Source organism: Primulina eburnea, chromosome 10, assembly GCF_022965805.1.
Source record: "Primulina eburnea isolate SZY01 chromosome 10, ASM2296580v1, whole genome shotgun sequence".
Classification (NCBI taxonomy): Eukaryota; Viridiplantae; Streptophyta; class Magnoliopsida; order Lamiales; family Gesneriaceae; genus Primulina; species Primulina eburnea.
Window position 1 is genome coordinate 3770802 of NC_133110.1, and position 61903 is coordinate 3832704.

The 61903-nt window shown below is 33.4% G+C and overlaps 6 protein-coding genes across 9 annotated transcripts; 3 read left to right on the forward strand and 3 right to left on the reverse strand.

The window, feature by feature from the left end:
- The first annotated feature begins 12867 nt into the window (after positions 1-12867).
- Positions 12868-14695, forward strand: LOC140842607 (PAN domain-containing protein At5g03700-like). Its single transcript, XM_073210623.1, has one exon. The coding sequence runs from the start codon at positions 13095-13097 to the stop codon at positions 14562-14564; it is 1470 nt and encodes a 489-aa protein (XP_073066724.1). The 5' UTR covers positions 12868-13094; the 3' UTR covers positions 14565-14695.
- Positions 14696-18529: 3834 nt separating this feature from the next.
- LOC140803697 (uncharacterized) lies at positions 18530-19453 on the forward strand. The gene has a single exon (XM_073159591.1). It carries the CDS (start codon positions 18530-18532, stop codon positions 19451-19453), a length of 924 nt encoding a protein of 307 aa, XP_073015692.1.
- Positions 19454-22793: 3340 nt separating this feature from the next.
- On the forward strand, positions 22794-25296 carry LOC140842608 (fructose-bisphosphate aldolase 6, cytosolic). The gene is made up of 3 exons (XM_073210624.1): positions 22794-22993; positions 23905-24132; positions 24231-25296. The coding sequence occupies exons 1-3, from the start codon at positions 22966-22968 to the stop codon at positions 25049-25051; spliced, it is 1077 nt and encodes a 358-aa protein (XP_073066725.1). The 5' UTR covers positions 22794-22965; the 3' UTR covers positions 25052-25296.
- Positions 25297-27907: 2611 nt separating this feature from the next.
- Positions 27908-31387, reverse strand: LOC140842609 (uncharacterized). The gene is made up of 3 exons (XM_073210625.1): positions 30387-31387; positions 29203-29395; positions 27908-28546 (listed from the first exon to the last, which is right to left on the reverse strand). The coding sequence occupies exons 1-3, from the start codon at positions 31152-31154 to the stop codon at positions 28062-28064; spliced, it is 1446 nt and encodes a 481-aa protein (XP_073066726.1). The 5' UTR covers positions 31155-31387; the 3' UTR covers positions 27908-28061.
- Positions 31388-36513: 5126 nt separating this feature from the next.
- Positions 36514-43029, reverse strand: LOC140842610 (pleiotropic drug resistance protein 2-like). 2 transcript variants are annotated; one of them, XM_073210627.1, is made up of 20 exons: positions 42420-43027; positions 42215-42335; positions 41942-42030; positions 41770-41854; positions 41385-41675; positions 41200-41290; positions 40211-41111; positions 39968-40128; positions 39792-39895; positions 39551-39716; positions 39409-39477; positions 39150-39280; positions 38706-39038; positions 38315-38605; positions 38146-38229; positions 37926-38059; positions 37603-37830; positions 37349-37520; positions 36932-37186; positions 36514-36850 (listed from the first exon to the last, which is right to left on the reverse strand). In XM_073210627.1, exons 1-20 carry the CDS (start codon positions 42782-42784, stop codon positions 36581-36583), a joined length of 4341 nt encoding a protein of 1446 aa, XP_073066728.1. In that variant the 5' UTR covers positions 42785-43027; the 3' UTR covers positions 36514-36580. The 2 variants fall into 2 exon arrangements, with proteins under 2 accessions (XP_073066728.1, XP_073066727.1); XM_073210626.1 differs by having other exon boundaries at positions 36514-37186; positions 42420-43029.
- A 7094-nt stretch (positions 43030-50123) lies between these two features.
- On the reverse strand, positions 50124-54066 carry LOC140842611 (serine/threonine-protein kinase D6PKL1-like). Of its 3 annotated transcripts, none has more exons than XM_073210628.1 (3): positions 53919-54066; positions 51234-53197; positions 50124-51097 (listed from the first exon to the last, which is right to left on the reverse strand). In XM_073210628.1, exons 2-3 carry the CDS (start codon positions 53021-53023, stop codon positions 50251-50253), a joined length of 2637 nt encoding a protein of 878 aa, XP_073066729.1. In that variant the 5' UTR covers positions 53024-53197; positions 53919-54066; the 3' UTR covers positions 50124-50250. The 3 variants fall into 3 exon arrangements, with proteins under 3 accessions (XP_073066729.1, XP_073066730.1, XP_073066731.1); XM_073210629.1 differs by lacking the exon at positions 53919-54066 and adding an exon at positions 53783-53912; XM_073210630.1 differs by lacking the exon at positions 53919-54066 and having other exon boundaries at positions 51234-52215; positions 52333-53912.
- Positions 54067-61903: the final 7837 nt, after the last annotated feature.

Below are 61903 nucleotides of genomic sequence, written 5' to 3' on the forward strand. Positions count from 1 at the left end.
ATAAAATGCATCGTGATTTTTAGTACCACCATGGCAAACTTGACAAAGCTCGAATTCATCGCTCTTGACATTACTGGGAAAAATTATATGCCATGGACTCTAGATGTAGAAATGCATCTCGAGTCATTGGGTCTAAGCGAGACCATTAAAGAAAATGGCATATGCACGTCACAAGAAAAGGCAAGAGCCATAATATTTTTACGTCGACATCTCGACGATGGATTGAAATGTGAATATCTGACTGAAAAAAATCCCATGGCTTTGTGGAAGGGATTAAAAGAAAGATTTGAACATATAAGAGAAGTTATACTTCCGACCGCCCGGGATGAATGGAATACATTAAGATTCCAAGACTTTAAAAAAGTCAGTGATTACAATTCGGCGATGTATAGAATAATCTCGCAATTGAAATTTTGTGGCCATGAGATTACTGAATCTGAGATGCTTGAAAAAACATTTTCCACATTTCATGCATCAAATATTACTCTACAGCAACAATATAGAGTACGTGGATTTGCCAGATATTCTGAACTCATCGCCTGTCTTCTTGTGGCGGAAAAGAACAACGAGCTTCTAGTGAGAAATCATCAGTCCCGACCCACTGGATCAACAGCATTTCCCGAAGTAAATGCTGTAAATAAAAATGAATTTAAACCTCGGAACCAAAATCAAATTCAAAGACAAGATTTTGGTCGAGGTCGAGGTCGAGGTCGTGGATGTGGACGTGGACGTGGATTTGGCCGTGGTCGTGGTCGAGGCCGTGGTTTTGAAAATAATAGAGATAGTTATTTTTATAACTCATCTCAAAAGAGCGTCCCAAACCATCCACAGAAAAGGCATCATGAGAATACAAGTGTTAATGAGAATCACTCAAAAAGATATGAAAGTTCTTGTTACAGATGTGGTACTCCAGGACATTGGTCCAAAGTTTGTCGAGCCCCTGAGCACCTTTGTAAACTTTATAAAGAATCATTAAAGGGGAAAGAAAAGGAGACCAACTTCACTGAACGCAGTGACCGTTTGAGTGATTCAACTCATCTTGATGCTGGTGATTTTATGAATGATTTCTCTGGAAATGATCAACATGTTGGTGGGATAGAAATGAACAATTTTGATGCTGCAGATTTTCTCAATGATTTTTCTGAAAATGAACAATATAGTGGTAGAATATAAATGTACAATAATTTGTTTTTCATGTATTCATAAAATAATGTTTTATTGTATAATTATGATATGTGTTATATTTAAATATATATTGCCAGTAATTTATTTCATTGCATATTTTTTTGAAGTTCAAATATGGAAAATGCTATGAGCAAAGCTGAAGTTTGCATACCCGATAGTGGTACAACGCACACTATCCTCCGAGATAAAAGATATTTCTTGGAACTAAAACCAACAAAAACAACGGTGAATACAATATCAGGTCCTGTAGACTTGATTAAAGGATGTGGTAAAGCACAATTTTTGTTACCTAATGGTACAAAATTTTTGATCAATGATGCTTTATATTCACCACAATCGAAAAGAAATTTGTTGAGTTTTAATGATATATATTCCCATGGGTATGATACTCAAACAATGAATGAAGGGAATGAGAAATATATGTGTCTTATCACATATAAATCAGGAAAGAAATATGTGATTGAAAAATTACCAATGCTCCCTACTGGATTGCATTATACACATATAAGTCCCATTGAATCAAACATGGTAGTTGATAATTCTTCGATATTAACCAATTGGCATGATCGATTGGGACATCCTGGTTCAACAATGATGCGAAGAATTATAGAAAATACACATGGTCATCCGTTGAAAGACCAGAAGATCTTTCAGAATAATAAGTTTCAATGTAAAGCTTGTTCTCTCGGAAAACTTATTATAAGACCATCACCAGGCAAAATCCAAACTGAATCACCAATGTTTCTTGAACGTATTCAGGGTGATATTTGTGGACCAATCCATCCACCATGTGGACCATTCAGATACTTTATGGTATTGATTGATGCCTCCAGCAGATGGTCACATGTATGTTTATTGTCAACTCGAAATGTTGCATTTGCAAGATTACTTGCTCAAATAATAAAATTGAGGAATCAATTTCCCGATTATACAATCAAGAAAATTAGACTTGATAATGCTGGTGAATTTACTTCCCAGACTTTCAATGATTATTGTATGTCTATGGGAATCATTGTTGAGCATCCTGTTGCTCATGTACATACACAGAATGGATTGGCTGAATCATTGATTAAACGTCTGCAAATGATTGCTAGACCAATGATTATGAAAACAAAACTCCCTATTTCTATATGGGGACATGCAATTTTACATGCCGCTGCATTAATTCGCATCAGACCAAGTGCATATCATAAATACTCCCCATTACAGCTTGCATTTGGTCAAGAACCAGACATTTCTCATCTGAGAATTTTTGGATGTATGGTGTATGTGCCTATTGCACCACCGCAACGAAAGAAAATGGGACCTCAAAGAAAGGTTGGAATTTATATCGGTTATGATAGTCCATCAATCATTCGATATCTTGAACCTCAGACAGGAGACATGTTCACAGCACGTTTTGCTGATTGTCATTTTAATGAGGAAATCTTCCCAATGTTAGGGGGAGAACAGAAACATACCGAAAAGGAAATTACGTGGTATGTATCATCATTGTTACATATGGATCCAAGAACAAAACAATGTGAAAAGGATGTACAGCAGATTGTGCACTTGCAAAGAATAGCAAATCAAATACCAGATGCATTTGCAGACACAAAAGGGGTAACTAAATCATATATACATGCTGCAAATGCCCCTGCTCGAATTGAAATTCCAAAGAAACAAATGGAAGATACTCATGATGTCATTAAACGCCTGAAGCGTGGAAGGCCAGTCGGTTCCAAGGATAAAAATCCTCGAAAAAGAAAATTCATAGAGAAACACGATGATCACAAAATAAAGAATGATGTTTCTGAAGAAACACATGATGATCACAAAATAGAGAATGGTGTTCCTGAAGAAACACATGATGATGAAAATGTTCTGTCAGAACCACAAACTGACGAGAATCATGAAATCTCTATCAATTACATTAATACTGGAAAAATATGGAACCGAAAAGATATAGATGAAATTGATGATATATTTTCTTATAATGTGGCAATCGACATCATAAATGATAACGAAGATCATGAACCAAAATCTTTTGGTGAATGTAAAAATCGGCAGGATTGGATAAAATGGAAAGATGCCATCCAGGTTGAATTAGATTCGCTAAATAAACGTAATGTTTTTGGACCTATAGTCCTTACACCTGAAGGTGTAAAACCTGTTGGATACAAATGGGTTTTTATTCGAAAGCGAAATGAGAAAAATGAAATAGTAAGATTTAAAGCTCGACTTGTTGCACAAGGTTTTTCTCAAAGGCCTGGAATTGATTATGAAGAAACGTATTCTCCTGTGATGGATGCAATTACGTTTCGGTATTTGATTAGCTTGGCGGTATCTGAAAATTTAGAAATGCGTCTTATGGATGTTGTTACAGCTTACTTATATGGATCACTTGATAGTAATATATATATGAAAATCCCTGAAGGATTTAAGATGCCTGAAGCACAAAGTTCAAAACCCAGAGAATGTTATTCTGTGAAATTACAAAGATCGTTATATGGGTTAAAGCAATCAGGTCGAATGTGGTATAATCGACTAAGTGATCATTTGATGAAAAAGGGATATGTAAACAATTCAATATGTCCTTGTGTTTTCATTAAGAAAACAACATCCGGATGCGTAATTATTGCTGTATATGTTGACGATTTAAACATCATTGGAACGAGTAAGGAAATTCAAGAAGTTGTGTCATACTTGAAGGAAGAATTTGAAATGAAGGATCTTGGAAAAACCAAGTATTGTCTGGGTTTGCAAATCGAACAAAAAGAATGTGGAATGTTTGTTCACCAGACAAATTATACAGAAAAGATTCTTAAACGTTTTAATATGGATAAAGCAAATCCTTTAAGTACTCCAATGGTTGTTAGATCATTAAACATAGAAAAAGATCCATTCCGTCCATGTGAAGATGATGAATATATTCTTGGTCCAGAAGTACCATATCTAAGTGCCATCGGTGCCCTTATGTACCTTACAAATTGTACAAGGCCTGATATATCTTTTGCCGTGAATCTGTTGGCAAGATTTAGCACATATCCAACAAAGAGACACTGGAACGGAATTAAACATATATTCCGTTATCTACGAGGAACGACAGACTTGGGACTTTTGTATTCAAAAGATGCTAATCCAAGTATAATTGGTTATGCTGATGCTGGATACTTATCTGATCCACACAAGGCACGTTCCCAAACTGGATATGTATTTACTCGTGGAGGCACTGCAATTTCTTGGCGTTCACAGAAACAAACACTAGTAACAACTTCATCAAATCATGCCGAGATTATTGCACTACATGAAGCAAGCCGTGAATGTGTGTGGTTAAAATCAATGACCCAACATATCCAAATCTCATGCGGATTATCATTCGACGAGAAACCTGTAATACTATATGAAGATAATGCTGCATGTGTTGCTCAAATGAAAGAAGGATACATAAAAAGCGACAGAACTAAACATATTCCTCCTAAGTTCTTCGCATTCACCAAGGAGCTTGAGAAGAATAAATGTATTGATGTTCGTCACATTCGATCAAGTGAAAACTCATCAGATCTCTTCACAAAGGCACTTCCTACGTCAATATTCAGAAAGCACATATATAATATTGGGATGCGCAATCTACGAAATTTGTGAAGAACTGTTCATGTCAACATCAGGGGGAGTTTACGTGACTGCACTCTTTTTCCCTTACTATGGTTTTTATCCCAATGGGTTTTTCCAAGTAAGGTTTTTAACGAGGCAGTATAAAAACACGTAATGAAGACAATCATTATGATCATCATCACAAGGGGGAGTGTTGAAAATATAATATTAAAATATGTATGTTGAATGTTGAATGTTGAAAATTAGGTAAAATTAGGTGTTGAATATTGAAAATTAGTGTGTGATGATGTATGTAATGAGGTAATTTATTTTGGAATATTTGTATATGAAACTCTATAAATAGAGCACTCATTTGTGAATGAAATAACAATTGAGTTGAGAGAAAAATATTATAAAGTGTGTAGTTTGATAATTTTGAGAGTTTGAGATTTTTACTTTTTACCGTAAATTTTTACTTTTTCACAACATTTATAATTTTTTTTAAAAAAAATCTATTTATACTTTGGCAAAAACTTGTGTGAGACGGTCTCACGGGTCGTATTTGTGAGACAGATATCTTATTTGGGTCACTCATGCAAAAATATTACTTTTTATGCTAAGAGTATTATTTTTTATTGTGAATATGGATAGGGTCGACCCGTCTCACAGATTATGATCCGTGAGACGATCTCACATGAGACCCACTCTAATACTTTTAATGCATGCGTAACTCTATCATGTAAGCAATTTTTCCCAAAAAAATGTGAAACTAATGTTAATATATTATAATGATCAGGCGCTAGAATGAAATTTGTGTTATATAATTAATTATTATATGCCACTTTTTTAAAAAAAAATATTATAATGTGAAAATAATTAGTTATTTATTGAATATGGTTGCTCCCCCTACTTTTGTAATTAATTTGACAAATTAGGCATAGATATATATATCCAACTTTTCTTCCTTTTACACTCCCACCTTGTCAAAAAAATTATGCATGCCTTGACCTATTCGGTTGGCCGAAGAATTCGCTAACTAATTGGAATTAAGACCAACTTTTCTTGTCCAAAATGTACAATAAGGAATGATATAAAAAGTTTATACACACAAAAAAGCTCTTGTGAGATGGTCTCACGGATTAATTTCGTGGGTCGAATATCTTATTTGGGTCATGTATGAAAAATTATTATTTTTTATGATAAAAATATTACTTTTTATTTTGAATATCGATAGGGTTAACACGTCTCACAGATAAAAATTCGTGAGACCGTCTCACAAGAGGCCTACTAATATATGTGTGTATGTGTGTATATATATAATCGTGAAAGATTAAGAGAGATGGATTTGTTCGTAATCAAAGTAAAGGTTTTTGCCAATGTTAACCCCTAATATTTGGATAGTGACCTAACTTTGATAATATCGACTTGCGCTAACACATGCATGTGAGAAAGTATAATGTTTTCGACGCGGTATGACTCGGAATCTCTACCCACTAGGAAATATAGTAAAAGTAAATGGGGAAAACAAAACTTTGACTAAAAACATAGCTAACCATAATCATAAAAATCAAATATTTTTTTAAGTAGATTTTGTTGGAATTAGAGGTCTATTGGGCTTGTGACTTTTGAATGAGAAATTGGACAAGCAATGTCTGATAGTTGGTAAGTAGGAAATGTCCCACATAAGAAAATAAACATAGCATTGGTGAGCTTATATTGAGTTGCACTTTATGGATGTGTAACAATGATTGGTCAAGAGGCTCTCTCTCGCGTACGCCGGCGCAAGGGGTGCAAATCATGGGTGCAAGCATACGAGCAGGACCTGGGTGCATCGAATATCGGATCGATCAAGGCAAAATTTCCCACCAAGATTCACCTGGCTTTTGCTATTTTTATTTTCGAAATGGACCAAGACCTTTGGTATTTCAGCTGACCTTTGGTGTTCCAACTGATGGCCAACTGTGATTGTCCATATGAAACCGGAGTGTCTATATATAAGGACAGCCTCGAGTCCTTCACACACCCAACAATACATTCTGATATTTTCGAAGCTTTGCTCTGCTTTGTTGTCTCGGCTGCTGTTCCTCTGTCGTTACTCTGCCCTCGTGATAAAGTTCAGGTACATTTCAGTTCGCCGTAGTGGTACCTCGTGCTAAGATGCTGCTGGTTGTTCCGTTGTACCCTGGGAAACAGACGTCCAAGTTCATCCTCGAAGCACATACCGAAGGGAACAAATCTGTTTCAAGGACACTGTATTTCATACAGGCCTCGATTTGCTTTACTTTAAACATTGTGCTACTTTTTTGTTCATAATACTAGCTCGCTGGTTTCATTGTATACCTTTCTGTTTTCCCATATACTTTGTAATAGATCTCTCATGATACCATCTCACAGGTCTATATCTGTGAGAAGAATCAATCCGACCAATTTTTACAATGACAGTAATATTTTAGAATAAAAAATAATAATTTTTCAAGAGTTAGGTCTTGTTGGAGATCTGTCTCATAAAATTGATCCGTGAAATGGTCTCACAAGAGTTTATGTGATATTTTATATTGTATAGCATCTCAAACATCATGTTTCAATCATTCAGAGACGGATTTGGGGTGCCGCTTACCAAAAAAAAAACAGATAAATAATTGAAACACAGAGAAAATACAAAAAATTTACAGATTAAAGATTTCAGTAAATAAATAATTTATATATTTGAAGTATTTCAGTTTAGTAAAAAAAAAAGAACAAAGGCTGCAATGATTTAATTGGTCGGGCATCTCTCGATCATGGAAAGGAAGGGAGACAAATGATCGTAGAACGAGAAAAATCGAGGTTTTCAGAATTGCAAAAAGAAAATACTTCCCACTAATTTTCATTTAGATATATATTAACTTTCTCAAAAATTATCATATAGTAAAAAAAAGTTTCAAAATTTTTCGGGGGAGCCGTGACCCCGTTCGCCCTACAATAAATCGGCCCCTGATCGACTATAAAGATTACTCTTTTTAGGCCAAGAAGTTTGGCTTTACTTTACTACGCAAAGACCCAGTTCTAAGGAACCATTGAACCTAAATTGGAACAGTAAGTATTTTGCTTTTTGTAAGGCCATGAATGATAGAAATAGTGCCAAATACGCGCAAGGAGGGTAGGGGGAAAGTAATAACAACATTAATTATTTAAATAAAGTTAATAAAGATTTTAAAAGCAAACTTTAGTTTGGGCCTGACTTTTTCAAAGGACCAAAATTACGAGCCCAAATTCCTAATAAAAATGTTTTAACTTTGGACTATGGGCCAGAAAAGTATGTCCATAATCAGAGAAAGGGACTTGATTTATTATTTATCCAAAACAGCTTTATCTAGGTGATTATTGATCGTCGAACCCTACCAAAACATAATTTTATAGATTATTACAGAAATTAATCACAATTATTACATTAATCAAGGTGGGTATTTGCCACCTTTTGAAAGTCAAAATTCTCATTTTGAAATTTAAAAAATATACTTACTCGTCTCATATATTTAAGCTTGTATTTTCACACAGAGTATGTTATCGGAAAAGTAAATTTTGCAAATAAATTTCGAGAAATTGGCCTTCAGTCTCCAGCCGTCGATTTTTTTGTGTTCAGTCCCTGAGTACTTTTTTAGTACCACATTTCCACATGAAGTGTACCCAGTTTTGTGGGTAGGGAGTGAACCCAAAGAAATGTTTTGATTGAGGATTTTTCACCAACTTCTCCAATAAATTTTCCATTTTTCCCTTATTTAATGAATATTTTAGTAATTAAATGAACAAATTAACAATTTTAAAAGTAAATTAAATAGGGATATATTGGTAAAAGAGTAAAGAAAATAATATTAAATATAGAAACTGGACTGTCTATGGACATACAAAAAAAATCAACTTAAATATATAGAACAAATGAAATATTTATTTTTTTAATGGATTGGCTTGTCTCTCTTTGACGTTTTGTTCATGCTATCTATATAGATATTTATCTTATTCATTCAGCATATGACACATGTAAATAGTGAACAAACTCATGATCACTCGTTCAACAACGATATACAATGCTGTATGAATTAATGAGCATGATTAATCAATCAACACACGTGTAATGTTTTAAGTAGATAAGAATACTATCGATATGAATAATATCTACCTAACTTCTTTTTACATAGATCATATATGTGCATTAAAGGAGCCAAAAGAAACCGAATGAGGGGAAAATTAATTAAGGCTTGAATATATATACTTTTGGTAGATGAGATCCTACTTATGGGGGCATTATCCATCGCTCATTCAGTATTGTCACACATACAATTTCAAAAAAAAAAGTGGGTCATGTATATGTATGGACAATCTTGGCCCTCCACCCTATCATCGAGACATTGCTTATCATCGGGACATTGCTCAAATGAGTAGGATGAAATAAACCTATACTTTTGGTTTGGTTGGAACAAATGCAGTTGGGCTCTTTGATTGCATGTTCCTCTTGTCCATACGACTAACCGAGGCTTCCTTGAATTGTAAAATTAAAAGAGGGAAATTTCAAAGTCAAAACCATTTAATTGTGGGTTGACAAAATCATTTTTTTTATTTATAAAAAATATATATTCACGTGTCCATCAATGTCTACATACAATAAAGATAAAATATATATTTAGTACATAAAAAAAGTATTAAACTATGATTTAAGTGATTGTAAAATCTACATGATCAAGGCTAATATCAATATTTTATTTTCGAGTAAATTTTCTTGAGACGATATCACAAATTTATATTTAGGAGAGGTTAACTCGTTCATTTTTAAAATAAAAATAATATTTTTGACATAAAAAAATATTTTTTGTCGATTGGAATGAAAGAAGATATTCATATTACAAATTCGACACATAAAGTCATTGCATGTGCTGACCTATTATCAATTTATCATCAGTTATTTTAAATAATTGGAAAAATTATAAAAAAAATAGTTGACTTCTTGGCTACCATTTATTGTGGGATGTACCAGTCTTTGCCGAAAGCCTACACTCTGAGGTTTTTTTTTTAAAATGAAATAAATTTTTATAAATAAAAATAAAAAAACAAAAGAAAAAGAGGAGCAACTATATTTGACTTTTAAATTATAAAAGGTCACCAGTCGCCAGCTAACAAGCCCTCTTTTAAAAAAATAATAATATTATTATTATTATTATTAACAATTAAATTTAGGCAAAAAGTTGTGTGAGACGTACGGTCTCACGAGTCATATTTTGTGAGACAGATCTTTATTTGAGTCATCCATGAAAAATATTACTTTTTATTGTGAATATCGGTAGGGTTGACTTGTCTCACAAATTAGGATTCGTGAAACGATCTCACATAAGACTTACTCCTTAATTTAATAGTTATAAGATATGGTTGATTGCAAAATAATATAATAAAAATACACCATCAAAGGATTTTATTTTAGTTTTATCACGAATCGATTGGACTTATTATTACTACTCCTATCGTTGGCCTCTACGGTAGAATCAGTCATGTAGTAGCATGGAGCGAAGTAGGAAGTGCTCCTGGATCAAAATCCCAACTAATGAATCAGAGCATATGGGGCCATCTCTAAAAAATATGGCTGAAACCTTTTTTGACAAAACAAGGATGGGCTCTGGGGAAAGCCAAGTGCAGATGATTGATGATTGTAAGTAACTATTAATGAGTAAATCTTTTGTGAGACGGTCTCATTCATTTTTATCTATGAGACGAGTCAACTTTATCGATATTTACAATAAAAAGTAATACTTTTACACCCCGTTTGGTTCGAGGGATTAGGAGTGATAGACTAATTTATCCGGCCCAATCAAGTGTTTGGTTCAATTTAAATAAACATACCTTATCCCTCCTAAGTATGATTATGTTATATTAGGTAGGTTAAAATAATACCTCCTCACCCCCTAAGATTATTTATCCCACTCTTAATACCTCCTATTTTTCCGATTTTACTCTTCTCCTAAATTCAAACTCACCACCATTTCCCGCCACCGACCGCCGCCGGCCAACCACAGACGGACCGCCGACCGCGGCGAGCACCGGCCGACCAGCGACGAACTGCCGACCACCGGCCGAACACCGGCCGACAGCGGTTAGCGACGGTTTGTCGAAAAACCGTCGCTATTAGCGACGGTTTGTGTAGAAAGGTTTGTCAAAACACCGTTGCTAGTTTGTTTATAAAACGTCGCAATTAGCAACTGTGTGTTTAAAAAACGTCGCTAAATGTCTAATTTTTAGTAATTAAAATAATTCAAAACAAGATCGGCGACGGTTTCTCAAAAACCGTCGCTATGAGCGACGGATTAGCGACGGATTGTTTTCTAAAAAACCGTCGCTATGAGCGACGGTTTTTGAGAATCCGTCGGTAAGTTTCCGGCAGCCGTTCCCTCCGTCTCACCTTCTGACCTTTTCCGATCGACCATTTCCGCCGGCCGCCACTGTCGCCGTCGCGAAGGGGAAGGACAATTTCGTCTTTTCATCAAAAAATTCAAAATTATCCTACACTTAAAAATCTTACCAAACATAATATTATTTTACATCATATATTACAATTCTATCACAATCATTTTCTTTATCATTTACATACTAATCATTAGTTTATCCTATACTTCCAACCAAACGCAGCCTTAGTATAAAAAGTAATATTTTTTCATGGATGACCCAAATAAGATATTCGACCCACAAAATTGATTTTTGAAACCGTCTCATAAGAGTATTTGTTAATATTAATATCATAGTTATTTGATAAAATAAAATCTTTAAATTTTTTTATTATTTTTAAATGATATGTTTTTTTGTATAAAAAGTCAAAATAGCCCTGACCTCATTGATTCTCAAACTCGACAGGAGTTCGATTGCCAGTGGATGGATGGGAAACAACTCTCACCCTCATGATATTGTAATTAAAAAAAACATATTATTTTTAAATATCATTTTATATATAGTTTGTTTTGAAATAATAAAATTTATTAAAAATTGAATATTGATTCTGCACCCTCAGATTTTACTAAACATATATAAATTTAATAATAATTAATGCTCGAACCCGACGATTCATTAACGTGACGAGCTTTCTAAGATCTGGATTAGAATATGCAAAATATTTAAAAACCAAAATTTAATGAGTCCAACTTTATTTGAAAAAAACTATCTGTATCTACTTACTATATATTAAAGGTGTGTTTGGTTGAGTGGATTAAATAAGGATAGATTAATAGTCCAATATTTATCGTTAAAATTTTAAGTTGTTTTAATAATCATTTTGACCCGGTTTAAGATCCAATTTTATTAATCAAATAATTATCCATAAAATTGGATCTTAAACCGGGTCAAAATGATTATTAAAACAACTTAAAATTTTAACGATAAATATTGGACTATTAATCTATCCTTAGTTAATCCACTCAATCAAACACACCCTTAAAGGTTTGCGAAAAATTTTATTTTTGATATGTAATTTAATTTTTTTTTAAATTTTGTCATTTTAACAATAATTTTGTATTTTTAGTTATTTTTTGGTCCAATTACGAAGTCGCAAAACTTGTATGTTTTTTAATAAAAAAATTGTTTTTTTTACCCGATTCCCGTATATCCCATAAAAAAAAGAAGAAAAAAGAAAATATATATATACACAAATTAAAAGATCAAAAAAAAAAAAATATACAAGTCAACAAACTAAAAATGAAAACTAAATGTAATAGGACAAAAAAGAGAAAATACATAAAATTTACATGATTGAAAAAATTCATAGCTAAGAACACTAAAAAAAAGGAGCAAATTATATAAACAAAAATGTAATTTTCCCTAAGAGTGTGTGTGAAGTCACAAAATACGTGGATATTTAGCTAATAATGGTTAACCTAGTAAAATAGTTTTTTCAGTAACTCAAAAATAAAATAATATCTAGTTAAACTCATATTAAAACTATATATATATATATATATATATATATATATATTAAGTACATATTAAATAGTGTGCAAGAGATGTTAGTATACAAAAAAGAATTTGCTGCATCCCCACCATCCATGCATTATTATTATTATTATTTTTTTTTTAAAAAAATAGATATTCTCGAAGTTGCGAATAATTTAACGTTTCCCCATCGGAATATTTTATCCCATGCATCGAACAAAAGTATAAAGAAGTCTTTGTGGTCTGCTCACTGAAGAAACCTACAAAAAGCATTCGTAAACAGAATACCACGCACTATTTCTCTCCTTCCTTCCCAGTTTCAACATTAGCAGAATCATCAAAATTCTGCATCCGATCCATCAAGAATCATCTCTTCGTGCGTGTATGCAACGGTTAAAATGGATAGATTCAGATCATTGAATCATCTCCTTCTCCTCGCAATTCTTTCAGCTCTATACAGAATCACGAGCAGCTCGCATGCCGGAGAATTCCTAACGCCTCAAGAGCTTCGAATCGGATTCAAAGCAGCTCCAGATCCGTCTGTTTCATCTTTCCAACCCATACTCAGGGACTCAACTGGTAACTACTCATTCGGTTTCCTCAGAGCTAACAAAAACCAGCTCACTCTATCTGTAATCCACGCGCCGTCATCCGTGCCGGTTTGGTCCGCAAACACGAACCTTTTGTCCAGGTGGGCCGACCCGACCGAACTTTTATTTAATGGAAGCTTAGTGTTATCCGACACCCGCACGGGAGTGTTCTGGTCAACCGACACTATCGGGGACCGTGTTTGGCTCTCCAGTGACTCGAATCTCCAAATCCAGAAGCTTGATGGCGCCACTGCGTTGTGGCAAAGTTTTGATTTTCCCTCAGATACCCTTGTGGAAAACCAGAATTTCACCAGTTCCATGAGTTTGGTTTCATCGAATGGCCTTTATTCGATGCGGTTGGGTCAGGATTACTTCGGGTTATACGCGAATTTCATGGGTTCAAACTCGGGCCTGGGCCAAATGTATCTAAAGCATGGAGCACTAGAGGCCAAAGCGGACATAGTTAATGGCCACCCTATATACCTGGTCCTCATGCCCGATGGATATCTGGGCATGTTCCAAAACGGGTCGATCCCTGTGGATGTCGAATCTTTCAACAGTTTCCAACAAAATACGTCGGGTAATCTACGGGTCAAGATCGAACCCGACGGTAACCTCAAAGGGTATTACTGGACCGGGTCGAATTGGGTATTGGATTACCAAGCAATATCCGACCCATGCGAGTTACCCAGTTCTTGCGGGTCGTACGGGCTTTGCACCCCGGGAAAGGAATGCTCCTGCTTGGACAACCGGACGGTGGACGAATCCGGAAAGTGCACCTCGCCGGAGAATAGAGTTTCCGGTGACTTTTGTGGAGCATACGACAATAAATACAAAGTACTACGTAGAAGTGGTGTCGAATTGCCATTTAAAGAATCAATGGGGTACAAAAAAATGGACTCTTTGAACCAATGCGAGTCGGCATGTGAACAGAATTGCACGTGCTGGGGCGCGGTCTACAGTAACTACTCGGGTTTCTGCTACATGCTACCATTTCCCACACAGACACTACTGGCTGTCGGGGATGACACAAAAATGGGGTATTTTAAGGTGAAGGAGGGTGCAGGAAAGAAGGGGGTGAATGCATGGTTGGGGCTAGGCCTGGGATTACTATTTGGGGCAATTCTGATATTTGGAGGAGTTTTGGGGCTGGGTTGGTATAGGATGAGGAGAAGAGGAGTTAAAGGGCATTCGGAAGATGTTGGTGGCGTTGGCATCGGGCCATACAAGGATTTGGGGGCTGCCAGTTTCAGGTCAATTGAATTATGCGAGAAGTGACGTAAGGGATGACGTCGGCTTTTTGGGAGTTTTGCCACTTATCCTGTGACGTTGTAATTGTTTAGTGGATGTGGGGACAGGTGAACCAACTTGTTTTTTTGCTCTATGGATATTAAATTTTTATTATATTTTCCTTGACCTCCTATGCCACACATTCTATTCGATATATATAATATAAAAAAATATCATAAATATGTCAACAAATTAGGATTTGTATCTGAAGTTCATCTGAATATATAGACTTCAAATTAATTCAATTACATATATTTGATGCTGACTATAGTTGTCTTCATGTTAACATTCTTAAACGGTGTATCCAAGGTATATATTTAATAATATATGTGAAATCTATTCAAAAATCGACGAACTTCACATATATTGATAAATTTTCGAGGTGCTCGTTGTAATGCTATGAGGATAATATCTCATTACCATGTTTTACAATCTTAAAATGACTATTGGATACATATTACTCGGTATTCATTTATCTAAAAAAAGCACTTCACTCAATTCAGCAAAAAATTGCTATAAGAAAGCAGAAGAAATCATATGGCCATTTTTTCGATTTTTTTACTAGTTTTTTTGCTTTTCTGCTTTAAAACTCGAAGAATTTAACTCACGATTCCGTTGCTCCACGAATGTGTATCTGATTTGATAATTGGAAGTTACATGGAAAAAAAAAGAATTTATAGTTATAAAAACAATGGTTTTAGCTTTAATAAGCTAGCATTTAGATTAGCAGAATCTTTTTTTTTTATTTTTTATATTATGTTAGGTCACTGACCATTATCAAATAATACATGAGACTCAAAAGGCTCGAACATTTTTATTACGACCTCGTATTTTTAATACGTCAGGCCCAAAGTTATCTTACTTATTGGGCATCATGTGTTACTTTTCAAGACAATATTTTATTTATTTATTTATTAGAACCATATACTCTTGCTGTAGAATCAAGTCTTGTAGATAATGTGTATTTTATATTAGATTACACATGTGTTAAAGAACATGTACTTGTGCTTTAACTCCACCTAAATGTTAGCTCAAGGAAGAAAGATTGTTCAAGTCTATACATGCAAATTCCAAATACTTAATCCAGCTGATGTGAGACATTTAACACACATTTTATGCTTAAAAATCAACATATAGATCTTGAAATGTACAAGATATTTAACAAGTTGTCCATAGGAGCAGTCTAACACTAAACTTGAGCTTAACTCCATTCAAAAGCTCGCTCAAACGAAGAAAATTATCCAATTCCATACTTAAAATTCACAAAAATTTAATCCAGTCGATGCAAGATATTTAACATTGTGTTTTGATGAATATCCAACTCCATGTGTTTACTACGAGAAGAGATGTTAGAGGGGACATCGTTCGGGGTGCAACATGTGTCATAACAAGAAAATCGATCGATACTCGGTGGACTTATGTCACAGTAAAAATTAAAAGATTTAAGTTGCATATTTATCATCTACCGTAAATTTTAGTAAAATAACAATCGTTCGATCTTATAAAAACTTTTCTGTAATTATTAGCTAGTAATCAATATAGTTGGCAATTATTGAAATGTAATAAAAAAATAGTGGCACTGGCAGCGCAGGGACAAATATTCTTTAGGGCTATACTGGGCTATAAACAAGCCCAAAATTTTTTTATTTCTATTTAAGAGATTCAAAATAATTAAAAGTGATTGTAAATTTTTGCTGTTGCATACGCTTTGTTTTGATGAAATTTATTTGTACAAATCAGTCTCACGATTTCGGCCTCTCAAGTACAAATACACACACGAAATCCCTTTTGTTTCAGATTTTTTTTTTTTTTAATATTTACAATCGTTGTGTGTTGTAAAAAGTGAGCTTTTTTCATGTTTGAAAGAATAAAAATCGCAATTCTTGAAATTAATTTATTAACTTTGATCAATTATTTGCCGTTGGATCAGACTAAATTGGGTTGGGAAAAAAATAAAAATTTTAAGTCGTATTTATTGTCGTATTACTAAAAATTCATGAAATTATCGAATGAGTTTTTAAAATATTCTGTATACAAAAAAATTTAAATTGCTTGCTTGGTTATTACTTGAATATTTGTTGATGATCCATTCATTTGTTATTGCTTGAATATTCGTTGATGAGCCAGATTGATTCTTGAATCTTGATAATTTATTGTTGATTAATTGATTGACTTACTTGTTTATTTGTTTGATTGTCATTTTAATATTATTTTAGAGATATAATTAATTTGAACTATTTCAAAATGGAACATCAATTTGTTACGAAGAAAGAAAAGACATAAAACCATATATTCTATTACAAATGAATTTTATGTTTCAAAATATCGTATAGTACTACAACTTCGTTGAAAATAATAATGAATTACTCTTTCGTTACATATATATATATATATATATATATATATATATATATATATATATATATATAATTTATTACATTTTTGGTAACAATATATAATTTATTACATTAATAAATTCAAGCCAATTAACTCTAATTCTTGGATCCGACCTTTTTTAGTGTGCATGAAAAATATAATTTTATTATTGAGAAAACATGCATGCCCTCGAATCATGGTCTCGTTGGTCCTTTTGAGGTTTCTTGTTCCTTAAAATTGCTAACGATGCATGACATCCTCAAATTCCAAGGACATGGATGGGAATGATTTCGTATCCACATGGTATTTTATCAATATTTGTCCCTCCCATAATTATAATAATAATGTATGCATGCTATGGTCCATGTACGATGTATCCCAATTCGTCGGGATCATTTAGATTCATAGATCTGAAATCCATAACTTCAAATCTCCAATCCAAGCACAACATCATGAAATATATATATATATATATATATATATATATATATATATATATATATATATATATATGAGAATTGCTTCGAATAAAATCAAACCAGATGCATGTTAGTGAGATATCATTAATGATGCCGATGGTTTATAGCCTATTCGACATTAAAATACAAGTCTAAAATGAGATTTCAAGTTCGAGATTTAACTATAAAAAAATCAATCTTTTCTTGATAAAAAAACAGTAATGACAAAAAAAAATTCTTTATCTCAGAAAATCATAGATAAATTTGGCCAAAAAACTTTGATCATTACATTTGCCTTTGGCCCAACTCTTACTATAAAAATAATTTACTATCATTACCACGATCTGTTGCCTAGCAATATAATGATTATGAATGGCATGCGGAGTAGAAATCACTAAACCTTGGTGTTAAAGTCTCAAGATTTCATGCGACAAAAACGAAGTTGGAAATTTGATGTTTTATTAGGGTCGATTGGACAATGATTGATCAAGCTTCCTTGTCTATTCAGAAATATCTTAAAAGTCATTTAACATTAATATTTTGACGTACAGAAATTGTAAAATTAAACATGTGGTGTTTTACCTAGAAAATTATAGTTTGTTGTAACGGTGCAACTTAAGTATTTACTCGAGAATAATATATTTTCCTCTTCCAATTTTCAATCCGAGGGTTATGTTTTGTTGATTATAAATGCGAGAAAAAACAATCAAAATCTGAAATCAGGAATCCAATTTTCTGGAAATTTTCCCATATATGATTTGAATAAGATAGTTCCGGATTTGTAAAATTTAGTATTTAATGACATCATCATGGATTACTTGAGTTAAATATCATTAAATCATGAAGTCTATATAGATCAAGATGATATAATGTGTTGCTAAATATTAATTAATTAGCAAAGGTTACCTGGATTTCTTCTTAATTTCTTCGAACTAATCGTTTTCTGAGTTGAAAAAAGTAGGCGACACAAATCTGACAAAAGGGACTGTTGAAAAATAAGTTAAGGATTCAGTGTTATTATATAAGGCTTCAAAGACTGATACATTTCCTGCAAATTAAACCCAATTCAAACCTCTATATACACATCAGATTTTAGTAGCTTAAAAAGTTTCCGATACAATGAAAAACATTGCAATTTGTCACAGCAAAAGTGCAGCAAAAGTGTCAAATTCTTACGCTCCCTCTATCCCTTCTAACAAGGAATCACATCATAAATCCCCCCACTTGATTCCTTCGATCCAAAATGAAGTCACATGTATTTACAAAGTCAAACTCTCTACTCAGAAGCAATTCTTGATTAGCCTCAAATGGTGCAATCATCTGTTTAAGCAAGGGTTTTGTATCAGCATCGGTGAGCACCCATTATCCTCTTCAAATTCCTGCAAAAACTCCATGATCATCCGCAAAATCCGAGGCACGGAAGCCTTTGAAGCATGCAGTTCGAAAGTTGAAATGTTTTGGGATCTTTGTCGTGCTGAATATGGTTCCGGACCTGAACCAATCAATGGGTTTTACGTGTTATTATTGATCAGCTCGGAGCTAAGCTTAATTCTAGGAAACATGGATCATGAAAAGCTGGAATTCAAGAAACAAGAAGTATCCGAGTTTTCATTAATTTCACGGAGAGAATGCTTTTCGGGGAACTGTCTATATTCAACCAGGGCTAAATTCTGCGAAACTGGCAAGTGCCACGACATCTTGATCAAGTGCGTTGGAGAAGGCGAAAATACGAGGTCCGGGGATCCTGTTTTATTGGTTTACATTGACAAGAAGAAGGTGATAGAGGTGAAGAGGTTGTGCTGGAATTTTAGAGGTAATGGAACTATTTTCTTGGATGGAATAATGGTGGATATGATGTGGGATGTACATGACTGGTTCTTCAGCTCATCAAATGGTACTAAGAACTATGGGGTTTTCATGTTTAGGAGGAGGAGTGAATTGAATAATTGGTTGTGGCTGGAAGGAAAGGATTTTCAGCAGAATGACAAGGAAGACAAATTTGAGTTTTGTTTGCTGATTTATGCTTGTAAGAGTCTAAATTAACTATATCTTTTTTTTTTCAAAAAAAAATATATTTTTTTATTAAACTTTAGACTTAAAAGTATCGGCAAAAAGGTTATTTATTTATATATATATTTTTTTTTTGGGGTTTTCAATTTAGTTTTACAGGTATACATGTTTTTCTTTACTACTTTCTTTGTTCTTTGGATTGAAGTCTTGTTTTTCTTGGGGAATTGCAGCAAGTGAGAATTTTGATGTTACACATAATCAAAAATTTTATTTGCACGATTTTTCGGTTAAATAGATTTCGGAAGGCAATTAAAGGCCAACGGTCTGGGTTGGGCCGTCGGCTCACCAAAAGTTTTTACTAAATAAATAAAAATAGAATTAGGTTTAAACTCTTATTATAAACTACTGCACCGATGCATGTGTTGCGTGTTTGTATGATATTTTTTAATAATTCATTTGATTTATATTTAAATGATGATCAAAATATAATTATAAAAATTTGTGGGAGACTGCACTGTAATTTTGATATATAAATTAAAGAATAAAAAAATAAACTCAGTGAGAATGGAACCTATAACTTAAACCCCAAGAAACAATGACTCTATCTAATGAATTACACATAACTTACATTAAAATTTTAACATTTTATTAATATATATAACTATTAAAACAGACCATGACACCAAAGTTAGTTACTTCAAATATCTCAAACTTAATAAAATAGTATAGAATACTAGAATAGTATAGATAAAATAAAAATGGTTAAACTAAATATTGATACCTTAGAAGATCCAGTGCATACTTTCGGCAACTCTATCGCACGAGTGAACTTTACTTGACTAACACATTTATTTAGCTCGAAGATTTATCCCGTGCTTACCAAAAGTAAGACGACTTTAGTCTTTATGACCTTCAAAACTCACTCAATTTTGAATTTACCACCACCCATGCGTCAATTTCATTGAAGTTTGACATCAACAATGTATGCAAAATGCAGTCTAATTAAATTAAGACTAGCACAAAGTCAACTTAAAATTCAACAATTTCTTTTTATAATACGTGAGTTTGAGGTTGCCAGTATTTAGACATTTTAATCAAGAATTTTGTGTTGCCATATGTCATAGGTCACGCGTGATTCTAAAGCTTATTCTTTTCCTGTACATTCTTATTGGATGCGGGCGAATTTTCTTTTTTGTTGGTTAGTTTTGTAACAAACGATTTGATCATTCATTAATAAAGTTACAAATTTTACCTCTCGATTTTTTTTTTTATTTAAACGGTAATAATTTCTGAAATCTTCTTTAGATATAAATCTAATTTTAAGTATATTTTGTAAATTAACTTTAAAAGAAAGGGTAAATAAAATATTGATAGTTTGGGAAAAAAAAATCTAATTGTATGATTCTGTATGAAATGGTCGATTAAAAAATGTGAAATAACGAAACTTTTGAAGAAAAAAAATTTGAGCAAAGTTTTTAAAATTTATTCATAATAATAATTATAAAATTTGAGTATAATTAAATTAAGAGTGAGTCTCATGTGAGACCGTCTCACGGATCATAATATGTGCGACGGGTCGACCCTACCCATGTTCACAATAAAAAGTAATACTCTTAACATAAAAATTAATACTTTTTCATGGATGACCCAAATAAGAGATCCGTCTCACAAATACGAGCCGTGAGACCGTCTTACACAAGTTTTTGCCTTAAATTAAAATGCACCAACTGGATTGAATTACATTTGAAGGTGCGAAACCATTGATCTACTTAGGTAATGTCCCTTGGATTCGCAGTCAAATTTTGCGACGGTTTATTTAAACCCGTCGCTATATTCCATACCGATAATTCTATTTACCGAATGTGAAAAATTTTATGCCGGTATCGTACCGACACCGAAAATTTTTAAATTTCGGTATACCGAACTTAAATTTTAAAAATAATAATAATAAATTATTTTCGGTATTTCGGTACCGAAAAAAGAATATTTCATACCGATACTGAAATTTTCGGTACGGTATGATATCGTACCGAAATTTTCGGTATACCGATTTTTTCGTTAAGTTCGGTATTTTTTTCGGTACGGTTTTTCGGTATTTTTACCCAGTCCTAGCCGTGAATAATAAATGACGGCGTGCGTGCATCTTTATGTGCGCTGTTAAGAGTAAAATATTTTTAAAAACATCATGTTTAGACATTAACGGCGTACATTAAAGATGCACACACGCCGTCATTTATTATTCACGGCTAGGGTTGGGAAAAAATACCGAATTACCCAAAAACAGTACCGAAAAAAATACCGAACTTACCGAAAAAATCGGTATACCGAAAATTTCGGTACGATATAATACCGTACGGAAAATTTTGGTATCGGTATCGGTATGAAATATTTTTTTTCGGTACCGAAATACCAAAAATAATTTTTTATTATTATTATTTTTTAAATTTAAGTTCGGTATACCGAAATTTACAAAATTTTCGGTGTCAGTACGGTACCGGTATAAAAATTTTCACATTCGGTGAACAGAATTTATCTGCAGGGAATATAGCGACGGGTTTAACTAAACTGTCGCAAAATTTGACTTTGCGACGGTTATATAAACCGTCGCAAGTTGCGACGGTAGAGAAACCGTCGCTATGAGCGACGGAAATAAAAAACCGTCGCTAATAAGCCAACGTGGACACAATCCGTGCTTACTAAGCACGGACGCTGCTCCACGTGTGCAGCGTCCGTGAACCGTAATTTTGCAAAACTTTTTTTTTTTGCATTATTTTTGAAAAAAAATTTAAAATTTAAATCAGTTTTAAAATAAACCCCTCCAGCCCACAGCATTTTTTGTCCAAATTTAGGTCTCAATTTTAATAATCCTAACAAACTAAATTTCGAGATCGGCATTAATCCTTTGGTTTTCCAATTTTGCCCCACCCACCTAACAAATATCACCTCCTAATTTCTAATTTTTAAAAAAATTCGAGTTGAGTTAGATATGAATTAGGTGAGAAAATCATATTTTGATTCCCTTTATCAATAAATTTTTCGATCGAATATGTCGTATAGGACTTGTCTTGTGTGGTTTTCATTATTGATGTTAAGTGTGATGGTTGACACTGTACTCACATAAAAAATAAAGACTTTAAAATCTCTCATATTGTAAAGAAGTAGAAGTGGCATCATATATACATTTGCATCAATATAGTATATAGGAGACATTTTATTTTTTGAAAAATAATAAAAGGCCTTTTTTATATTTAAAAATAATAATAGAAGGCATTTTTACAATTGATATTGATGCCCCACTTCACTTAATAGCAACTTGGAGGGGTAAAATGGTGACACGAATAGTTTACTAATTTATTTAAGACAGGTTTACTTTACTTGGAGGAGGGGTCGAGATTACGAAGCGGAAGCGGGACCAACGACCCAAACTCACTCACGCTCTGTATAAGAACCCTAACCTATCCCTCCTTTCATCCCACCAAACTCTCACCTCTCTCACTCTCTCCTTTCACGCTATTCTTCTCGTCTCGTATACTACGCTATCGACGATGTCTTGCTACAGGGGAAAGTACGCTGGTAAATTTTCGATCTACCTTGTTCTTGTGCCGGATCGTAGTTTTTTTTGTTCTCGATTTGGCGTTTGTTTGTTTAATTTGGTAATTTGGAGATCTGGTTGATGATTTTTGTTGTTCTGATCTATTCTGGTGTGGTTTTTGGTGTATCAATTGATGTGGTTGTGTGTATGACTCCAAATCCAATATGCTACTGGATTTTTTTATTTGCGCGGTGTTGGTGTTGGTGTTGGTGTTGGTGTTGATTTGTTACCCTATGATTAGACTAGATCTTTGATTTTGGGCTGAGTATTAATTACGGATGTTTATTTAATTGTCTTTCTTACTTCAATTCAGCGTATGATGGGAGTTTCTGTGGCTGATGATAAGCATTTGATCCCTTCTGGGTTCATCGATCGGTCTAGATTTCCCTTCATTAGTTTAGATACCGGCCTGAATTTGTTACATGGATTTTATATCTTACTGTTTTATGACAGATATTTCACAGATGATTCGGACAGCTATGAATCATGAGTATGGTCTGGAGTTTTGGATCTGGATTCTTTTGTTTGTGTTTGTAGTTAGTGAATTATTCAGATCTCTATCTAATCTTTGAGGGTCAGTTTGTTACATTCCATTGTGCATAACTACTCTACTTGTAATGCTTCTATATTGGTCAAGTTGTTTTTTCTTCGGTACTTGTAGTTCAGAAATTCAAATCGGTAATTATTTGGCATGTTAAATGGTTATCATCGACCATGATACTGGAGCGAGCATGCTATTGATGTTTAATTCTTGGAATTATGATGTTCCTTATTTTAATTTTGCATGTTTACAAATTATCTATAATATTTGTTAGATGTTTGCTTTTGCATCTTTTTCACCTATAATATTATTCCGCTTCCTTAAAGTTTAAAAAGCTTTTTGTATCTGTAGATGAGCTCATTGCCAATGCTGCATACATTGGCACCCCCGGAAAGGGTATCCTTGCCGCTGATGAGTCTACTGGTACAATAGGAAAGCGTCTATCCAGCATTAATGTGGAGAATGTTGAAACAAATAGAAGGGCTCTTCGTGAGCTTCTTTTCACGACCCCTGGTGCTCTTCAGTACCTCAGCGGAGTTATCCTCTTTGAGGAAACTCTATATCAGAAAACAGCTGCAGGTATATATTACAGGGATTGGTTTTTGTTGTGATTTCCTTTAAATGTAAATGCCCATTTTTGTCTTTTAATATGAACCGTTGGTATTCTAAACTTACAGGTAAGCCCTTCGTTGATGTCATGAAAGAGGGTGGCGTCCTCCCCGGTATCAAGGTAGACAAGGGTACTGTTGAGCTTGCTGGTACCGATGGTGAGACCACAACTCAAGGGCTCGATGGCCTTGCCCAACGGTGCCAACAGTATTACACTGCCGGTGCTAGGTTTGCCAAATGGAGAGCTGTGCTCAAAATCGGTCCCAATGAACCATCACAGCTCGCAATCAATGAGAACGCCAACGGTCTGGCTCGTTACGCCATCATCTGCCAAGAAAATGGCTTGGTACCCATCGTCGAGCCTGAGATCCTCGTTGACGGTTCTCATGACATCAAAAAGTGTGCCGATGTCACAGAACGTGTCCTAGCTGCTTGTTACAAGGCACTCAATGACCACCATGTTCTCCTTGAGGGAACTCTCTTGAAACCGAACATGGTGACTCCTGGCTCTGATTCTGCCAAGGTTGCTCCTGAGGTTATTGCTGAGTATACAGTTCGTGCCTTGCAACGCACTATGCCTGCTGCAGTCCCTGCCGTTGTGTTTTTATCTGGTGGGCAGAGCGAGGAAGAGGCAACAGTCAACCTTGATGCCATGAACAAACTTAAAACCAAGAAACCATGGAGTCTTTCTTTCTCGTTTGGACGTGCACTACAGCAGAGTACCCTTAAGAGTTGGTCTGGAAAAGAAGAAAACATCCCAAAGGCACAAGCTGCATTCCTGGCACGATGCAAGGCAAACTCAGAAGCAACGCTTGGGACTTATCAAGGTGGTGTCACTTTGAGCGAGGGCGCATCGGAGAGCCTCCATGTTAAGGACTACAAATACTAGGTGAAATTTTGTTCTCCCTTGAAACTTTTCGGCGTGCTGTAGGAGAAAACAGAGTCCTAATTTTAGGTAGTTCTTGTTTTTAGTTTTTTTTGTTTGAATAAGCCTGTGGAACATCAACCCTCTGAGATTGGATGGGTGCTATGTGTATTTTGCTTTTGGTGTGTTTTCAAAAGACTTGCCATTGATGGGCTGTTGAATTGATGCTTTTAATTTTGAATCGGTTCTGGAATTTTGGATCCGATGAATTGTTGATCACCTAAAATATGTTCATCATTCCAACATTTTCTTGTGGGTAAAGTGATATATATCGCCAATAAATTTATAACAAAAGATATATCTAATCTTGTTTATTTTGCAGTATTATATATAATTGGAGTACCTAATTGGTGGAGAAATGTTATCTATATGGTTGGGAGTTTAGTCATGATATAAGAATGATTGGTTCTTTTGAATTTTAGGGTTTCGGCACTGTTTCATTGAATTTGTGTGATATAGCGCAACAAAGAATATATGTAAATATAAAAGCCAAAATAAACAAAGTCATTGGAATGCTCCTCCCTAGAGTGTACAATGTCATATAAAAGCCAAAATAAACACAAATTCAGTATCACTTTTTAATTTTAATCAAAGGAAGAAAATGGGAATCGAAGATACAGTCCCGGCATTGATATTCAAGAAATCTTTTCTCAAACTGCGTGAAATTCATCAATAAATATTGTTGTGTAACGGAAGTCACATATCTCCACAACTGTTTGATATTTGTACACTAAAAGATCCTCGTTGATTTGCTTTTGATCTTTGCCCAAAAAATCTTTACCCAAAAAGACTTATAACAAATGAAGATATTTTTATTAACCAGCTATCTTCTTTGTTTATTTTGAAACAAAGTTATAAAATCTTGAATTGAAAATAAAATAGAGATATATGGAGATAATTTCTCTGAAATAAACTTGAAAAGGCCCAATACTGTTTGAATGCACAAGATTCTAAATGGAGGGTCCAAGTTCGTAAGCGTAATGCGAATAATGTTGCACGTATCCTTGCTTCACATGGTTTATCTTTTGGGGCACTCGTTGAGTATACGGAGTCTTGCGTTATGTTTATATTTTAAAAAATAAAAATACCAATAAATTTATACAGGCTTTTTTTAAAAAAATGATTAAGAACTTTTTCTTTACAAATTTGTAAAAAAAAAAAAGTCTACAATCAAATTTTTAATTATTTGCAAAAATAAATTTACATAAGCTGAAAAGATAATTACTAATTGATCAAATAATTAGTGGGCCATAATATATTCACACTAAGGATAAACCCGGTCCTTGCCCCATCGCAGGAAAATGTAAATGGAGTTCTTGGCACCGATCAAGTCGTCCGACCAGAAATAATATGAAAGCTATATTTATTGATGGGAGGCTCTCCAAAGAGAGACTCCAGAGGAACGAAGTTGTGCTAAATGAACGAGTTGTCTTAAATAACTCTCTTGTTTGTTGTCGTAGAAAGTGGTGAAGGATCAGGATGTGAATAAACTCGACCTAGAACAAGTTTTTTTTTTTTTTTTTTTACCAAATCCATTCTTTGAAAATTTTCCATAGGTAAGATGGTTACATAAAATTGGTCAATTTGGATCTTAATTTTTTGGTAACTTTTAAGTGGGCCATATACTAATACAAAATTATACGGAACAACAACTTTTATAACGTGAAATCATTAAATTAAAACGATAGATTATCCATATCACATGCAAACAACTTAGTTCTAACTGCAAACCACCTTTTTGTTTAAATACGTTAATAATCATTTGTGCCACACCATCTAGAAAGATTATTCCATTCAATTAAAAATTGATTTGTTTCTTTAAAACACGTGATGTGGGCCTAATTATGGACATGGGTTCAAATTTCATTCTGCTTTTTTCACATGCATCCACAGCTTGCTAATAAGCCCAACTTATAAAATTTTAACACACTTTAAAACTCGAAATAAATTTGTTATAATTGAGTTTCGAAAAATAACAGAATCAGCCATCAGGGTCGCGTGACAACAAAAGTGAATAGAAATCGAACCGATTTAATTTGATATATATATTCATTTGGCAGTTAGGTGTTGAAAAGAGTTCGGTTCGAGTTACATTTTATAGTTTTAAAAAATATCTTTATTCTATTTATAAAATCACAAGTTATATTAATTTTCTTCTTCCACATTTTTTCCAATTTTCCTTACTTTTTGCGAAGAATAATGAAAAATGATTCACTAAAAGGCAAAAACTTGTGTGAGACGGTCTCACGGGTCGTATTTGTGAGACGGATCTCTTATTTGGGTTATCCATAAAAAGTATTACTTTTTATGCTAAGAGTATTACTCTTTATTGTGAATATGAGTAGGGTTGACCCGTCTCACAGATTAAGATCCGTGAGACGGTCTCACATGAGACCTACTCTCACTAAAAATATATATAGTTAAGTAAAATGTAAGGGTAGTTGAACCTTATCAATCTACCTTGCTTTCAATGATATAAATATGGTATATTCTTGCTCTTTTTAATCTTCTATTTGCCTTTCTTGCAAAACGATGTTTTTCTTTATTACATATCGCAACAAATCTTACCCAATTAGCTAATAGCCTAAAAAGTCTTTCACCCATCCTTAATTTTTTTTTTAAAAAAACTATTTTTATATTGGCCGCCCTTTGATTCTTAATGTTTTTTTTATTAATAATCAACGTACTTTATTAAAATCAAATCGGGAGACATTTAATTGTACGAATTATTCATTTGCATGTACAAATAGGAGATTAACTTGCATAAAAAAATAAATAAAGACATGCGCATGTACTAAATGTATTTTATAAGAAAATTCATGTTGGGAACCTTTGAAATTTTGCTTCTTGTACTCTTAACATGGCCATAGTCGATAATTTCGAAAATTCATTTCTACATCCCCAACTCAACTGCTCTTTTTGATATTTCTTACCAACATTGGAAAATCGCAAACAAATTAAATGTACAAGAGAATCATATGCAACCATGATCCATGCATAACAACTCTTCTCCGTGTAATTCTTCCACAAACATTTCAAATAATTCGAGCTCGAACTCGACTGCAATATCTTCCACCAGTTCCTGAAACCCATTCCATCCATCAAAATCCATCTTGAAATCCATGTCAATCATCCTATCAATCGTATCGAACTCTACTTCTTTCCACGACCCCGACCGATTGAAAACTACACCGAAAACAACTTCTTTATTACTACTAGTACTTGAAGCTATTTTCCCTTTTGCCTTGACTACCGGTTGAGTTCCGAGGTTCTTCAGGTTTGTCGACATCAAGAAAATGTCGTGCCTTGACAAGGGGTCGTCTTGGTCGGGTTCTGTTACCGTTTCTTGGTCGAATTCGTCGTCCGAACTGTCGAGCATCTTTCTCTCCAGTTCCACTGGATCCAATTCCGCGAGCTTCTCAAATCTTCTGAGCCTGTATAATAGCTGCTGTTTTGCCCCTACACGATTTAATCACAAAAATCGTGAACTCGCTTGCAGTTTAAAAAAATTTGAGTTGACCATAGACGAAACAAAGACGTTTACAGAAAACTAATTAATGTCTTATCTTTCGCATGTGTTTAATCTATATATAATTTAGATTCTGTCACGATCCCACACAAAAAAAATTAATGTATATGTATATAATTTGTATACAAGGTTAGCTTTTCTTGATGTGAGATGTCGTCTAAGACTGGAAATTATACATAAAAAAGGCACCAACACAATAATAGAATGTATAGTTATCCTGATCGATTTCCCAATTCAATAATAGAAAAAGGACACAAACATTTATAACGTTGGCCCATTAACGTACGTTTCATTTCCTCTTCACTATCTTGCCAAGACAAAAACGTGTCACGTGTAACCGAGAATTGATGTACGCGTTTTAGCAATTGTACTAAAGGCGCATGTGTATGTCTCTCATCCGTTTCGTTGGGTTTTAGGAAAAAACGTCAAAATCAGATGAATGTGAATCATTTTGACCGTAAAAGACTTGAAAAGGACCGGGCATGTTACTTTTCAAATTCTTTTGCAGGTAACGTAATAATAAGACTTTTATTTAAAAAAAAAATTAAAAAATCAAATATATATAAATTGTAAAAACATTGCTTACTTTGAACATTGTCGTAGCTAGTATCATCGAGATCATAGTCATCTTCTTCCGCTTCTTTTTCGCTTTCATGGCCATCTTCATCCTCAAACGGAGGATCCAATATCGATACCGGACTACAATGTTCTTTCTCTTCTTCTTCGTCTTCTTCTCCGTTTCTATCTTTAGGACTTTTGGTTTTGTAATTTTCTGTTTCCTATTGAAATAAATGAAAAGTTATTATGATCATACAACACAATTTTTTTAATAAAATAATTACACAAAAATAGAATAGTCAAAAATAACATAATTATGCAGACAGAAAGTGGGAAATTATATTATTGGTGAAATACTAAATCAAAAATTAAAGATTTGTCGTTTAGTGAGAAAATTATGTTGGGAGACAAAATCAATTAAAAAAAGATTTGATTGACAGAGGCGTGAATCAAAAAAGTACAAAAACATGTATTCAGAGAAATACACTCGTCGCCCAAAACTCCAAAATGGGCACGGACAAATGGCGGACTGTCGATAATCTTAGTTTAACACCTGAGGTTATATTGGTCATTGGACGTCGTATACCGTCCAACAATTCAGACCTTACCGACAGTATTAAACAGGTCAAATGTATGTAACCTATTCCTTCTAATATAACTGATTTCACTATTAATTTTTACAAATTAGAGTGGATCTCACGTGAGATCGTTTCACGGATCTTAATTTATGATATGAGTCAATCTTACTCATATTCACATTAAAAAATAATACTCTTTAACATAAAAAATAATAATTTTTCATTGATTACCCAAATAAGATATTTATCTCACAAATACGACTAGACCGTCTCACACAAGTTTTTGCTTACAAATTATTATATATTTTCAAGCTTTGCATGTAATAAAAATGGACAATCACAATATTTCATTTGCACATATATATAAATAACTTTTATTATTTCGAAATTCCATTAAAAAATAAATATATAAAATTTCGTGTTAAACTAGATTTAAAGAATCTTATGTCCCATCACAAATTAGAATAATTCTGAATAACTACGTTCGATTTGGATTGATTATTCTTTTCATAAAAGAATCATTTTCAATAATATAATAATAATAGTAAATTATAAAAACAGTTGATAAATATTATAAAAATAATAATAATTAATGTTCTTAGAAAAAAGAAGTGAAGAAAGAATGAGTGCAAACCTGTTTTACGGGCAGACGGGGAGACGCCGCAGGCGAGCAGAACTCTGGCGTCCGTCCGGCGGTGCTTCCTGAGCAAGACGGGCTTCGGCGCAGAGAAAATCTGAAAGGGCTTTCGCAAAATAGCATATCTTCGGAGATAAAATCGTTATCTACCATGTCTTCCAAGTTACGATACCCATAACTACTGGTTGAGGCCTCCAGTTCAGCTGCACGGTTATCGCAGGAACACGAAATCCTCATATTTTCTTCAAATTTCCCCTCCAAGTCGTGCTGGTGATTCGTCGAAAGCCGGATTTCGTGATTCACGATAGCAGGATTTTTATTCTTGCTCCGATCCTTGAGCCTTTTGAGCAAGGAACCAAACAGCCCGAGCCCAGGTTTGTTGGTTTTCGACTGCTGCTGTTTCTGAATCTTCATGGCAGCTTCGACAAGCATAGCGGCGGTTCTGGACGGGACATGGAGAAACACGGTGGCTCCGCCGCGTGGAGACTTACAAGGGCTCTTCAGAGGCGATGGGAAGGGGGATCTTCTCACGTCCGGCGAGTTCTGAAACGACAGGAAACAAGCACGTTTGCATAAATTCCCGGGCTTTGTGAAACAAGTGGAGGCTGCAGATTCAATCGGTCTCTGCTTTTTGATCTGTAAAACGGTTTTCTGAGCCGGGTTTTTCAACAGGGATCGCCTCTCCGCGATGTAATTCTTCAAGTGAAAAGGCTCCTGGTTCTCTTTCAGCAGTTCATGCAGCAACAACTTCTTATGATCAGCCATTTACAGACAATTTTGACTAAAAAATAGGTGAAAGACAATCTCGAATACAGAAGGTGAAGAAGAAGTGCTGGGAAATTGTGGGTTTTATAAATGAAATTGGATTTGAAAAGGCTTCAGATGGATGGAGACTTGAGAGTGATTTGAAAAGTGGGGCGAGTGAGATTTTGAAGAAACAGAGAGAGAGAAATGGAAAGATTTTGCTGATTCAAATCCGCAACATCGAGGCGAGGTCGTGTTATAAATTTACACATATAAATTTATATTTTAATTCCGACTGATAATAATACTCCACATATTTCTCACCCTTATATTATTCAAATATTTTAGATAAAATCAAAGAAATAACTAATCTTGAAAAATGAAATAAAATCTGTGCAACTAATCTTCTTATTTCTTGGTTTGGCAAAAACTTGTGTGAGACAGTTTCACGGGTCGTATTTGTGAGACGGATCTCTTGTTTGTGTTACCCATGAAAAAGTATTACTTTTTATGCTAAGATCATTACTTTTATTGTGAATATGAGTAAGGTTGACCATCTCACAGATTATGATCCGTGAGACGATCTCCCATGAAACCCAATCTTTTTTGTTAATATTGGTAGTGCCTTTTAGGTTTAGTTTTACCGAAAATTTTGTTATTAAAATGATCACAACTTTTCAAGTGTAGGGTCCAGTCTCGATTGTCTGTCTCTTCACACTTATTCAACAAGACTGAATTTCTAGATTTTCATTCGTGTTCTCCTCATCTTTCAACTCTAGGCAAAAACAAAGACGTCGGTGATCAAAGCTTAGTGAACCAGCGAGAATTGTTAACGGAGGTAACAGTAATTCAATTTTAATGAGGATAATATGAGAGAAAATCATTTTCAAAATAATGCACGAATCCTTAACATTCTCAGGTCTCAAACACAATATAAGAAATCAATCCAAAAAGTTGTCAAATGATCCCCTCAATAAACGAGAAATTGACCTTCAGCCTTCAATCGTCGATTTTTTTTTGTGTTTAGTCTCTGGATACTTTTTTAGTATCACATTTCCATTGAAGTGTACCTCATTTACACATGAAGTGTATCATATTTTGTATGACATAGTACCAAAATTTTGTGGGTAGGGAATGAACCCAAAGAAATGTTTTGATTGGAGATTTTTCATCAACTTTCCCTTCAATAAATAAATATAAATATTAGAGATGTTCCAGTATTTCTTATTTTTTTTCTGGACAGCTATTCTGATATTACCAGTTATGATTATATTTACAAATAATGAATAAAAGATTTTTCATCATGGAATGTTTCATTTTGTGATTTGGTGAATTTTTGTCATAGATCATCAACAACTTTCGATAAAATATACAAAACTTGCCTGATCTAATAATATTGAAACATTTTACGTACTGCCTTATATTCAATAAATAACTATTCATGTTGTTATATGGTATAACCGTATAATGAATAAGAGTGAGTCTCACGTGAGGCCGTCTCACGGGTCATAATCCGTGAGACGGGTCAACCCTACTCATATTCACAATAAAAAGTAATACTCTTAGCATAAAAAGTAATACTTTTTCATGGGTGACCCAAATAAGAGATCCGTCTCACAAATACGACCCGTGAGACTGTCTCACATAAGTTTTTTCCAATGAATAATTCTCCAGTGAAACAATCTCACGATCTACATTTTGTGAGACAAATCAACCCGTTCTATATTTTCAATGAGAATAATAATTTTTTTCATAAATATATCTTATTTTTAGTAAGAGATATTAATGATACTTAATAAATGTATAACGAACTTTTCAGAGACTCGGTACTAAGCTGAGCAGGCGAGAATGATTAAATCACGGATTAAATTTAGAAGTGGTTGAAGAATCAATTGCAGCACCTATAAAATTGTAGGTACTCGGTGGCACTATCTTTTATTGGTTGATGAGACTCCTAACTAGTACTCATCTACCCTTTATAAAAAAAGGAAAAAAATAACAAAAACAAAATAATACAAATGAGTACGATGAAATAAATGGAAATGGTCCTTAGACCTATAAAGACAATGAGTCAAGAAAATTTTAACAATAGCAAAAATGTTGAGAACATTTCAGATGAGCAATAAGGAGATTAAATTCACATGTTCCAAATCGAAATCAGCACTCAAACCAAAGACTTTGTAACCTTGATAATCATATTGACATTAAGAGTGATCACAGTATGAAGTTCAGGTCGTCGTGTTATTTAAGAGTGTTTTTGGTTTGAAAGATTTGTATTCATGAATTTCAAACCAATTCGAGTAATACTTAGATATGATTTTGTTGTGTGACTTTCAGGTGTACTTCTTAATTGATTTATGAGTATGTTCTCTTATGAGACGATCTCACGAATCTTTATGTGTGAGACGAGTCAACCCTACCGATATTCAAAATAAAAATTAGCATAAAAGTAATATTTTTTCATAGATGACCCAAATAAGAGACATCTCATAAAATACGACATGTGAGACCGTTTTACACAAGTTTTTACCTTATAATCGATAATTGCGATAATTTGAAATATTTGTGATTTCAAAACATTTATTGCCATTGAAACCTAAAATATTTAAGTTAAATAACAAAAAATGTTCGAACCTAAATTAGTAATATCAATTAAAAGAAAATGGCCAGATTTTTAAAAATATATGACAGTCTACCAATCATCACGTTGTCATTATACATCCCCTCGTGCCCAAGCCACCATCACAATGACGAACGATATCATACCTAAATTATCATGCAACAAGTCATAAATGGTAAACCTATTTTCAAAGTTGGTTCGGACTATTAAAGTTCTTTTGGGGAAAAAAATAAACAAAAACAATTAAATGAATCGGTATAATTCTTATTAAAAGTTGGGTAAAAACTTGTGTGAGACGATTTTACGTGTCGTATTTGTGAGACGGATCTCTTATTTGGGTTATCTATTAAAAAATATTATTTTTTATGCTAAGAGTATTACTTTTTACTGTGAATGTGGGTAGGGTTACCCGTCCCACAGATTAAGATCCGTGAGACGGTCTCACATGAAAATCACTTTAAAAGTAGAAGCGTTTTCATATACTTTTTGTGGAACTCTCTTTTCCCAACACTCCCATAATACATCAAGATCAATATAAAGTCAACTGCACATCCACATTTAATTTGGCCCATATATACATCAACCATTATTTTTTTTTAAAAAAAAATTACATTTTGACGAATTTGGATGGATTTCTTTTTTCTTTTTACCGTGCACCATGCATATAAAACGACCGGAAATATTCGATCCGAATGTTTTATAAAGGTCGACAAATTCTCAAACAAATCGGATCGATATGATCTTCAACGATTTGATTTAGTCGCTAACCGAACAAGTCGATTCCATAACTCAATGATCATGAAACCTTGAGTTTCCCTCTTATGGCACTGAGGACAATAAGTAGTCATATACATGAAAAATATGAACCAAAACGCATGCGTGAAAAGGCCACTTTATACACCAAATCATATGCAATGGGATTGTACCTTTTTTTTTACTTTATGTCTAGTCCATTCCCAATCTCCGGTACCCAAAAACCAACTTTAATTCAAAAAAAAAAATTATATATATATATATATATATATATATATATATATATATATATATATATATATACTTCTTTTTTAAACGTACAACTGTCAATAAGTATGTATTGATGAAATACAATATCTCTCAGAGTACCATCACTTGAAAAAAGTGTAGTCGTGTCCCACCATTTGTTTTGCCCTATGAGGTGGGTGGGTGCCTTTCAATAAGAGCGTAAAAGAAATTCATTGGGAAAAAAAATTAAAATTATTTTTTATAACTATTTTTCTATTTTTTTTTATATAAATAGGAAATTAATATTGGTTAAATCATCTAATTATATTACTCTCTCGACTTATAAGATGCGGGCTTCTAAGAAATCTAGAGTTTTTATTTATATAAGGTGTCGTTTTTTTTTTTCGATTTGATTTGACAGATACAGTAACTCATCATCGTCGTTGGATAATCTTTAGGTTTACACAATATGCTGCAGATCATATTTAACAAGATAAACCGGATTGAACAAACCTTACGTGGAAGGAACGTCCGAGAAAAGTGTCGGTAGGAGAAGCAAACTTCTAATAATGGATCAAATATGCAGTTATTCCACCAACTCAAACACTTCTTATGTCTTAGTAAGAAACACAAATTTTGATAGTAAAAATATATATATAATTTATATGGCGATGCGGAGAATAGCAGCAGGGGATCAGGAAAACAACTTTAAATAATGTTTTAGTTTGTAATTTATTTTTCCTGTTTTTGGAAGAAAAAAAAATTTAAACTTCCCTCTTAGGTCAAAAGCGAGGTCCAATGTTCACCGATCGATTGTACAATCTACCACAAATAATCGCTAAAAAGAACCATTATCCACGATCATAAAAAATAATTTCTTCGGAATAATTTTAATTTATTGTTTTAATTCGAATCGCACTAATTTAATTAATGAATTTGTATATAAGTTAATTATTGATTGATTTGATTTTAAAAGTAATATTCTCTTAATTACAAATTTGAAGTGACAAGTTAGCATAATAATTTCCATATATTTAATGATTCCAAGACGCATTTGTCTGCTCAAAGACTAAAACATGTTTGTTTACTCGAATTTAATCGTTTGTCCTAAGTGGAGATTTTCAAATTAAAAGAATAATAGATTTAATTAATAATATGATTTCATTGACTGGAAGAGTAACCTACGCTGAAGACCTATCGGATAATGTGGGCACTTTTTATTTTATGGAACCTATTCTATGTTTCAAGCATTCTTAGTTTATCACGGCATGCATGAAAATTTTTCATGAGACTGTTTCACAAGTCAATTTTTTAAGACAAATCTTCATATTTATTTAACACATGAATTTTTTTTATTTTTTTATTGTATATATGGATCGAGACGACTTATCTCATGGATAAAAATCCGTGAAACCGTTGCACCAAACACATACTCTCTTGTCACATTATGTAGGGTGAAATTAATCACCAGGGATAATTTTTGCATTTAAATATTAACCAGACAATGGCCGTACTTAGACAAACTAGAAGTCGCACGTTTAATTCATTCATTAATCAATATTCGTTCCTTTTTCGTATTTTTTTTAAAGTTTTGCATCTTAATTAGAATGTTGGTATAATATTTAATTTCACAAAATAAAATAATTTATTTTAAGAGCAACAAACATGAATTTAAGTGGCAACCTACCTAAAATAATCCTAGGATAAAAAACAAATAATAAGCTTAAAAACATGAAAAATGAAAGACCCAAAGATAAAATCTTGGCCATAATAATCGGATAATCTACAAGTATCTATTTCCAATTAATATGTTGAAGATTGAATGATTCACAGGGAGTTGGTTTCTTCATCTCCTTTGGTAGTTGAGACATTTGATACCAAAAGCAAAAACCAAAACAAAGAGCAGCACAAAAACCAAATGCATCACACCAACAACTGGTAAAAAATCATGATCATAACCTAAGCTATGTTTAAGGTAAGCCTTAACTGTCATAACACCATCTCCAGGCACTTCTATTCCAGAAGTTAAATCACCAACTTGAGACGTAACGACCCCGTATATCGTCCATGCAACCGGAGAACACCAGTAGTACCATCTCCACCATATAGGAATTTGCTGCAGCAAACATACATGTTTTCCAGTGAGTATGATCCATAAAAATGGACTAGTCTTATCAATGGAAGAGTGTGGACTAACCGTTCGAGGGACGAGGAAACCGGAGAACAAGTTCCAAAAACTAACGAAGAATGATGCCACGATGGCAGCAATCTGGAGACCTGGAGTCAGGGCAATGAGCATCATCCCGTATAGGGTGAAGTATACGAAGCACATGAAAATGAAGTAGTAGAACCAGAAGAATTTCCCGACTGTCCATTCGAAACCGATCATTGAGTACAGTATAACAGCGTAAACCACAGTTTGAATTGCTACATAAATCATCTCTATGGCCACCTGAAAAAAAAAATATAGAAAGTTGTAAGTATGTAATCTTTTGCACAAAAAAACCAAGTTTTACTTGAGTTCTAAACAAAAGTAAGGAATATGTCCAGATTAGAATTTTCATGTCTTTCAAGCTACCATGTCCATCCATCGATTTAAAGTGATTCCTGATACCTGAGAGATTGCATAAGGAAGAGCTGAATACATTCCAGCAGCACGTTCTCGATAGGAAACCGTTCTCTCGACAGAAACAACACTTTGCACAGAGTTACTATTGCTGGCACCGAGGAATAGAATAGCCGAATAGAAAGCTCCCAAAAGATTCTGAAGATCTTGTTGTTTTCCTCTGTCAAAACAAATAATGTCTTAGACAGCCCGAAAACGCAAGCTATTGCATATATATTGAAACATAAAACGGCCAAACTCACGTTTTTTTCCCCTTGTTCCAGAAAATAATACCGAATATAATAGCGATCACAGTAGTCATGAAAAATCGAACGGCATTGTAACGAGGATTCCTCCAATAAGACCAAAACTGCTTCCAGAAACAAGCTTTGCACTGATTAAAAAATGGTTGTGAATACTTTGTAGGGTAAAAAAGATCTTCGGATCCTGGTGGAGGTGTGCTTAGTTCTTTGATAAGTTCTTGATTTCTCCTAAAAAATTGTAATGAAGTGGGGAAATGAGATTCAGATTAACTCAAATATCGACAACATTGAAATCAAGTTATAACTTTTCCTTTTTTACTTACTGATAAAGGGATGAACTTGCATATATATCAGCAAAATCGATTCTAAGTTGCCCTTCCATTGCTGGAGTGCTGATGTCCAACATCCAGGTAGCTGGGTTGTACCCGCTTTTTATCTTAGGAACCCCGGGAATAGCCTGTGGAGGAAAAACAAACGGCGTTAGCAATTACAAGAATGAAATTATGGTAATAGATTTCTCGATTTCTTAGAGATTATACTCACTTCAAAATATTCTACAAGCTTATGGGAATGGTGTCCGAGTGATCCGGCATAGGTGACTTGTCCTCCTCTCTTCATCAAAAGTAGCTGTACCAAATGCACGGTTTATAGCTAAGATGCTCGATGGATAGGTAGAATGAAACAAAAAAAGAGTAAGAAGATTGTACTATACGTCATCAAAGGCTTCGAATATATCTATACTCGGTTGGTGAATTGTGCAAACGATGGTTCTGCCGGTGTCCACCGTATTTCTCACAGCACGCATGACAATTGCGGCAGCTCTAGCATCGAGACCTGATGTTGGTTCGTCCATGAAGATGATGGATGGATTCGCAACCAACTCTACCGCAATAGTTAGCCTCTTTCTTTGTTCAGTTGAAAGGCCATCAATGCCAGGTAGCCCGACTAGCGAATTTCTTATGGTGTTAAGCTCGACTAATTCCATTACTTCTTCCACAAACATCTATAGTCAAGATAGTAAAAATAGGTATAACTTTTCAAATCATCTTTCGATCCATTAGAATATGAAAATAGCACCTCAAGAAAAATTGATGACACGGTACCTTCCGTTTGTTACTCTTTACTTCTACTGGAAGGCGTAACCAAGCAGAGTATAGAATAGATTCATAGACTGTAACATGGGGTGAATGAATATCATTCTGTTCACAGTACCCACTGACCCGGGCAAACGTCTCCTGATTTTTCGGGTACCCTGAGACGCTAATACTTCCCTCGATGTATCCACCAGTCTTTCTTCCGGCTAAAACATCCATTAAGGTTGTCTTTCCGGCTCCACTGACACCAACAAGTGCTGTTAATATTCCAGGACGGAAAGCACCACTCACATCTCGTAGTAGTTGGAGACGATCTTCTCCCAAGCCTTGAGCTTTCATTTCCTGCCCAAAAACCCATATATATAACACCTCAATGATTCATGAGAATAAGATATTAGAAGACAAAAAATTTAGAACGAAAGAGGAAAAAAAAACAAGAAAGAATGTACATACAGCAGGCATATCCACATAGTAGTTCATATGGTTGAACACAAGTGACAGAGGCTGAAATGGCAAAACCATTCCTTTTTTCGCTGTATGAGCCACTGTGCTGTTTGAAGCTTGTTTCAATTCATTTTCAAAGTCTGTAGACAAGTATATGAAACACAAAAGTACATGTATATTGTGAGCAAAGGGCAGTAACATAGATTTTGTCTCGTCAATGGCTCAATGCTATGAGACACTAAAATCTATCAGATATAGTCGCGATCACCTTCAGATGCAGAAGATTTCTTTTTGCAGTCATTTTCGTCCATGGTTATAGTCTTTGAATCTGCCAAAGCTGAAAAGATATGAAATGTGTCAATTTAGGCTTCATTGTAAAACAATAAAATTGCAACCGATTATAAACTTACGATTCAAGAAACTCAGTGCTGCAATGAAAAAAATGTTGAAAAGAATCGAAAATCCTATCAGTGCAATAACACAAATCCAAAACATATAGTCTGCGGTATAGAAGCCCCTCGATTGAAGTAGAACCTTCCCGACAGTTGTTTCGTGGAATCGAGGATCTGTATTAGGCTGCATTAAGAAGTTTTGAACCATCAAATACGGTTATGTATCACAAAATTATGAGGAAATGAACTTGGAACTTACGGTACTCCATCTTTTGTCGAGAAATTCATTCATAGCTATCGCGTTTTGTCCGTAACTCATGGGAGAGACATAATAAGCCCATTTAAGCCATGGCTCCAAATCATCTATCGGCAAAGATAAGATTCAGCTGGGGAATAGTAAAAGTTCCAAATTACAGAATTGATCAAGAATCTTACTTTTCGAAACAATAAAACCCCCAAGAACGAAGACCAGGAGCAAAGTGAAGGTCCCTAAAGTCATTGCGACAACCTGATTTCTTCCAATAACAGCAATGAAACGGAACAGACCAAGAGCCATCTGATGTATACTGAAGAATGCCAAAAACTGTCGGAAGAATCTAGAGCATCAATGTAAAATTGGTCAGAAACATTAATGTCCGAACTGATGAGACAAAAATTGAAACTACGAGAGTGTATTACCTTCCAGCAGCAGGAGCAAACCCGATTGTATAGTAAGTTAAAATTATCCATATTGCAGACTCCATAAAAGATATGGGAATTCTTAATATCCAAATAGGCAAACCAAAAGCCCACGCCGGATAGAACAAGAAATCTCTTTGCTTATAGAACACCGGAAGCCTAAAAACTGTCAATGTAAGTTCGGCCATCCCATTAAACATCATATTTATTAGACTGAAGAAAAGTGCTCCGAAAAACTTTCCGCCATCTATTAGTCTACCGTGTGGCATCTCTGTTCTTAAGAACAATGTAAACGCTATAATCGACATAACTGTTATTTGTGTAGTCTTGAATATATATACAAACGAGTTACGCTTCATGAGCAGCCATTCTCTCGAAAAGCAGGCACGAAATAGTTCCCAGTTGGAGATGCCATACTTTTCTTTTACCAAAGCAGCAGGGTGGACTTTGGCACTATCATACGGAATGCTCAACTCTTCACAAAGATTTTGGCCAATGTGAAAGGAGTTGAAGGCGTCAGCAAACTCTGCAACTGAGATATATTTGTATGATTGTTCTTTCTTGAACCAATATTGTGCCTGGTCTTTCTTGGATGTCACTTCTTGAAGAAAATCGGCAGCTCCTTTCCGTTCAGGGCATCTGAATCCCAGGTGCTCGAAGAACTCGAGAACATTTTCTCGGGGACCTTGGTAGATGATTTGACCTTCAGACAATAAGATAACATCATCGAAAAGGTCATATGTCTCAGGGGCTGGTTGTAGTAGAGCGATGATCATTGTCGCGTCCATTATGTGCACCATTTGCCTCATGTACTTGACAATCTGAAAGGTGGTGGAGCTGTCCAAACCAGTTGATATTTCATCCATGAAAAGAGCTCGTTTGCTTCCAACTAGCATCTCTCCTGTGAAACCAGACAAAATAACGTATCACAAAATTTGATGTCATAGTGTAGAAGTCTTACCATTTTACCCAGGATTGTGAATATCTACCTGTAGTCACTCGTTTCTTTTGCCCTCCTGAAATTCCCCTTCTCATTTCGTTACCTACCATAATATCTGAGCATACGTCCAATCCAAGAAGCTGTCATTCGAGCAACAGAAGTTAGTTTTGATCCCCTTAAATCCGCATACTTTAAGAAGAAGACTTCGGAGAATCTGAGGCACGAAAACAAAACCTTTAGTACATAATCTGTGACCAAACTACTTCTTTGACCTGAAATAGATGTAGCTTTCATGAACGCGTCAATTTCAGGGTCAGGCTTGATGCCAGCTTCTTTCTCCCGCCTAGAGAGTTCTGCGAGCATTTCGTATCTTGTGCCGACGCCCATACAACGACCTGAGAAATCTAAAGTCTCCCTCACGGTCATCTCCCCATGATGAAGGTCGTGTTGGCTGATATAAGCACATGTCCTTTGAGGCACAAATTCACTTAACTCATGCCCACAATAGGTGATCCTCCCAGATTTCTGGATAAAAGAGATCTCAGCAAATATTAAAAAATGGCGAACATAGAAAACAAAATATAAATCTTGAAATAGATACATGGCACAAAAAATGTACCCTTAAACCACCATCAAGCTTCCCAGCAAGTGAGAGCAATAATGATGTCTTTCCGGCACCAGGAGGACCCAGCAGCAAGACCATCCTGATAAGCAAAAACTCGATCTTTACACAAACTAAGAAAATGATGATCGAATATTCAATAAAATCAACACAAAAATTTTAAAAATACCTTGATGGTTTGATTATCCCACTAACATCTTTTAGTATTTGAATGTTTTTTTTCTTCGATGGGGCTATCCGCAACCGTACCAAAATATTCTGTTATCCATATTTACCACCCAAAATACAGAAACAAAATTATTCTTTTACTTTCTTGAATGTTATATTAACTATTCAATAAGTTTGATCAAAGAAGGAAACACCCATGCATCTCAAAATTCTCAGTACTCAAAAGAAAATCAAATATTCATGAACGGTTGATCCAAAGTACATCGAAGTATACCTCAATAGCATTCATTGCTGCATTAATCAAAGTCGGCAGTGCTCTTTTTCCAACATACACGTCTCCATCGACGGACAAATGCTCGTATCTTATCTCGATTTTTGGTGTATCTATTCCCACCCTGCATAGCCATCATAAAACACTTTACATCAAGAATCCATCGGCACACAGATATTTGATCATCACTCACGCACAAACAGATCACCTATCAATGCGACTCCTCAGCCTTTGTAGAAACCTCTCGTAGTCATCCTCGACGGCCTTGAGAATTTTATCCATCAAAAGTTTTTTCTCATCGTCTCCGAGCTTGCGTACGTCAATCTCACTAGCTTTCACCTCCCCATTTTGGATCAACTCCGTCAGGACACCTTTTTTCATCCGATCATAAGTAGGCAGCCGTTCGATGGCGGCCCACCGCAGCTCTTCCTCATCATCCTCTCTGAAGCTGCGACTGAACACATCTGGCGGCGGCTGCCACACATCTTGCAAGCTCAGCCGCCCAGAAGATGTCCGGGTATGCCTACTGCTGACTGTTCTATCCAGATCATCACCAGCCAAAATCGTGGCCATCTACCGTCGCAACAATCTTGAATTTCTTAAACAGATCTATATATCTTAAGCTTGCGCGGAGTAAAGTTTACAGAGCATAAAGGTATCATCTAAAAGGATTAATGTTGATCATGAATCAAGAAAGCAACACGAGTGATTTATGGCAACGAGCACGCTCTCTTCTATATAGTGCATGGGTTGCTTGGCCATAAACTTTCGTGGAAAACCCGTGAAATAGGAAAGAAAATTTCAAGTGAAAATGATTTGGGAGGAGCAAGCAAAACAAATCTTTACTATATAACCTCGCATCATGCCAAACGTCATGTATACGAAAAGCCACTTCTACATGGTTAAATTTTATTGCAGGGTCGTTCTTTTTTATAATAATGTTGGGAGACATGTTATTCATTCGACATTTATATTTAGGCAATATTTTGAGTGAGACAGTCTCACGGTTCGTATTTTATGAGATAGATATCTTATTTGGGTCATTCATGAAAAAATATTACTTTTTATTGTGAATATCGGTAGGGTTGACCCGTCTCACAGATAAATATTCGTGAGACAGTCTTCAAGAGGCCTCATTTATATGTATTATAAAATAAAATATTATATAAGGGATCTCACATATATATTTTTATACATCCAGAAATGTATATACATATATATATATATACTAAAACACATGTAATTCAGGTGTAATAAAGAATAAACTTTTGGTTCAAAGAATAAAATAAAAAAGTTTTCTTAGAACGGTTTTAAGAAATTATCCTGGTCAAAATTTCCTTTTCCTTTGAACTTTCAAGTATGGTATTTGGAACAATGTTTGAAAAAATTAGAATGTCATATTTTGAAATCCAAATTGATACGATGTTGTCTGCCAAATTCTTTGAACTTTCAAGTCTAATATTCTGGACAGGATTTCGACAAACTAACTATAAGCGCATCAGATAAACTTCCAGATAAAATGATTTAAAAAAATTAAATATCTTCAAAGTTTGTGCGTGAATATAGATCAACGAAATCTGCATTTTATATGTTCGATTGTTTTTGTTTTTCTCTGTTTTCTCACATTTGGAAAGTTTTAAACAAATTTGTTACTTTGTGAACAGTCATTTGTAAATTTCTCATTTCTAAACTGATATTTGCCATACCATATATTTGATATTTAAATCATTCTTATGTATAATTGTCATTAGTAAAGAAAATATTGCAATTGGTGTGCTCATGAACATATAATTTCAGAAAATTGCACTATGATTACTTATATTTTTCATTTGTTATTAATTAGGTGCACATCTAGTGGAAGTCGTGGTCTTCCTTCCACCACTAAACTTCAAATATTATTCCACCCAAAACACCGACAATTCTTGAGGAAGTAGCAGATATTGGAGCAAAAAAAAAAAAAAAAAAGTAGTAGCTGTGTGGTCACACGCCAAAAAAATCATAAGGAGAAATGATAAAAAAAAAAAAAAAAAAAAAAAAAGTCATTGATGTTGTTGTTTGTAATTATTGTAAAACTGAAGTTCCTGCTCATAACCGAACACATGAGAATAATGACATTGGTAGGCATGTAAATAAATGCAAACATTTTTCTCATGATGCGGTGAAGTCAAGTTCTTCTCAACCAATCTTAACACAATCGTTCATTAATGATGCTTTTACACCTCACATTTTTAACAAAAAACAGCTTGATGATAACGTTGTCGTATTTGTTGTTATATATTATGTTAGCAAGAAACCAATATCACCCTTGATTTGGGGAAAATAGTTGCAATGAGGACACTCATGATAATACTTGACACTATTGATCTTTCATTGCAAGAAGTTGATGAGAGAATGGAATACAAGTTCAAGAAGTATTGTGGTGATCTTGAGAAGGTGAATAAGCTTGTTTTCCTAGGTTACATTCTAGATCTTCATATAATCTTCAAATTATCTGGATTCATATGGGAGATATGAAACTCGATGCTAGTAAAATACAATCCTTTGTCTAAGATTTAAATAATTGTCTAATGGAGTTGTATCATGTATATAAAGAGAATTATCCTTGGGATCCTGTTAACGGGATTGATGATGGTGATGTAGACAAAGATTTGATAGAAATTTATAAGAATGATCCTGTTAAACCAAACTACCATTTGAAAATGGCTCAAGTAAAGCTCGAAATCAAGTAGAAATAACCAATGAAGTGGACAAGTATCTCTCGAATCCTTATGAATCTCGTATATTTAATAATGTCTTGCAATGAAATGACTCAGAGATTAATTTCACAGTCAACGAAACTCAGTATACGAAGGAGTATTATCTAAGAGATGGAATATATCCAGAATATGCTACTTTTGTGAAGGTTTTTCCTTGCCTGTCCCAAGAGGAGGTTGTTTAAGTATACACGAGACTGCAAGAAAATATTTTGAACAAGCTTTTGGGCTGCTCCAAGCTAGATGGACACTTGTCCGAAGTCCAACTCGTTATTAGTACATAAAAAAGTTAAAACATATTGTGTTAACATGTATTATTTTCCACAATATGATTGTTGAAGATGAAGGGGAGTCACGTGACAGATTAGTACAACGATGAAAGTGACAAGCCCGCACAATCCGTCTAAGGCTCAAACCGAGGATTTCATAATTATCTTTGGACAAATTCTGAACTACGTGACAGTCATATGTATCACCAACTTTGTAACAATTTAGTTGAACATATTTTGTCACAATATAACAACAATCCTTGGTATTTTATAGTTTTTCTTTACGTTTAATTTGTATTTTTAAAAATCAAAATTATGCAAATTGATTTATTTTTATATGTTGTGCTCCTTCATTTCAAATTTATTAAAAAAAAAATTATTTTTAAATAAATTGTATTCATAAAATAAGATAAAATAAATTTACGAAAAAATTATATTTAAAAATAATATTATTATTTATATTAAATAATAATCATTTAAATTATGTGAATAAATTTGAAATTATATTAATTTAATGTAAAATAAGAATAAATATGAATGTGTGAGTAGTAAGACCCATAAATAATCACTGTTAATGTTAAAATGAATGTGTTAGAATAAAAAATTAATATAATGTGCATGTGGATCGCACTATTTATGATAATGTAATGAATGTTATAATGTCAACAAATGTTGATAATCTTAAGATATTTTTTTAAAAAAAATTCGATATCATCTTTTTATTTGATGTGATCTCAACATTCGCGTCCCAAGACTTGTTAAACATGAGATCGGGAGGAAAAAAGACTATCAATTTTTATCGGGAAGAAGATTAAATAAGAATATTATGAAATGAAACAATACACCCGCTACGACTTTTTAAAACTGTTGTAACTGAGGATTTTATTGAAAGTTCATTCAACGACAACGGTTTTTATTCGTTGCGGTAGGTAGAATTTACGACGGTTAGCAATCAATATCGTCGCTAATTTTAAAGACGGTCAGTAATCATGATTTTTGTCGTTAATTTGTTTCGAAAAATAAAAAAAATAATTTTATTAATTTAATAAATCTAAAAGAAACTAACAATCGAAACTAAAATCGTATCAAAGAGAAAAATTTTAAGTGTTGTGAAGTAGTAAAATCGTGTAAGAAGGAAAAATTTCAAGTGTTATGAAGTGGTGAGAAAAATTTTAAGTGTTGTGTGATATGATAAAATCGTGTAATAGAGAAAAAATTTAAGTGTCGTGAAGTGTTGTGAAGAAAAATAGATCGAAAATGGTGATATTTATAGAAAGTTTGCAACGATTTTTGAAAAAAACCGTCGCCTTTTTAAATTTAACGACGGTTTACGGTTTGCTTTAAACCGTCGGCAAACCTAGCGACGGTTTCAACAAACCCGGCGACGGTTTCAACAAACCCGTTGCTAAATTTAGCGACGGGTTTGTAAAACCGTCGTTAATTTTAAACATGTAACGGTTTTACTTAAAATTGTCGCTAAATATAGCGACGGTTAATACAAAATCGTCGTTAGTTTTAAAAATGTGACGGTTTTAGTCGCTAATTTTAAAAATGCGACGGTTTTACAGGCTACAATATACTAACACGATCAAAGTCTATACTAATAACAATATTTTTTGGTATTTCTAGAATAACTTATTTATCAAACGTTCTATTTAAAAAATTGCAGCTTTTCATTTTCATTTTCTAATACTACTTAATTCTGATATATTCCACAAATTCCAGGCATATTATTACTAAATAATAATATAGAAAAAAATATTGTAAGCATTTTCTGGTATGAGGTAAAGCATTTTCTGATGCTTTATGGTTCCACTTCTAATTTGAAAACGACAACTGCCAACTTTTCTCATTTATTGCAATAAATTTTTACATGTCTAAACATATGCACGACCTAATTAATACTGGCCTATGGCACTAAATAAATTTCAGAAATTCTTGCTTTATAATTACCCCGTATTATTTTTTAACATGCAATATTGTAATGTCATTATTGTTAAGAACATATCTATTTTCTTGGGACAGCTCGATATAATCTAAATTTAAAATGAAAAATAATATTTTTATCATAAAAAATAATATTATATATATGTACTGAAAATATCGTGCAACACTTTAGACATCCATATTATCACTTTCTGATATCTCGATTCGGCGTAACTAGCTCGGGATTATGAAGACGGCATAATATCTTAACCCCCCTCCTTAAATCATCACTAAGCACCGAGAAACACTTTGACGCACATGGTTCTGTCTTGTGGATGTGTATGATCGGAACATTATGGTGTTAAACAATAATGTACCTAGCTGTGTGTTTGGGTTCATGCTGGATAGACATGTAGACTACTCGGAAAAATAGAAAAGAACTATATTTTTATTTTGGCAAAAACTTGTGTGAGAGTGTCTCACTGATCGTATTTTGTGAGACATATCTTTTATTTGGGTTATCCATGAAAAAATATTATTTTTCATGCTAAAAGTATTATTTTTTATTATGAATATCGATAGGGTTTCGTGAGACCGTCTCACAATAGATCTATTTTTCTATTTTTTTAATGACTATAAAACCTGTAATAACTATCTTTCAATGCAAAATGGGTAATCTCGGGCTAACACAACTATATCTCTTTTACTTCATGTTAAGGTTTAGATTTTGACAAGTTTTGTTTGGACTATTCAAAATTAGATCCGTAAACTATTCGTTGTGGACTATAATTGGATGTAAGTTTTTATCAATTCTTATAAAATTTTGGAAGTAAATCATTATGAATTTTATTTAAGATACCGCAATATCATATTTCAAGATATAATTAGTATACTTTCTCTATTCAAATAAAATAACCGCAAATTTCTGGATATTTCGTAGCAAATATGACAGAAACCTAAATGTTCTCTAAGGATACGACAGCGTTAATTTTTACCAAATGGATAGGTCTGTCCATGGGCCCGCATTTAAAGCTAAATCCACAAAAATCAAATAAAAATTAAATGCGTCCATGTGTGTGGTTATATATATACGAATTTGTTACCCTGCACACCAGGGTATTATGAGCACCGCCTACGTGGCGGTGCATGATTGGTCAGCCTTTTATTAAAAAAACAAAACAAAAAATTTTGTGTGGTTGTGGGTGTGCCACGTAGGCAGGCGCTCACAGGTGTGCAGGGAAGAGGTGTGCAGGATATCATTGCTCATATATATATATATATGTTCACCACCATATTTAACTCATTGCTCACTTATGAGATAATGTTCATCTATTGAATATATTATTTTGATATAATCATCATATTTAATAGATGAGTGTTACTCTATTGGTGGACACGATCGATGAACAATATATCAAAATCATATATATATATATATATATATATATATATATATATATATATATATATATAGTGTGTGTGTGTTACAGTTTTGTTATGCTGATAACCACCCGTGACAACCTATGTCTTTACCAATAAAGTGTCAGTCACTTATTGGAATAAACATATCAAAATTTTATATTCAATAAGCGAGTGTCACTTCATTGATGGACACATAGGTTGATACGATTTGTGAACAACGTAACAAAACATCATATGATACCTAATTTTTATGTATTTTGTAGGGAAAATATTTAATTGTACCTTACTAAATTTGGGATAAAAATTTTGTTATTTTATCTTTTATTTGCGTATAGTAAAAAAATTATGGAAAATTTTTAAATATTAAATTTTTATTGTTTTCTAAAAATTAAATATTTAGTTGTTGATGTAAAAAAATTTCATTTAGATATTCTAAGATAAATCAAAATTCTACAACTTGTAGAAAGTTAATGTAAGGGCAAATTTGTTTAATAATTGACTAATGAGATAAGATGTAGTGTTATTAATATACATATATTTTTTTGAAATGAAGATATCCATTAATTAGTCATTGTTCCCACAATCGTTGTTGATTGCATTACAAATAATATCCAGAGGATGGTACGTAATAAAAGGATTGACAAACAATATCGCCGCGTGAGCCAATGTGTGAGCCACCATATTTGCTGGTCTTCTAGCATATTGAATTTTGAATGAATGATGAGTTTCTAGAATTTGACAGCATCTGAAGATAATCAATCCAAACTCTGTATTGTCTGCATTGTTGGATCTTATTGCCTTGACTACCGTCTCTGAGTCCGTTTCAAAAATAACATCCTGGAGTTACAAAGAGGATGTCCAATGAATAGCATCAAGAAGAGCGAGTGCTTCGGCCTCTTTGACTTCAAACAATCCACTTGTCACACAGGTTTTGCTCACCATGAAATTCCCTGTTGAGTCTCTTACCGCAGTTCCAAACCCAACTGCTCGTTGTTCTTTAAAACAAGGCCACATCGACATTGCACTTCATAGATGGATCAGGTGGTTTCGTCCATCTATCATCATAGTTATTATATTTTGTGGAGTGTAAATAACTCTCTTTATTATATTATATTAATAATTGGTTGCTTTGAGTCCCAAGGGTGTCCGATTACGTGGTGTAAGAGTGTCAACAATTCGATTTCCACCCTATCTTTTCGGACGAGTTTATCATTATAAGATTTATTCAATGTGATTTACCTAACTAACGTGATTTGCATACTATTGTGAAATATCTAATGCAATCCGAATACTATCGATTGCGGGTCCACATCATAATAATAATGTAATACCTGGTTGCTTTGCTTGGCATGATCGATTGAGCCAATGTTTTCAATTTGGTATCTTTGAATAATGGATCCAAATTGATTAAATAGCGGAGAAAAAGATGTCATTTTATTTGATTTTTCTCGTTTGATAGAGATTTGAGCACCCTGACTCATGAATCATGAGAGATATATGCGTCACTTCAGGAGCTTGTTTCAATTATATACGAAGCCAATGTATATCATACCTCGAAACATTTTCAGCAATACACATTTAACAGTAAACATGTTACTACAAGATGATGGATGAATCAAGATACAGGTCGTATATAACGCGAGAGCGCCTTGTTCGAATAAACATTTCTCTAGAACAACTCGAACTCTAAATGCTCTCCATCACCACCACAACTTACCAACTTCTCCCCTTGAGATGGGGGGGCCATCGGCAAATGTCCTGACTCGTGGAACTCGGGTATCTGAGGAGGCGTGGCACAGCGGATGAGTGCCCAATTCAGGCCTTCGAAAAACGGGTGTCGTTTAATCTCAGCGGCTCCTGTTTCTGTACCCAAACGAAACTCGGGATCTTTCATCAGCAGTCCTCTGATGAGATCTCTCGCCTGAAAACTAACAATAGGGGTGTCTGGAAATTTGAGGCTCTGCAACACCACATTAGTCAGCGTCTCGTCATTTCCAGAGCCTTTAAAGGGCGTCTTCCCATAAAGTAGCTCGTACAGAAACACGCCAAATGTCCACCAATCAACAGCACTACCATGCCCATCGCCTTTGATGATTTCGGGAGCCAAGTACTCATGCGTGCCAACAAACGAGTTGGATCGTGCATCTGTTGGTTCTGCCACGAGTTGAGTTAATGATCTAGCTTGTGCTGCTGCTGCATCGGGTTTTAGCTTCCTCATTCTTCCTACTGAAGGTAAAAGCCTAGGTCTAAAGCATGACATTTTACAGGACGGGCCGCTACAAAAAGGGTCTATGCAGTTAGACCCTGCACATGGTCCAGAGACCCGAGGTGGCTCGGGTATTATTGACGATTTAACTAGAATTGGGTTAACCGAACATCTAAGTGAAAGGTCAAAATCTGATAGCATAATGTGACCATCTTTGCGGACTAGAATGTTTTCTGGTTTAAGATCTCGATACACGATACCTAGCATGTGTAAATATTCCAGAGCAAGAAGTACCTCCGCGACATAGAATCTGCAAGGACCAAATGTAAAAGGAATTTAATAAAATGACCAACACAAGAATCGTTGAATTGGTCCGTCATATATTTCTCTTTTGTGTGCTCCTTTTTCGTTAACTAATCCATGATAATGGACCTTAAATTTCATACCTTGCCTCCTGTTCAGGAAAATATCTCCCGGGCTGCTTCTGCCGGAGGACATGTAGATCTCCACCAGGACAAAACTCCATTACTAAACATGATAAATTATCTGACGTAAATTGGGCATAAAGCGTAGGAAGAAATGGGTGATCCAGCATCTTGAGAATTTCTCGTTCCGTATGAGCTCTAGGCATCTTCTTCCTTCTTGCCAAGAATTCGTTATCCATTACCTTTATGGCAAATAGGCTGTCTGTTCCTATCAATTCAGCAAGATAAACCGTACCAATGTCTCCGGAACCGAGTTTTTTCAACAAATTAAAATGGCTCAGCCCTAAGAAACCATGTTTGGTTATGCGCTTGATTGCTTCCCAACTCACATCCTTGGACATATGAGGTCTGTTTCCAGGAGTTGATCCACTTAGATTGCTCTCTTCACTTAGGCTAGTGGTGCTACTACTAAAATCACAAACGCTGCTTTTTGAGCTCTGGGAGATACCCCCTTCTGTTTTAACAACGAGGGTGCCTCTCTTTTCCCAATGGATCTGAACTCCATCTGGTTTGCTTTCACCATGGCTGTTAATACCTGTAAAAACTTTAGTGCCAGTAGTTTCTTGGGGATCCTTACTCAAATCCTTGAAATGACATTGACACTTGTGGCAGATCAATTCCCTAGGACCATCGTTCTGACCACAACTTACTTTGTAAGATATTTTAGAATCAATCTTCTTTGGTCTTTTTATGACAAGATTCTTGCTTATGATGATTGATTTGACTCCACGAGAGGTGCTCTTGGGTGCAGTCTGCAACTTTGATTTCCTTTTCAATTTGGATGCTGTTTTACTCACTGGTTTCGAGGATGAAGAGGAATCCATACTTGGGACACTCAGCACCTTATTTGATCCCAAAATTTTCTTGTTCGGCTTTGGCATATTATCACCACCGCTGTTGTGAGGCAGAACCAAAACCTTGGAGTCTTCTTCTTCAACTGTGCCTACAGTTTCCAGCATCTGCTTATCAGTTTCTGACGCAGGTGATATATTATCATGCACAAGAGAGGAATCTGCACCCTTGGGGGGCCAAGAAATGGGCAAACGAGAAGAATGGGTACCTTGGTTCATGTTCTCAGGCTCATCAGTGTGCTGAGGAAGCTTAATGGGAGAACAATTATTAGTTTCTCTTTCCTCATATGAAGCACATTTTGGATCTTTTACAACTGGTTTGCCGCCTAAACTTGGGTTTGAACTTTGGGTTGCTACCTTCACCACAGAACCTTGAATCATACCAGGTACCAAGTTCGAAGAATTTGAGATACTATCTTGAAGCACCAGAGAATTTTTAATTCTCAGTTTTCCATCTTCGTTTATCGAGAAAGCAGATTCACCAGCTTCTGCTACAACAGACCTGTACAATTCTGTGATTCTACTAGCTTCCGAGATCCTCGGCGATGCAGTAGTCACTGACAGCCGTTTCATGGCAGCCACCTCTGCAGCCTGAGAAATACACAGTCCCCTTAGAGCTTGCTTCAAAGAGACGGGCTCAGAAAATCCTATCCCCGATGAATGAGAACCAACAACCCTTATAGGCTTCTTCGAAGCATTTCCATGAAAATCTGATAGATTTGTACTCTTGGATGCTCTAAGATTGACGGCTTCGAAAAGCTTGTCGATGTCCTCATTCAATGGTTTGTTTGATCCATTTTTCGTGATTGGCAGCTTCTGTTCTCTATCCTGTGCTCTAACATGACGAACTGTTCGATCCTTCAACTCCACTATTTCACATTTTCCACGAAAGGAACCCATTACTTGGAACTGTTAATTATGAGTTGAATATCTTGAATTAGAAAATAAAGCTTGTTTATTTCTCAAAAATGCTACAGATGGACTTCATGGAAAGGGGAGTCAGCATATAGATCATGAAGTTGCAAATGAGTAAACATTCCCAAGATTCGTTTTCCAGGTCTTCACTGCACATACCTGCAGAGACAATGGGGAATAATTTGAGTCACCCAGGTGTTCAGTATAGATTCTTCCCCTCCAAGATCTCCAAAATCAATATTTATGTGAAATTTTTTAAAGCCATCAACACATTGCATCATTCCACACATGTACGGAACCGTGCATTTATCAACAGGGGATTACAAGTTGAATTTAAAATTTCTCTCTTACTACCTGTCCAAAGAACAATCACAAAAACAAAGATTTTCAAGCCAGCATAAGCAGAACGTTCGGAAAACACAGTAAAGATTACCACCTTTTTTCATCACTAAATTATCAGATCACCACATTTCACCGAGTTAAATGTAAGAATTTGAAAGAAATGTAAAGCAAACAGAAAAACTAAAAAGGAAAAAAAAAGCGTTTATCACGAACCTAACAAATCATAAACAACGTAAAACAAAATGAAACGAGAAAGCAAAAGCAACCCAATAATTTTTTTAAAAAAAAACATGAAAAGCCAGTATTCTTCATCAATGTTACCCAGAAATAGGAATCCCAAGCCCGACAAGACAATGTACAAGAAACCAGATAATAGAAAACATTAACCCACACAATCTTCACCTAGAAATACAAAACAAGCACAAAGATCACAAAAAAAGTTTCATCTTTCCAAGAAATGAAGCATAGATGATAAAAGTTCAAAGTTTTGACAAGATAAAGAGCTCAACAACGAAGAGATGTGCTAGAACCATTGCACCTGAAGCCTTGAGAGATCCCCATCAACACAAAAGATATACCCTAAGAGAAAGAGGGGTTTTATGATTCTGAGAAGGGCTAATCAGTGGACAAAGAAAGGTAAGTAGAAACGACAAAACCTCTGCTGTCTCCCTCAGTCTCACATCATTTTTCCTCTCTCTCTCTGTAAAGACTATTCATGTTTCTCGCCTTTTTATATTCCAAGAAAATAATGTCACACTCAAATAATAATAATAATAATAATGTCCATGTTTACTTTATTTTAAAAAAAAATTATTCAAAAAATAATATTTTAAATAAATTAAATCATTTGATACACACAACAGAAGTAGTATATGTGATATAATATATAAACCAAGCATGGGCAGAGCTTCCTTCGGCCCTGGGCAGCTGCCGACACTGAGAACCAGAAATTTGATATTATTCGAATTAATTTTTTTATATAAAATAAAAAAATAATGTATGTCAATTAGGATATCTAGATACAATATTTTTATATTGTCTACGTCAAATTTATAAAATATGATATAATTGTTAATTTATTGTTTATTTCTTAAAATTATAAACTTAAGCTTCTATTGTCATGTGTCATATAATTTAAAAAAATTAAAAATAATATTTATCATTCATTTTTATACAATCACGATAAATTATTTTTTTTAAATGATGAAATTGTTAGTATTAATATATTTTATATTAATTCTGTCGATTGCGTCTAAGAACAGAGATAGAGTGTTTTCAATCAAAATGAAATTAATGACTGCTCATTGTATAGTAGGGAAAAAAATCAGTTATAATGAAATTATTGTACATATATTTAAAAATACAAATACTTGAAAAGTATAAATGTAAGATAATTATTTTGTAGTGTTTAATGATTATTTTATTAAAAAATTTATATATTTTTTGATTTATTAATTATAATATATTATTCTTTATTCTAGATAAAGATAATGATGCTAGTTCGGCCTGAAACCAAACCAATTTAATTTAATTTAATATATCTCCATTGCCTCGACTCGGAATCTGTTATTTTAAATTTTTAATGGATGTCACATGGTTTCTCAATATATTTAGATTAATAATATATTATATATAATAAAATATTATTTATATTAAAGTATATATAGTGTAGAGCTCGTTTGAAATTTATTTGGTGGCTATATATATGGAAGCCAAGTTTTTTTTTATATAATAGCAACGGAGAAATGTTAGATACACAGATTGTTTTAAATTTAAAGTTGACTTAATACATAAATAAATATTTCTTTCAATATATATCTATATCTATATATGTGACTTCTCGTTCTATGCGTCGTTTGTCTATGCACATTTTGCAATGTACGTAAGCTCATTTCACCATTGAATTTGTTTTTTATTTATCTTTTTTACATATCACATAATGTTTTCGTAAAATAAACTAAATCACATACTTTTTGAACAAAATATCATCGGATCAAAATTGTTGAATTTTACAGACTGCTTCTCATATCTTAGTGACCAATTGGATATGATTTGAAAGATTATGAACTAAATTGGGATAACAAAGATCGAATCGACACTTGAGCTCGACATGTGTACATGCATTTTGAAATATGTTTTTGTATAAAAATATATATGTTATATAATAACTTGTGATAAAAATAAATCAAATATTTTAGAGTAACATATATAATTATAGCAGAAACATGTTTCGGTTTTAAATTTTAGAGTAATGTTTGATTGAAATCAACCGTGTTTAGAAAAATATAGCGAAAGATTTTACTTTTCAGCGAATATAATATAAAAATACATCCACTCCAAATTCTGAAAATGTAGGTACCGACGATGCACCATTTAAATGTGATTAATAATAATAAATATAAGATTTATTATTATTTTATTAATTTTTGGATATTTTTCGTGAACGTGTACAATTATGAATGTGATATTTTTGGACTATACATATATATTAATAACATGTTGGCAAATGAAGCCAAGGGCTACAGAGTGGTGAGCCTACTTGTACTGTTGTTCTCCAGAGATTTTCAATCATTATTTAATCTATTGCATATAAGTCGTTATTTTTTTATATATATATATACAAATTATCAATATATTTAGCTAGTATTTTATGATAATAATATATTATGATTTTTACGTATCATAATTTCTTTGTAATTAAATAGGGTTTATGACTTATGAGAATTTATTGTCAACTCGTTATTTTTAAATAATGTTATATAATAAATATTGTCAATTTAAGATAGGTAAATCAATGTAGGTAAATGTGCATATAAAATTGATTGTCTAGTTTATGAACAATATTGATGAAGTACTCTAACTGTATCGATCTTAAAGTCACTATTAATACAAAGGATGAGGTTATAAATAAAGTTTGAAAAAACGAATATAAAATATTGAATATATATATGTGTGTGTGTTGTGTGTGTTAATTGTTTCATATCACTCGAACAAAATCCTTATGAGTTGCATATATGGATACGAAAAATCTTCTCATTTGAGCTAATTTTTGATTTTGAGTTGTGTCAAAGTCTCAATCTTAATATGATATCAAAACCTAGATTTCACCGTAGTGTGTCAAAGTGCTCTTAGTTAGGTCACTCGTTGTCTTGTAATTTACGCGCTCCAAATATATATATATATATATATATATATATATATATATATATATATATATATATATATATATATATATATACACACACGATAACGATTTAAAATGTAAGTTCATCCGTAAGTGTACATGGATTAATGCATAATATTTAAAGGATGCATAGTTGACAATTAATTCATTAAAACTGACACAAATTAAATATATACAATTATGACTCTTAAATAAAATCTAACCAAACACTATGAACAAAATATAATATACATTAATGGCATCGTTTGATTCGCTGTATTATTTATCTATATTTTTATACATTTTTATCCAATCTAATCTCATGTTTGATGCACCATATTATTTATTCATTAGTAGCTCTTTTGTGAGACGGTCTTACAAATCTTTATCTGTAAGACGGTTCAACCTTACCGATATTTACAATAAAAAGTAATATTCTTAGTTTAAAAAGTAATACTTTTTCATGAATTATCCAAATAAAAGATTTGTCTCACAAAATACGACTCGTGATACCTTCTCATACAAGTTTTTGCCTTTATTCATCTATTAATAATTTATCTTACATCAATCAAATCATCGATCATTTATCTCACATCAATTGAATCATTGAATTGAAATTACAATATTACCATTAATACATAATATTATTAATATTTTCAAAAGGACAAAACGATAATATCACATCATATCAAATTAATCAATCAAATCGAACATTATATTAACTATTGTTTTTAAAAATATTACTTACCTCCATTTTATTTATCTCATAATTGGAACTAAACAATAACAATTGAGTATCGGGAAACCCAAATATCAGACCTAATTCGCCGGATCATATGTTGAGTGGTAGATTTAAATTAGCATATTAAATATATAAGTGTAAAATATGCATGAAAACTCATATTTTTAAGGATTTCAAAAAAAAAAAACTCATATTTCTAAGGTAAATCTATTATTATTTATTTTAAAATGTTTGAGATAAATAATTGCACATAGCTGTTTGGTGGGTACAACCACCCCGCTTTCACAGCAGCATTTAAATTCATGATTTCGTGCTCTATTATTTAAACCACCAATTATGTTATTGATATTATTTGTGATAAAAGCAGAACCATTAACTAATTTCGTATGATTCTTATCCAATATAAATTGAAAGACAATAACTTCTGAATTCCCATTCCATAAAAAATAAAATTAAAAACTGGAGAATAATAACATTAATATTTAGTCGTGCCGAACTAGGTCCATCAATAGAAAAGTGTCCTCAATGCATGTTGTATCATCGAGAAGACTCGAATTTTGGATTTGTATTTAGAAAAATCGAATTTCTTACCACCAAAACAAAATCAATCCACTGAACATTTGTTCTCAATAATTGGGACCATAGGCTTTTGATGGTTTAAATTCTTTAATTGTTTAAGGATCTTATGTTAATACATCATTATTGCTTAATTATGGTACTTCCAATCAACACAAGAAAGAGCAATTAAAGAGAATAAAAATTTTGGGCTAACCAGCATATATTATTTTGTAGTAGGGTCCTGGGAAAAAGTTTCGGGGACTTTGGTCCCCCTCTCGAGATATTCTGTGAAATTACATATATATATATATATTATCACATGCATGGTCTGGGCTTTTGGGCCACACAAAAAACATTTGCATCTTCATTGGCCCACTCTAATAGACCGATTCAAGCTCTTATAACTTGTGATACAACATTATATTATAGCCATTGTGATGTTTTTTTTTTTTTTGAAAAAAAAACTCTGTGAATATGCGGCTGTTATCTTTTGATATATTCTGAATAAATTTAAAATTTTAATATAGTAGTCTGCAAATTACGCTCACAAAATAAATCACACTAAGCAAGCCCGTGTGCCAAGCTCAATATGAGAAAACAGAGACTTGGACGAAATGAACACAGTCTCTTAGTAGGTGCCCGCGCTATCCTATCATCTCAGCTACATCTATCTCCCTCCTCAAGGGCTTGTGATGCATCATATTATTACATGCCATAATATTTGTTAGAGTTTTATACGGATTTTTAAAATTCTCATATATTATTTTAATGATAACACCTTAGAAATTAAGTCCCGCTTGTTCAGTTTGTTTCGAGTACAACTAGCTTGACTCGATTACAAATAAATGAATAAGTTGCGAATAAATGATTAAGTCGAGCGAAACGCGAACCGATTCTTTGGTTTGTATTCAATTTCTTAGTGAAAAATGTAAAATCCAAGAATTCTAAGTTTTATCACGATAGTATATTTTGGATACCATAATTTATCTCATTTTAAGATGTGAGATTTGTAAGATTGAGTGAATAATAATAAGATCGTGTATATTATTTGAAATTTCAGAGATAAATGTCAAAGATTTGAGTTGATATGGAGATATCGGGATAAAAATCAGGCAAAAGATAATAAAATCCCTAAAATTCGAAATTAATCAGTATATATATAAATATATATTTGCAAATTTCGAAATTTGTATGAGATAAAAGATTTAAATTCGAACAATATCACGGATAGATCATGATTTTTGATGAAGATTTGATTCAGAGTTCAAATGCAACTATAACTCTTGATCACGATAGCAGCCAACTCTTATAAATAAGAGGGCCATTTAGACTCGAAAATCACACCACATATCACACAATTTTCGAAAATCTGTGCTCTAGTCTCCTTAGGAATTTTCGAGCACAACGAAGCACTGCTGCCGTCCAGCCAGTGAAGTAAGAATTTCGAAGAACCCTAGCTTTTTTTTTCGTTTTTCATCAAGAATTTAAGGTAAGTGGGTTGTTTTAAATTTCGGTTTTACGCATTTGAAGGTTTCGTTTTTTTTTTATTTTAAAATTTCGGTTGAACGCCGTCTATGTTTTTAATCTTGTTACGTTTATACGTTAGCACTGTGAGAATTCCTTGAAAATGGGTGGAATTCCAACATATGGCCCTTAACAGTGGGATAAAACTGTTTTATGGCTTCGCTCTCTTAGAGGATTAAAACTTGGGGACTGATATCAGTAAACCATGAAAGGTGAAAAATCGCAGTGTTATTATGTTACAGATACGATGTTACGATTATGAAAAACATGTTGTATTTATATGTATGTTTCGAAAATAATATTGAAAATGTCTATGTTGTTTTCAATATCCCCCATTTACTGAGTATTTCCCAAAATACTCACCCCTTACACTCTTCCCAGATAAATCCGAAGAACAGGTTGAAGAAGAAGAATCTGAACAATTTTGGGGATGGTGAGTTTTGTGATTTAGTTTAGTCAATTTTTTTTTTTTTTTTTGAATTTTAGTACTTTCAATTTTACGTTAGCCGTTTCCGCAAGTTTATTTTAATTCAATTGTAAAGACTTTGGTTTTTTGAGATTATGATTAATAAACTGGTATTTCGGTTTATACTATGCTACGAGGCTGGTTGTTTTCAATTGTGTGATTGTTAAACGACGTCGGGGCGTGACAAAAAATAAATGAAGATGTTTTAAAAAATGAAATTGAAAGTGTTTGTTTAACACTAAAGTACAAGAATACTAAGTTGTGTGTATCACATTTTTTATATTGTGTGCGGGTGTTGTAACACATATTCACAAAATACATCGAAATATATTGATTACACACACAAATAAACTTTAATGAATAAAATAAAACAGAATAAATCATGCACAAGTATTTATCAGTTTATAAAAATCAATACTAGTGAACAAATAAAAACTAATTCTCTTAACAAGTGAGAAAACATAGTACATCCAAACTTATCTATCAAACTGTATAACCAAAAAATATGGATTCAATAAACGTGAAGCCCAAGTTCTTAAATAAACAACAAACTAATCAAAACATTGTTTAGGTGTTATCATTAAATATTCTAAACACTTCAATATGCTTTGGCTTGAGTTTTTTTATAAATTCATTGACATAATTCCTTTCTCTTCATGTGACGTTTCACCGCTCTCTCTCAAATCTAAAAACCCACTAGAGAAGCAACAACTATTTCTTATTTATAAAATTCCTTTGTAATAGAGTTTATTATTGAATAGAGTCCTACAAACATAGGAAAAAAAAGAATTTCATCAGAAAATAAATTCTTTTAAGCAATAATATAATATCTAGAGATCTTACTATAAATATCAAATATTATCGAATAAGGAAAATATCAATATTATAGAAAATCTTATTAGTTTAGAACACAAAACTTCATATGTTAATATCACAATACTATCAATAAAGAAAAATTAATTAATAATAAAAAATTCCTTTCAAAATTAAATATATTTTTAATAATAATATTAATGTATATATTTTCTCCATAAATAAACGGAGTATAAAGAGATCGCATAAAATTGTAAATTATTATTTTCAAATATACTAAAACTAATATGACATGATCTTACATATCAATTTTATGAAACAATTATCCAACCTGATCAAATCTATGAAAAATAATATTTTTATGTTAAATACTTTTCATTTTAGTTATGGACTGAGTAGATAAGCATGCATGAGATTTGATCTCATGGACATCCACTATAGACACCTTTATCAGTGATGTTAACATATTAGATGTATAATTTTTTATTTGATAAGAGCGTGTAATTTATTCAAATCAAAGGAGAGAAATGTTTACGAGTTTACAAGCTTAGTCAACTAAGTTGGAAACTCACCGTTCACCCAACTAAATGGTGTATGAGAAGAAGAAAAAAAAGAAGCTAACGCGTTAGCAATTATATTAGCTGATCTTCTAACATGGACAAGATTATCCACTGCTACGTTTTTCATCATCTCTTTGATTTCAGAAATTCATATTCCTTTGTAATCTAGGTAATCCTCTTCACCAAAGACTGCTTGCTTTGAGAGAAGGGAGTCATATTTAATAGGTGAACGACACCTTAATAGTGCTCAAATAAGTGCCTATAACTCATAAGATAAATTCTTTTATACACACGCTCCATCTGTCTATATTTAGGCTGATTTTTTTCGTTCTTATTATTTTCTGACTCTTCTGCCAATCTATTCCTATTTAATTTGTCTTTTTAATTATTAATTTTTTTATTTAATAATTAAAATATTCATCAAATAAGAATAAAATGAATTTTTTTTTTGTGAAATCTATATTTCCAATAACTTTATTAATTAATATGAAAATACATATAAGTCTATATACATAGTGCAAAAAGAGTACTATAGATATTTGGCAAAACATGGCTCCGATATGGCCATAGAACAAAACAAAGTTTTTTTATATATATAATAATATCATACATCAACCTTATTAATTAATTATTTAAATACCTAAGACGTGTATTTATAATAATATTATATTATTAACCTTATTTAATAATATTTAAA

Bases quoted from the DNA above. Each gene is read 5' to 3' on its own strand.
- LOC140842607 (XM_073210623.1), top strand. From the start codon at position 13,095: ATGGATAGATTCAGATCATTGAATCATCTCCTTCTCCTCGCAATTCTT.
- LOC140803697 (XM_073159591.1), top strand. From the start codon at position 18,530: ATGAAAAACATTGCAATTTGTCACAGCAAAAGTGCAGCAAAAGTGTCA.
- LOC140842608 (XM_073210624.1), top strand. From the start codon at position 22,966: ATGTCTTGCTACAGGGGAAAGTACGCTG. The intron at 22,994-23,904 runs GTAAATTTTCGA...TTGTATCTGTAG, and splicing joins CTACAGGGGAAAGTACGCTG to ATGAGCTCATTGCCAATGCT. The intron at 24,133-24,230 runs GTATATATTACA...CTAAACTTACAG, and splicing joins ATATCAGAAAACAGCTGCAG to GTAAGCCCTTCGTTGATGTC.
- LOC140842609 (XM_073210625.1), bottom strand. From the start codon at position 31,154: ATGGCTGATCATAAGAAGTTGTTGCTGCATGAACTGCTGAAAGAGAAC. The intron at 29,396-30,386 runs GTTTGCACTCAT...TTATTTCAATAG, and splicing joins CCCGTCTGCCCGTAAAACAG to GAAACAGAAAATTACAAAAC. The intron at 28,547-29,202 runs GTAAGCAATGTT...TAAATCGTGTAG, and splicing joins TAGCTACGACAATGTTCAAA to GGGCAAAACAGCAGCTATTA.
- LOC140842610 (XM_073210626.1), bottom strand. From the start codon at position 42,784: ATGGCCACGATTTTGGCTGGTGATGATCTGGATAGAACAGTCAGCAGT. The intron at 39,896-39,967 runs GTAAGATTCTTG...CTTTGCCGATAG, and splicing joins GGGTTTTATTGTTTCGAAAA to ATGATTTGGAGCCATGGCTT. The intron at 38,606-38,705 runs GTACCGTGTCAT...TCTTGACTATAG, and splicing joins TAAAGAGTAACAAACGGAAG to ATGTTTGTGGAAGAAGTAAT.
- LOC140842611 (XM_073210628.1), bottom strand. From the start codon at position 53,023: ATGGGTTCCTTTCGTGGAAAATGTGAAATAGTGGAGTTGAAGGATCGA. The intron at 51,098-51,233 runs GTATGAAATTTA...TGGTCCTTGCAG, and splicing joins TTTCCTGAACAGGAGGCAAG to ATTCTATGTCGCGGAGGTAC.